The sequence below is a fragment of the Platalea leucorodia genome, assembly GCF_965183815.1.
Source record: "Platalea leucorodia genome assembly, chromosome: 5".
NCBI classification, from domain to species: Eukaryota; Metazoa; Chordata; class Aves; order Pelecaniformes; family Threskiornithidae; genus Platalea; species Platalea leucorodia.
Genome location: NC_138827.1, coordinates 64157572 through 64227978, shown reverse-complemented (window position 1 = coordinate 64227978; position 70407 = coordinate 64157572). Strand labels below are relative to the sequence as shown.

General features: G+C 44.8%; 2 protein-coding genes across 3 annotated transcripts; both read right to left on the bottom strand.

The window, feature by feature from the left end:
• Positions 1-10025: 10025 nt before the first annotated feature.
• MYL1 (myosin light chain 1) lies at positions 10026-30136 on the bottom strand. Of its 2 annotated transcripts, none has more exons than XM_082313190.1 (7): positions 29901-30136; positions 17962-17989; positions 14584-14727; positions 12854-13027; positions 11936-12013; positions 11354-11406; positions 10026-10477 (listed from the first exon to the last, which is right to left on the bottom strand). In XM_082313190.1, the coding sequence occupies exons 1-6, from the start codon at positions 30024-30026 to the stop codon at positions 11378-11380; spliced, it is 579 nt and encodes a 192-aa protein (XP_082169316.1). In that variant the 5' UTR covers positions 30027-30136; the 3' UTR covers positions 10026-10477; positions 11354-11377. The 2 variants fall into 2 exon arrangements, with proteins under 2 accessions (XP_082169316.1, XP_082169317.1); XM_082313191.1 differs by lacking the exons at positions 17962-17989; positions 29901-30136 and adding exons at positions 18239-18263; positions 19052-19137.
• Positions 30137-51104: 20968 nt separating this feature from the next.
• Positions 51105-70196, bottom strand: LANCL1 (LanC like glutathione S-transferase 1). The gene is made up of 9 exons (XM_082311720.1): positions 70083-70196; positions 69709-69826; positions 61850-62057; positions 57735-57870; positions 57259-57405; positions 55074-55256; positions 54469-54645; positions 54112-54184; positions 51105-53215 (listed from the first exon to the last, which is right to left on the bottom strand). The coding sequence occupies exons 1-9, from the start codon at positions 70164-70166 to the stop codon at positions 53139-53141; spliced, it is 1203 nt and encodes a 400-aa protein (XP_082167846.1). The 5' UTR covers positions 70167-70196; the 3' UTR covers positions 51105-53138.
• Positions 70197-70407: the final 211 nt, after the last annotated feature.

Sequence of the window (70407 nt, the reverse complement as noted above, 5' to 3'; positions counted from 1 at the left end):
GTGTTTTCCTCCAGGGCTAGGTGTGTTGGATTTAGTTTTGATAACAGACAACTTAATGTGGAGAACTACCAGTTAATGCAGCCCTTGGGTGCAAATGTCCTGTTTTTTCTCAGAGCTTTTCCTGTGCCATTGGCATGTACTTGGCTTTTAAATAATTTTTGATATCCAAGGTACAAATCTGAAGTGGAAGAACTGCTTATAGGTATGTTCTTCTTGGCTGATCAGTCATTCAAAAGAGATCCTCTGACAGCTGGTGAACACCATGTACAAGCCCTGAAGGTGATTTCTGCCAGATGGCTGTCTATGTATTTGGGTAATAGAGACTCCTGTTAAAAGAGCTATGGTTATGTGTATTCCTCTGTCTTGCTACATGTGGTGGTGATACTGTCTCTAAAGTCAAGCTGCAGAATCTGACCAGAAGTTTTGAAAACACAGCAAGGGACAGCGCTGACCCCTCTCACAAAGCACTTTATCCCCTTTTTAGACTTCTAGTCTGTGTTGCAAAGAGTGTGTCCAACTATTCATGTCTGATATGAATAGCCTAGAGGTTTGGTTTCTGAGTAGGTTATTTAAAGCTTATGTGCTGTCTTCTTTCAAGAAGAACCCAGGTGCCAATTTAGCACGTCTGCCCATCAGGGGACCTGCATGTTCTTCGTCCAACATTTTTTGTCTTGGCATTATAGTGCAGGGCAAGCGGGAATAAGATGCAGAGCTCTCAGCTTACTTCTCCCTTGATACGTGACTCTCCTTCGTGTGCCTTTGCATGGGGTCACACAGTGTTAGTCATGTGGGTGCGAGATGATGTGACAGAGAGAGATGGCCTGCAGCTGATGCCCGTGCCTTCAAGTGGGCCTCCTCAGGGCATGGGCCCCTGGTAGCCAGCTCTCATAACTCCATCCCAGCAGAGCACCACAATTGCGCTCCCACTCTCTGACCACATGTGGCCTATAGGCACACCACTACCAGGAGAGCCAACTCCTTCAGCATGTGCCTTGGAGCACCGAGAGATGCCACAGCCCTCCAAGAACTGCATGTGAGGTCCAGCGATAGCCGGGTATTGGCAGGGAGAGGGACGTGGGAGTCGAGTGTGTGAGTCTCACGGGCAGCGAACATGACTTGGCAGGCCTGAACATGATGGTGGCAGGTGATCTCTCACCATGGGACAAGATTTTGTTTTCCCTGGGTCTTTTAACATGAAACTTCAAACTATCATGTTTAAAAAGGGTTACCAATCTAGGATGCTGGCCTGAAGTCTGTGCCGGCACGTCTTTGTCTGTTAGTTGGATAGCTGTCAGCAGTTTTCAGCATGTGGCAGTACTGATTTGGAACAGGACTGTACAAGTTGCTCAGTAAATTATTTCAAAATCACTTCTACCAAAGCTCAAGAAGAGCAGCTGTTTCAGAGAGCACTCCCAGTGAAGACAGAAGTTACAGACTGAAGTCTTGGTTTCCTCTGTAGGGAGAATTTGTTACGTCTGGTACCAAACAAGGAAACTTCAGCTACTCAGGTGTTCATCAGTCTGCGTTCACTTTAGCATGTGGCACAGGATAAAAGTTCTCAAAGATGGCTATGAAGAATTCAAAATTTCAGCAAAGTTTGTCTGTTGATCAGAGCTGTTGTCCTACGTAAATCAGCTGCAGACCACTAAAAATGCGCTTAATTTTCAAGTAACAGATATCAGAGCAGCAGGCTGTGAATATAAAAGGCACATAAAGGCATTTGCTGAACACAGCAGCCGTTAATATACTTAAGGAAGGTATTGCTGAAGGTTGAAAGTATTGTGTGAAATAGGGCTGTGCAAATATGGCATCATCTCCCAGAACAGGGCTACTCCCTGTATGTGTAATCAGTGTTGTATTTGTATAAGGATGAAAATATACTACTGTACTTTTTATTATATCAGAATCAAAATGAGTGGCATCCTGTCTGGTAGCAGTAAGCACTTCCAACAGTATTTTAAAGTGTCTCTGTTCAAGCAATATCAATGCTTACAGTTTCAGACTTCATTATTTGTTTGGTATTTGGGAGAAAGCTGCTCCATTTGTCTGGTTTAATAGGGCTCAAATGATAAAGATAACACTGAGATGCATCCTCATGAACGACTCTTTCTTTATAAGCGCCAAGTAACTTTGATGCTAGGGTTTCCTAATCCTAAACTCTGTAGATTTTCTGCTCTTTTAACATGTTTTTTTATGTGCAGAATACATATGTATCATTTCAACACTCTTTTTCAGTTAACAGTCCCAGGGGGTTTGGATGCAGTAGCTCTAATGAGCTGCTCACCATTTCCTCCACAGGTCTTCAGCCGAAATCCAGCCTAACTCAGCCGTTAACCACAAACATTCTCATCAATTCAGTGTTGGTGTTGTGAAAGGAGCTTGAGAGGTCTCAGTTTCAGTTGGCGGTATGAACTCATTCCCATGCTTTGTGCTAACTGTGTTAGAGACCAGGAGCCGTTGATCAGCCACGGCTGTGCCTTCTATTTGTCCAGGCAAATAGAAAAGTAAGTTTCTTATCCCCAGTTTAGGAAGCGGCTGGGAGAGAATTGGTCTGTATGTAAGAGAGTAGCACCAAATTTGGCAGAAATGGTGTGATGGAAGCTACTGCTGAACTGGACAAATTAATGTAATGGGTTTAATCTGCACTGAAGGAGAGATTTCTTTAACAGATGCCTTGGTGCTTTCAAGAACTTGAAATAGCTGAGCACCACCCTTGCACAGGTGTAGGTGTTGAGCTCAGAGGATGTAGAAAGGTATGCTGGGATTGTTACTTTACCATTGTGATGATTAGTAAGGCTGCCTTGTGATTATAGGGCTGTACTCTGAGCTTGTGTAGATACTGGCCTGTTTTCCTTGCACGGCTTGTTTCACAACCTTAGCAAACTTGCTGAGAAGGTAGATAAGTCCTGCTCTTCTGAAAATGTGTTCTTGCTATGTGTGGTATGGCCTATATGGGTTCAACTAATTGCTCTTTTTTATTCCATCAGAGATGTGCAAGAGATACAGTAATAACATCAACCCTTGCTCAGAGGATCAGATACGTTCCTGAATGACTAAGGAACAGACCAGAGGAAACCTCGTAAGTTAAACAAAAGGAGAGGTGTTTTATTTGTTGTCTTCTAAAAACAAACTTAGCTTTTCAGGTATACAGGAATGTTACAGATGAGAAACTCTGAATTGAAACCACTTTTTAAACTAATGAGGCAGTTAATAAGGACTGTCATTTGCATGGAAGAGAACAACTTGAAAAATGGTATTGTTCAGTATAGCATGGAGTAAAAAATGGATCTGTTTTTGTCTCACAAAGAGCCAAAGAAAATGCCTTCCTGAGTAAACAGTCTGGAGAGCTGATATTTGGAAAGATAAAAGAGAAAATTTATTTTGGTTTTGTGTGTCCGATTTGATAGAGCTGAGGAGTATAATAGTCTAAGGAGTGAGAATAAAATGCCTGTCCCCAATTTCCCCTGGGGTGGTAGGTGTACGTGACATGTTAACATGAACAATGTTCATGTTGTTCCTTGAATGATACCCAGTTTAGGATATGCACATCTTCTGTAAGAGTGTAGGAAGCAATTAATCCCTTTTACCTGGAAGGAAGTGGAGCTTTCTCTTATTTTAGCCAGGGATTTTGGGATTCAGAGGAGCACATGTTTGCTTGAGCCCTGGAGAAGAGTTTCGTTAATGGGGGCTGAGAGCCTAGAAAGAGGAGTTTCCCCTCAGAGAAAAGAGACCTTTTATGAGTTCTGAGTACCAGGCACTCTGGAAAACAGCCTAGAAACTTCATTTGCTTACTTTAGGAAGTGGATCTTTACACTATTCTGCACTTTAATGATGGGGTGGATGGCAATTTCTTTTTTAGTACCTATTGCAAAGCCTTATTATCTTATAGTTTTTTGTAAGGCTTTAAAACTGACCCACAGGCACTCTGTAGCTTCTCTCCAAGCATTTGATACTATGTGGTGTCCCCAGATACTCTAAACTTACTGCAGGGTGGATGAGGGTTATGTTGATATGACTAGCTAATTAGTTAGATTGTAGGAAACTAAATACCACCATCCTCACTGTAGCTGTGGGTAGAGACAATCACTGTCATGCTTCTTTGAAGCATATGCAGAGGATGCGAAATGTGACATCTGATAGGGGTTTTGTGATAATAAAGTTTAACTTTTGAGGTCGTGAATGCTGTGCTATACTGACCTTCCTACAAGCTGTACCTGACTGCAGGGTTTCTTCAGTATTTTTTCTGTCTTTACATCTTGCTGTGAAAAGTTAAGCGTGGCCATGCTGTAGAGATTTTTAAATAGAAACTCATGCAACTGTGCCAGTTCCACAAAGGGCTTTGAATTATTTAATACTTTTATTCTGAAAAGGAACTTTTTTTTAAGTTGGTCTTATCATAAGGCTCCTTCCCTGCAGTACAAGCATTCTGTGGCTCCCAACTGCAAGTCTACACAAAGTGTGAATCAAATTTCAAGTCCAAAAGCCCCCAAAATGTGATTGGCTTAAAGATATGAGACTTATTTTTCCTGAAACGTAACGAATTATGGGTGATTTTTTTCTTCACCTTATCACTTCTAAGCCTGCTTCACAAGTTTCATGGCAACTATGAGAGAGAGAGAGATTTACTCTTCTTATTCCACGTGATGCCTGGGGTTCACTTGTGATCTCCTTGTCATTGTAGCAGAGCTCTGGGAAAATAACCTCAAGTGTGGCCAGACTTGGTGAGCTGTTATGCACTCCTCCTCGCTTCTGATTCTCTTAAGGATCTGCTTTCATGGAAAATGGATGTGATCTGTACTACATAGCACTGTCCTGCTAGGTATGCTCAAAAGAGGTTGGAAATTGTTCAAACCTATGTGCCCTGATGTAGACCAGAGGCACAGCAGTCCATCCCTTTTGCTGCCTGGCACACAACAGGGAGGTGAGAAAGGAAAAGGTCAGCACAGAGAACAGTGCACCAAGGAGAAATGCTCCGGATGGCTGTAGAGAACATAAGTGAGGAGCCACTGTGAAGTGCTGCTTTTGTCATTGGCTTTCTCAAGACTTTGTGCTGTCCACCTGTCCTGGTCCCTCTCTTAACGTGCCTCATTGCCTGGTTTCACTCGTGAGACCATGAAGAGGCCAAGTGAGCTTCAGTGGATGTTTGTGAGGTTGGGCAGGAGCAGAATTCCCTTGGAGCCATGCTGGTGGCTGAAATTCACCCTGTGACATTTCTCTGTGCCTAAACACCCTTCATGCAGCAGAAGACTGTACACCCTTAAGGGAATAAACAATGTATGTAAACTATGGAGACACAGTAAAAATTAATTTGTCTGTTTAAAAGTATAATGGCAAATAATAATTAATCATTACTGTTTCTTTTCACCAGCTTGAACAATCCCTCTTGAAATACTTTGCATGCTGCTGAGGAAATACGCACATGCATTTTTATTGCTCTTACCAATCTCCCTCATTCACTTCTTAGTGCAAGGCCTTTCCAGAGGATTGGCAGTAGCCTTTCTTTTACAACAAACAGTTTGATTTAGGAGTGTTGTTACCCATCATTGCTACATTGGTGGAGAAATGAAATGTTTATGAACTAATCTATACTGTCTTCCCAAGCCATAGATTTAGGTAATGGAAAGTTCAGTTTAATGCTCTAATAAACTGTGGTCTGATATGTATTGTGTCAGTTAATCTAGAAGGTAGATGTGAGACTGAAATTTTATATTTTCAGCAACATTTCAGATTTCATTTTGAAGTAAATGTAAGTGCCTGGGTAAATGAGAAAGTATGGGATTTTTCATTATAAAATAAATGAGAAATAGGTTACTAAGGAAGCATCTCTTCTTCATTACACGTTTGAGCACTTCCTTGTGTCCCTATAAAAGTCAGCCTCCCTGGCATAAGAAGGGTGTAGATTTAAAGCTGCAGCAGGACTGCATGGACAGTAAGATAGTAATTGGAAGAAGACTGTTTGAATGTGTCGTGTTTAAAGCCCAAGATTTGGTTGAAAATCTCTTGAAGTGGAACAATTGTTATTGTAATAATGGTATGAAATACCATAAGAGGGGAGATGTGGAAGAAAGGAAAGTATTTCAGTGTGGAAGCAAGCTTACATCACTGGGAGGGTTATATTTGTGGAGTTTGTTCAGACAGGAGTGTTGTACGTACTGTGGCTTTTTAATACCTCACTTCTAATGCAGAGAAGATGGATATGAAGGCTGAGAGAGCTTAGTGATGTGAAGAGCCACGTTTGCCTCCCAGAAAGAGAGCATCTTTGCCAAACTTTCTCTTCTTGGGTTTGCCATCATGGCATGAGGGTTGGGGCTAGCAGATCTGTGTGAAGGACCCAGGTGATGTTATATAGTAATGTCAGGCGCCTCAGTAATAAGAAATAATCACATGTATTGCTGTTGCGTAAAAAGTGTTGGAGATGTCTCCAGATAGATGGGAGACCTGCAGAGCCTTGGGCTGATGCTGTGAGGTGGCAGTGTGAGTACCTATGCTGGCTCCTGCAGTGTCAGGGTCAATTAGTGCACTTCCCGTTCCTTCTTGCTCTAGGGAAGAGTGACACAGCTGCTGTTGGCTTCCTTGGTTTCTTAGTCGGTAGGTGGGAGGGAGAAATGACTGGTGTCTAGCAGCTCCTGGGAGTGAGAAAGCAAGCTATGCAGAGAGGGTTGTGAGGAGATATGTGTGAACAATCTCTGCCCAAATGAGCTTGGGGCAGTGGGTGGAGCATGCTGTGTACAACACTCAGGTGCTGTAAGACCAGTAAATAACTCCTGATGCATCAGGCACATCTGACCACTGTGCTGTGTTGCCCTGGGTAGATGTCCCTTTCTGTCCATCTGGTCTCTGTTTCTGCACAGAACTGCACCAACCACTAGCTGGAGACCATTCTTCTAAAATAAATTGAAACCTAGTCCAGGACTAGGGAGAACACTGATGTTGTGCAGAAACAGTTCTTCCTTTTAAGAGCCCAGTGTCCATGTTTTTGATACTCAACTCCTGCATGTAAGAGGAAAGCACCTGTAGTATGACCGTGGCAGTGGGGACAGGAGGCTGTGCCTGATGGTCTCTTTTGTAGGTGTTGATACTGTGGATGGCTGTGCAAGCCTGTTTGGGTCTGGGATATCTCCAAAGCAAAGCACCGTGAGTCATACAAAACAGCCTCTGCCTTTTCCTAGCTGGGGATCTGGACCCGTGAGCACTGCTGGACAGAGGGGAGCTGCTCCTCTTGCAGTGCCCTGCTGTCTGAAATCCGTCCCACTCAGTGCATATGAATCCCCCCTCTTGGAGGAGCTTCTCAGCTACCCCTGGCGTGGCAGAAACAGCTGTGGGAATGTCTTTGCTCGTATGTGTGGTGGTAGCCTACTCTCAATGAATGCAGCCTGCGTCAAGAGGAGAATTACGTTCTTGGGCTTGGTGACCACCTCTCCTCAATCGTTCTGACCTTTCTGCCTTGTTTTTGTAGGTTGCCTGCTCCATGGTGCTGGTCACTGCGTCTAGTGCTGCATACCAAGGGCCAGTGTTTTGCAGCTTGACCTTTCTGTGGGGATTTAGCCTTGCTCCCGAGGAGTTAAACTGTCAATTGCGTTGAGTAATGGAAAGTATGTTCATTAACAATGTTCTATTTAAAATACAAAGCAAATGTAATGATGGCAAGAGGTGTCAGATGACAGGGACTGAGAATTACTTTTTCCATGCAGAGCCTGAGCCGATGCAGGGCGACCTTCCCCAGCTGCCAGGGTCTTCAGTCTCTCTCTGCTAGTAAAGGAGGAGCTCAGTCATGGTGTATCATGTGCTGTACAGGAGTCCAGTGGTACTTCTTGTGTGGAGTATTTCTTTCCTTTGGTGAACAAAAAGTTTAAGAGGAAGTGGCCTTTTTTGAGGAGCATTCCCCAGGGTCAGAGCTCTGAGTGATGCCTGTGTTACTACTATGGAGGCAGCAGGTTGAAACAAGTTCAACCTTGAAATGGTTTTGAGGCAAATTAGGAGATTTCCCCTCTCTCCTACAGATGAGGCACCAGAGCTGTTTAGGCATTTCCAAACTGTGTTTTTGGATTGGTTATCTTTTGGATGAGATTTATTGATTAAATTGAAGCTGACTGTAAGAGTTTGGTGTGTTTCTCATTTTAAAAACCCATGTCATTAAATTTCCAAAACATCTTGTTTCTACATTTTCAGAATAAATAACAAAAAAAGTTTTATGTTGAAGCCGTCACTAGCTGAAAGAGGCTAGTATATAAGGAGTTTGCCATTCTTTATAAATGACTGAATTATTTAAGATCCCCACAAAATATTTTTGTCTTATAAAACATGAACATTTTTTCAGATATTTGTCTCTGTCTAAATTGGGGGGGAGGGGGTGTTTAAAATTACTAAAACCTTTGGATAGCATAAAAATCCATTCCCTGTGCAGCTCTATGAAATACTTTGAGGCTCAGTCTCAGTTTAATGGGAAAGGAGCATTATCTTTGTTTTCATCTGTTTTGTCTGTAAAAATTATTTCTGCTTTAATTTTTGAGGAGTGAGAGTAGTGTAGGTAAAGTTACCTTGATTCCTTGCAATTAGAGTTCAGAGAAATACTGTCAGGCTGGTTATGTTTCATAATATGGCATTTTGTTTTAAACAAAAATATGAATGTGAGTTTTTGAAAGCAAATGGCTTAAAAATCTGTCTGTTTCTTCACTGATGAGAAGTCATCCCATTTTGTTAGTCCTCTAGGCTTGGGCCAAAAATATTTTAGAAATTAATAAAACTTGCCATTTCAGAAAGAAAAATATGATGGAAATATCAGCCTTTCCGTTAGGGCTGCGTCCAACCTTGGACTAGGCTGGTTCTGTGACTACATGTCAATGCAGTGTAAAAAGGAGGCTGACAGCATATATGGTGAATTGTTGTTTTGTTTTTTGTTTGTTTGCTTTCCCAGCAACTGAGATCCGCCGATACTTGGAAAGAGGAACTGCATGGAGCATGTGTGTATAGGCAGTATGTTGAGGAACAGTAGGGCGTCTAGCAGTCCCCTGAGAAGCGCCCTCCAGGCTGAGTCCCTAAAAATAACTTGCTTTAATGTATCTCATGCTTTTTTTGTTGCCTTTTTAGGATAAGGTTAAATAACTTCCTTTTTTTTTTTTTTCTTCTTCTTCTTCCCCCCTTCTTTCTGTCAAGGGTTTTTCCCATTGTGCATGTAGCAACCCCCTGTAAGCTACCTGCTGGCATAAGTCTCTGGGCAGGGTATAACTCGGAGATTCATTTGGCCCTGTCTACCAGTATGGTGAGAGTTTAAATGGGAAACTTTTTTTGGGAAGCCTCAGAAAAGAGGCAGCTGCTGTTTCAACGGCTGCAGTTTATTCTGGTGCCAGCCACCCCCGCTGTGCCCTGCTGCACCTGTTGGCACTTGAATTATGGTCATTTCGTGCATAGTAACTTAATAAGGCAAAGTCGGATTTTAATAGAACAAGCTGACGCTCAGATGGGGATTAAGGCAGTTTCATGAACGCTTAAGGAAGAGAGAGAGGAGCCACATTTAAGGGCAGGGATGTGCAGGTAACAATACTTCCATGAGCGATGGCTATTTCCACTGTAGTTGCAGAAGAGGTAATTGGACTCCTCTTACCATGGCCCCGGGAATGACGGCCCCAGGGCTGGTTCCCAGATACAGAGCCTTTTGGGGTGGCTGATATTTCTGATTGCTTTTTCTCGTTGTCCATAAAGCTATAAATACAGGCGGCAGCTAGGATCCCTTCCTAATAGTGTTGTGGGCCTACTGTTACAGCATTATGGAGGAGATTTTGCTGGGAAGAGTGGCTCCGCATGGCAGCCTGCAGCAGGGCCACCCCGGCCGGTTTTTGGTCTTGCCTGGTGCACCAGGGCAAGTGCCACCGTGGGAGCTGTTCTGACACCAGCTACCAGGTCTCCTTCTCCCAAAAATGTTTAAGTGCTGATGTACGTGGTAGTTCCCTACTTACTCCTTCTCCCAGTCCTCAAAGAAAATGCTTTTCGTTCAGGTTAAGTAGAGGGACCTCCTGGAGATATCTGTATTTTTTTTTTCATAAAACTTTATTTTGTGAAATACAATATACAGACAAAATAAATTAAGTGCTGAGTGGTGCTTTGAGTGGGATTGAACAGCTTGCTTTAGAGGAAAAAAAGACTTTGTAGCAACAAAGTGACCACAGGGATTTATTGATGCTTTTTTTCCAAGAGATTACATTGTTTCAATGCAAACAACATGGAAAGAGATGCTTGGGATGGATGGATGGATCCTGGATGGTAGCAGTTTACGCCATCTAGCTTGCCTTGGTGAAAGTTCATTTTTTTAAATGAAAGTGTTGTGACCCAGAGGTGATACCTATGGATGCACTGGTAAAAAGTGGTGGGGCTGGAGGCACATCATCCAGTTCTATGCAGTTTCCATGTTGATGGTGACAGACTGAGCAAGAATTTCAGGCAGATCTCAAGTGCCATCTGGTCTTTCTGAATTTGACTTGTTCTGGGAAGGAATGGGAGAGTTGGACTTGAAATCAACGTTGACTGAAGAAATACTTACAAAATGACAAACTGAACCTTTGATTTCTATTTGAGGTATTTGTTGTTTCATATAGGAGCTGGGAATGTGTCTTTCCTGGGCTAGAATAACTGAGAGTTCAAATAAGCCCACAGACCCATGATATTTTATGTTTGCATCTTAAAGACAGCTGCTGGGTTTTTCTTTGGACAAAATAGCAGCATATCAAGGTTGCAGGGGTGTTGTGGTGGGTTTTTTTTTTCCTACTTATAGAAGAACTGCTAAATGATTGGGTACTTTTGAAGCCCTCTTTTGACTATTGATCATGACTGCTAGAATACTCTTTTTCAGATGATTATTTTATTTGAAGAGCTGTTCTCAGTAGTTCACACAAGTATTCAGGCTACCCTGTCTTTACAGAAATCTACAAATTATCAGAAGGTGTTGCTTTGATTTCCTTTTTTTTTTTAAACAAAATCTCAAGGTGCTTATAGGATAAATGTCTCTGGCTGTCAGTTTGCATAGCTTAAACTCTAATTTTGTATGACAACAGAGATCTAAGGTGAGATTTAAGCCTGAGCATTTCCATGCTCATGAGTAAACTGAGCATTTCTTTTCACAGTTTGGGTATGTTTGAAAAATCCACTAAACAGTATCCAACCAGTTATAGAGCTGTGAACAAGACCCAGGAATCCACACTTCTGTTTTCTTTGCTCTTGGACAACAGTCTTATTTTGTTCTATTTGTATCATTGGGGAGATGGTGTCGTATTGATTTCGTAACCTGTCTGGCCATGGGCATGTAGAAGCCTTTAAGCATAGCAAACAGACAAGATTAAGTGTGCAAATGAGAAGAACATACCGTTTGGTATCTGGGGAAGTCCATTTAGACAGACAAGATGTGCTTTACAAACGCTGTGGAAAAATACAGATATGCTAGTTAGAAGGAGCAGCAAATGTTACTTTGGGAAATACCTTTGAAAAGAACAGCTGTTCATGAGATGATGGCATTAAAAACACATGTTCCTGATCAGATCTGACCCAACATTGTGACAGAAAGTTCTAAGTGTTTAATGTTGTACAAACCAAATTCTCTTCCCACTGAAGTGTGATAAGACTAAATATATGATGAATAGAGCACTTTGCCTAAGCGTTAGCTATAGGATTGGTTCCAATCACTGCAACTGCTCTACAGAAAGTCAGAGAGCCTAGAGATCTGGCATTGACCAAAGCAGCCTTCTTCACTGTGGCTCAATGTAGTCTTTTGAGTAGTGTGACTGCAGGCTAAGCATACTGCAGCTGTCACTTTTGTGCATAAGCCTTTCAACCTAACTCAGCTGTAGCTTTGTCAGTAACTGATTCGCCTGAGAAGCTAAAAGCCAGCCGCAATGAAACTCAGAGAGGAGAAATGTATGATGAGAGGGTGTTGAACCCTTGCACCTACCCTCATAGTTGATGCAGCCATTGGAGTCTTCCTGACCTTTCATGAGTTCGTCTACTTCCTCTTCTGTCATCTTCTCACCTGGAGAGTGGAGAGAGCTCGGTTAATTCTTCCACAGACACGCAACTGAGGCTGAACCCTACAAGCTTTTCCAAAGGCTTTCCTTATTTTTTGAGTTAGTAACAAAAAGACCTATAATTGAACTGAGGTTTATTACTTTTAACTTCCTTTAGAAGTTTTGCACATGCATATAGACACAGGGATTCTGGTTATTCCTACAGAGTGAAGAAACTATGCAGCAAGTCCTCTTTGTCCCTTTGCTTTACTTGACTGAGGCGTACAGCCTTTTCTGGACAACTTCTTTACAACTTCGTCAAGAGAGGTAGCAGACAGGGAGGTGCTGATCTCCTCTCTCTGGTGACCAGTGAAGCTGCATCAAGGGAAGTTCAGGCTCGACATTCGGAAAAGGTTCTTCACTGGGAGGGTGGTTGGTCACTGGAACAGGGTCCCTGGGGAAGTGGTCACAGCACCAACCCTGTCAGAGTTCAAGGAGCATCTGGATTATATTCTTAGTCATATGGTTTATTTTTAGGTAGTCCTGTGAGGAGCAGGGAGTTAGACTCGATCCTTATGGGTCCCTTCCAACTTGGAGGTATTTTATGATTCTCTCTATTCCTCAAATAACAGGCACTCTTAATAACTAGTCTGAATTTAGAAGTAATAAACCAAACCTTTTCCTTTGGGCTTTCTACTGTGTTTTGTGTCTGCTTTCCTTGTGGATTCCTAGTTAGGAAACACAGATTCTTGTCTGGCTTTGTAGCCTCCTATCTTTCCCAACTGATTAGAATATCTTTCCTCCCTCTCTCATGCCTTCAAATGGCAACAATTTTTAAAGTGCTCACAGAGATGATAATCCCTTACCCAGAGTAGCCAGTACGTGACGGAGTTCAGCCCCCATGACTGTGCCATTGCCTTCCTTGTCAAAGACACGCAGACCTTCAACAAAGTCTTCATAGGTACCCTGTTCCTTGTTGTTAGCAGCTGCTTGCAACATGGGCAGGAACTCTTCAAAAGTAATTTTCTTGGCATTCATCTCTGGGGGGAAAAAAGCACCGGTTGCTACATGCTAGACACTATGTGTGTTCTTTTGGGATATTCACCCTCAAATGTGGGAGAGCCTCCCACCTCATTTACACACCTCTTTCTATACTTTAGTCTTTGCCTCAGGATTTAGCAGTTTCTTTGCAGAATCTGGATTCTCTCTTACTGTGGGAGTTAATTTTCACATCCTTGCTCCACCCCTCTTCTCACATAATTTTATATGCTTGTATGCGTGTTGTATTTTTCTTTCAGAAATGCAACTTGCTGTACAAGTTGATCTTTGAAAGGATTTTGGGAGTGGGGGAACTACAGAACACAGTAAAACAGAAATCTTGAGCCCTGAGCAGTGGGAAAGGTAACCAGAGTGGGATGTTGCAACTTAGACAAGCCCCTGAGGTTGCTGACATCATGTTACTGACCTCTTCAAGGTCTCTTGGATGTGGCAGCAGAGACTATTAGCAAAAGAATAAACTAATTAAAACCAGGAATGTCCAGTGGAAATGGTGTCCAAATTTACTATTTAACATGTTCAGTGTGGAGGTTTAAGGACTCACGAGCTTAGTGCATCTAACCCCTTTGGTCTCATGAGGCGGAATTGTAGTCCTCAGTGAGGCCTTCCCCAACTGGTTTTTATTGGAGCAAGGCTGCCAAATAAAAAGATTCTCCCCCCCCCGCCCCCAGATCTTTGCAAAGAGCAGCCTTCATCTGGGCAGCAAAGAAATATAATAGTTGTTTACAGAAACTATTTTACTACTCAGCTATATAAAAATCACTGTCAGTTATAGCTGTAGTCACTTTAAGTACTGTCATGGTCTCATTTCTTTGTTAGTTCTCTGCTCAGTGCTTCTTGCTGGTGCTAATGCTTAACTCGGGTCTTCTGAATTGTTCCTCAGAGATGCCTTTACCAGTCCTGATGTTTTGGGTATAATTTAGCCCATCTTAATATGGTTCTGCATGACTGACATCAGGGATCACCTGCAGCTAGGTCCTTGTTAGAAGGAGGTGACTACAGTATTTACTATTTCTTTTATCTCTAAGAGGGCAGAAAAGGAAATAGAAAATGGCCATAAGTCTCAGCATGCCCAGGTTTGTAGGAGCTTTGAGCAGACCACTCCAGTCAGCAAAAATATACAGGTGGGTTTCCAGTCCAAGGGTATGTCTTGGCTTCTGCAGAAGATCCTACACTGGAAGGACCTAAAGAGCCGAGTATCAGCTGTTAGAAATGGACTTACAGCTCCTCAGCAAGGGCTGGGGCACCGATGGACTGTGAGCATCAATGAGTGTGTGTTACACCAAAATGATCCCTACAGAGAATTCTCCATAGCCTAAGGAGAAGGTTTTCCTCTTTCTGAGCACTGTATTCCCCATCATCCTCCTCTTCAAAAGGAACTGTAGAAATTCCAAGTATTGTCGCAGCAGAGCCCACACCCCCACCCCTTGCTCCCCTATCGGAGCAAAAGCTCCTCTCCCTCCTGCTGTGACTGTTGATGTTGCCTAATTACGCCTCTGCAGCCTGAAGAAAGGCCCATGAGAAACTGTAGGGTACTTACCCTCTTTGCTGGGGTTGCCCAGGATCTTGTTGATCTCGGCATTTGTAGGGTTCTGCCCCAGCGCCCGGATGATATCGCCAACCTGGCTCAGGGTGATCTTGGCATCACCAGTCCTGTCAAAGAGGAGGAAGGCCTCCTTGAAGTCTGCAAGGGAAAAGCAACAGTTAAATTGAGCCAGGCAGCTCCCTATTGACAAGTTGTATTGACAAAGACGTGAGCCTGCTGTCTTCTGGCATTGTTCCACCAACTCCAGGGGAACCTTTGGCTCATGATCCCAAGAAAAACTCTTCCCCTCTGACATTTTGGTTTCACTATTTTTACTCTTTTATATCCACCTTTCACAGCTTTCCTGGCTCTAATAGTCATCAATAGCTTTGTGATTGACCCTGTAGTTATTTCAGGCAGGGGGAAAGATAAGCTTTCTACAAACATTGCTGTTCAAGAACAGGTTTCTTTATGTGACATAGCAGCAGAAGGTAAAAATTTTATTCTCCACTCCACCTTATCTCACCAGAGGACTGGGAATCTTCTGTCAAAGTACCTAGCACTGCAAAACATCTGCCTGCTTCAACGAGTCCTGCCTGCAATCCCAGCATTTCGACTACACAGTGACAATGGGAAACTTGAAGGTGGATTTTAAATGCTTCTATTTTTTTCCCTTAAAGTTCCCTTACAATGATGTTTGTACTCCTTTTTGTTCCCTCCTTTGCAATCTGTCCCTGCTTCTTACAGATCCACAAGTATCTGGCTTTTCCAATGGTAATACTTGTGTAGTGCTTTATTCCAGTGCATGTCCAGTGTGTATGCTTTGAGACTTTGCTTCTTTCAGCGCTGCCAAATGATCAACGTTCACTTATTTCCCCCTTGCTGCTGACCAAGGACTTGAGGTACAGATATTTCTCCTACCAAAAACATCGCAGACAGTTGCCTTCATTGCATTACCAGTCTTCATCTTCTGTTGCAAAGTTCCATGTTAATTATCTTACTATATTTTTCAGGCTTTTTAGAGTATTTGTTGCACTGAATAAAGAAATGTCTTTTTGAAAAAAGAGCGGGGAGCAAAAGTTGAAGGTCTAGCTAAAAAGCCATCTTCGAACCTCATATGTCAAGGGCATTTTGGACTGTGCTGTTGATCTTTTCTGCATTGCAGTGTCTGACGATGCTGTGTTTTTAGCTCCAAGTAAACCAGGTGAAATGTCTTTCCCTTGGCTGTGATGCACTTCCAGCAGCTAGACAGGCTTTGTTTCACAGCATGTGTAGGTGGAATGCTTTTTGTGCCTTGGGGCAGACTTAGGAGTAATAAACCACATTTCAAGTCATGTCTTCATTCATCTTGTGCTGGGCACTTGTGACACAGAGGTGTTTGGATTCTTGCTTTAGCCATCCGTATACTGCTTTAGTGGAGGAGTTGCTGGCACCCAGTAAAACTGCTGATACAGGATGTCAGCCTGCTAGGCTGTAATCTAATACATCTGAAACTAATCCTCTTAGTCTGATGTGAGAGACCTATAACCCTTTACTGCTAACCCTCTCCCCTTACAGCTTTTATTGCAGGGTATGAAATCAAGGCCTTCCGGACCTGTGTAGAGCTTCCCCTTACAATGTACCAGCTTGATATCAGCTCCTGCTCTAGCAGCTGAGGTTGATGGAGCTGTAGTGATTTATACCATATGATCCGATCTTTCATCTGGTGCATTAATGACATTTAGCCAGAGCAAGGTATAAAACAATGCCAGTTTGCCATTAGCAAAGCCATCAGGAGAGTTCTCTGTTTTGTAAATCCCATGAAGTTTTGTGTTCACTGGGTTCTGAACACTGCTCCCCAGCTTGGAGAAAAGGCCTGATTTTATTTTTGTTTCTCAAGTATGCATTTCACTGTGATATATATTTGCTGTGGCGTGTTTCTTTTTAGATGTTGGTTTGTTGTTTGTTTGTGTTTTTTTTTTTTTATATAGCTAGTCCTAGTTTATACCTCTGCTGGAATAAGCATGTCTAAAATCCCTCTCTGAGGAGGGTACTACCCAGCTGCTGGCGCATCAGCCTGTGTGGATGGAAATAGTTACTGAGGGTGGGACATCTCTCTTCCTGGGAAATTCTCCCTCTCTCAAGTAGCTTTTAATTGCTCCACTGCTTGGTTCAGTCATTGCAACATTACAGCAGCTGGATGATCTGAAATATGTAGGGAAGCTAGAAGAAATATTTTGCTTTGTTATGCATGCCAGCAGCTTTGAATTGATGGCATTTTTCCATAAACCCTCCCAACCCTTTTGTAGAAGTTTTAGAATTAAAAAGTGGGGAAGAGTCCAAATCATTTTCTTTGTGACCAGGAGTGTTTGGACTGCAGGAAGAGAAATGTTTCCAGTCTCACTTACTGCACTATACCTCTCCCTGTTGCTTTGATGGTGTAACCCAGAGCAGGCTGGTGTTCAGAAACTTTAGGGCTCTCTCAAGACCTGCTTTTAGCTATTCCTCTCCTTCTGGATTTCTAGTAAATCCTTGTATCTTCCATTCTAAATACTTTGTTCACAATAGAGAAGTCTACTATATTTGCTACTGAGATTTTGACTACTTTTTATAAACCTATGTTGTTTAATATAACCCAAATGCATCTCTTAAGATATTTAAAACACTCCAGCTTAGATTTCCAGAGCTTCAATGGGGATTTTTGTTCCTGTCAGAATTTTTAATTTGATCTTTCTAGCAGATTGGAAAAAAAAATTGGAACTTGCTGGTGACTTGTGAAGCAGAGGATTCAGCAAGATGCTCAAGAATTGCAGCATATCCAGACTATTGTGTTTATACGCAACAGCTTACACAAGTCACATATTTGCTAACTATTTCTATGCTTCATGAATGTATTTACAGTAAAACAGCCTTTTCCTCCCCTTCCACAACATCTCCTGGCAAAAGTGACATATAGGTCTCTTGCATCTTCTGTTCATGTTAAATTGAAATGTCACTGCAGCTAAGTTAAATTTTCAGCTCACTCTCTCCTTCTGTTGTCCTTCATCTGCCCATTTCCCTCATGACTTTCAAATGCAAGACCCGTTTTCAGCATCCTTGTGAACGGCCAGTACAGGAGCACAATTGAAAAATGTTCAGTAGGTAGAGCTGGTAACACCAGCATATTTCCTCTTCATACCATGACATAAACTTCTCAGCTTGGGCAGCACATAAGCACCCAGATAAATTACATGTAAATCTGTGGTCAGATTCTTGTTTAGCGTAAGTCAGCACTGCTCCACTGAAGTCAAGAGTGTGGTGACTTATACCAGCTGAAGTCCTAGCTCATCTTTTTGTAAAGGTTAAACTTCTGAGCCTGTAGCTCCTCTCTGAACCCACGTACATGTAAAACACATTGGCTCTCTTGCAACTTACCATCCTGTTGCGCCTGGGAGAACTCGATCTGTTGGAAGGAAATCAATCACAAAAAATAGCTTAGGAAGGAGGGGCTGGGGGAGAACCTGTTTATTTTCTAAAGCATCCAGCTCAATCCATGAGTCATCTTCCAAAACAGCAAAAATGTGGCCTGTCAGATGTGCACAAGTAATGCGGATAGCAAAAGAGCTGTTAAGACTAGTGAATATTTAGCATTCGGTAGCCATTATGTTCCTCCTCCTGCCCCCTGTTAAAGTTTAACTTTTATTTCACTTACCATTGATTTGGTCAGGAGTGAAGGACTGCAGATGGGAAGAAAAAGAGAGAGAAAAAAAGAGAACTAGTACTGCTGAAAATGCACTGAGAGAAAGCAAATAGCACAAAGTACCTGAGTGCTCTCACATCTGTCTTGCCTAACGTAATTAGGCCACAGCAACCTAAAGTAGCAACTTCCCTTGTAAAAATGCATCACCAGGCTTATTCTTAAAGATTCCGTTAAAATCTGCCTCCCAGGGAAAGCCAGGGTTGTGGCTAGAAGCAACAAAAAATCTAAAGTCTCTTAACTAACGAAGTCGTTAACGTACCATCAGGTCATTTACTGTTTTAGTATAGACCTATTTTATTAAGACCATTTGAAGTAATATTGCTTAACTTGCAGCTTTTTTTTTACATTAACATAGAAATTAAACCAATCCCTTAAAGTTTGTTTCAAATTACTCTTTGACAGTACGTTGCTTCATAGAGTACTAAACTAGGATACTTTCTTATATAAAAATATTACTATTTTTCTTTGCCACTTTAGCAAGTTGCATCTGATTTAAAAAAAAAAAAAAAAAACACGCTTTGCAGACAGCACTAGCAAATTGTAACCTTTCTGTATGAAGCTACAGGAGCCACCTGTCTACCATTGCCTGTTGCAGAACTTGAGGCTAACTGGAAAACCTCACATACTCCTTTAGGTTTAAGGAGAAAAGCTAAGCAAACCTTAACTGTCTTCTGGACTGTCCCCCCCGCCCCGAGAACTAACTTGAGCGAGAAGCCTGATTTACTTATGGCTCGCTGCTAACCATTAGGTTTCCAGTGGACCCACCATGGTTGAGAGTTGGAAAAGCAGAGCAGCAGACGGGCAGGAGGGATTAGCTGAGAGGTCTTGAGAGTGGTCCTGCTTTCCTGGCCTTTCTTCCCCTTATTTATCCGGTGGTGCTGACGGCATTGCCTGGATTAGGTGTCAGAAGGAAGCGGTCCCTCCCCTTGGAGAGTTCTTTAGCTTTCTTAGGGCAAAGTGACAGGAGGCTCCATGTCTTGATCGACATTTTATGATGGCTATTTTTAGGAGGCTGGAGAGGGGCAGGGAGTGGCAAGCAGTCAGTTTGATTCATGTCAGCACTTTCTGGGTCCGTACCGTCAAGAGGAGATGTTCCTTGTCCAGACCTACCAGGACTTCCTTATAGGGAAGGATTCCATTTCTCCAAGAAGCTCTAAAGTCAGCGAGCAAGGAGTGCTGAGGGTGAGAGGTGCCACGTGTTTGTCTAGCTGGCTGGTTTTACACGTGGCTTGCAGGTTGTGTTAGATGCAGCTGGATGGTCCTCGTACCTTTGCTGGGCTTTGCTCAATCCCTTATATGGATAATACAGTGCTCAACGTTAGATGAGTGGTGGTGCTCCTTGTTTGCTCAGTGTGATCCAATTGTTGGCACTGAGCAGATTAACCTGTTGACGGAGGTGGTGTCTGACTGTGAAGCTCTTCTTCCGCACTGGTCACGTTTTCCAAATTTTGAACATTTTTAAGGGAAAAATTATCTGTGCGTTGTGGACCCACCTGTATTGCTGAGTTAGTGGCTGATATGTAGATGTACCCTGCAGGGCAGTGGGAAATTTGTATTCACAGTAGCCTGTGCTGTCTAGGACACCCTTCCTCTAGGGCTGGGGTTAGGCAGGGCACCAGCATGCCAGCTCACTGGTGTGGTGACAGGAGGTGCTGCTGAGGTTTCTGTGATGTGGAGGCAAGGGAGAAGCCATGATAGAAGCTAAGACCCCCCAAAGGCTTTGTGAACTGGAAGGATGACTGTTCACGGTGGGGAAAGGGGTACTTGCTTTTTGGGTTGCAGAGTAGGGGGGGTCATGGTGTGACTACAAGTGGGAAGTTTCTAGGTAGGTTGCAGGAGGTAGAGGCTGCAGCTTCTTCAGTAGCAAAGATCTAGTCCCACCATGTAGCATTCTCCAAGCCCAGGACAAATCTCCAAATTTATGCTGTGAGACATTGTAAAAGGATTAGAAAACTTTGCTCCAAACTTGTTCCTTTCCCTGTCATCTCAACTGGGCCAAGAGTGTCATGGAAACGGGGTGGGAAAGGTTGTGTGACAACAGACTCGTTGCAAACTCAAATCCCCTCTCTAATTTCTATTGATTTCCTTTGTTGAGCATTCACTGCTCCTGGTTTTCTAATGACAAAATGTGATTAGTGAGGGAAATTTTCTCCTGTAGCTCACTTAGTTACCCTGAAGATAAACATAACCTTTGTGGATGTCTTTTCAGCATATTGAGGGCTCTGAAAGAAAGAATCAAATCCAAGCAGACTTTACTGTTTTTTGGTTGTTTGGGTTTTTTTTTTTAACTGAACAATCAAAATAGATCAAAATATTTGTTTGGATTTGAGACATTAACCTCCTACCTCTTATTTTAAAAACTAAAGGTACAACTGCAAAGAATTTTCTAAGCTCGCCACTTTAGCTGGAAAATATTCTGTCCAAACAAATTATTCACATTTTTGGGGAAATATCTGGAAAATATACTGAGTATGAAAAATGCTCCACTGCCAATCCTTCGCTTTTGTTTTTTCTGCTATTTGTAATCTGTTAGCCTGTGGGAACAAGGATGTATTCGGGACAAAGTGTATCAGGTATGGTTGCATAGAAAAGGGGGTTCATGCTTTTGTCTGAATTAACTAACATAGGTTTGGCACAGCGCAGACCTCCCGATTAATACTGGCTGGGGATGGAACTCAGGCAGTGAGAAAGCTAATATAGATCTTGGCCATCAGTCCCAATGCATTAATAGAGGAGCTTTCTAAAGACTTTGGCAGAGCTGAAATGTTGCCTGGGTCAATGCAGTGTGTTGCCTTTTGTGGAATTTTCCTTCTGCCCTCAGCCTCTTCCTCTCCAGTGCTGGCAACTGGGAAATGTTCCCCTGAAAACAGGATTTAAAAAAAAAAAAAAATTAAGGTAAACTTTGATTAATTTTCTTGAATATTTTTTTCTGACTTCCAGATAAGCTTTATGGTTGGCTACAACAAAACTCATCCCAGAAGACTTTAGATGCCAAGCAGAAAATAATTGGGGCACATTTGTCTTGGGCATAGAAAACTGATACCTGGATTAGCCATCTGGCTTGAATGAACTATCAAATATGTATAAATTGAGAGGGGTCTACATATAAACTGATCGATCTCTTGACCATATGAGACTTTGGTCAGATTTTAGATGAGGAAGTACTAGTGCACCACATCAGCCCTTCATTTTATTACCGGTTCCTGAATAAAAGTGCACTAGACAAGAGTTTTGCTGGGCAGAAATAGTCTAGCATGGACATGTTGCATTCACTTGAATTAAGAATCGCCCTGCTTTAAGCCAGTAGGGTCTATTGGGGGCTTAAAATGCTGCTTGCTTTGAGTAAGGGCACATACAAATGGCGTCTGTATAGAAAATATTTCAAACATTCCTTAAAAAAATTAAAGGTAAAATTTCAGGTTCTGTAAGGAGCTTTCATAAACTTCAAAAAGTAGAAAGTAGTATTTTGCAGAGATCTGATCTTCGTTCTGATCCTGGCAATGTTCTCTGCATTGTCAGAGGACATGATGAGTCTCAGGGCCTTAAGGAAGATGTTGAAATTTCAGGGAGTTCCGTTTAAAAAAACAAATGCCCTTCCCCACCTCAACCCTCCAGCAAAAATAATGAAAGGTTGAAGGAGCTGCAACACATGGGAAGAACAGAAAGACCTGGATTTCTCTAACTTGGCTTAGCCCTTATTTGTGGACAAAGCTGTTATCCAGAAGGTTATCTATGCCAAAGAAAAAGGTGGTGTGTTTTGCGGTTTTTTGCTTGGTTTTTTTGCTTGGTTTTTCTGTTTTGTTTTCAAGATTAAGGCTTTTCCCTGTATAGTTTGTAACTACCTTCTATTCCTCTTGTTGCTAGATAGAGGCATTTTGACCAGGTCCTGGTGAAATGGGGAGGGGTGGATAGGATTGTATGCAACTCTGTATCACCAGCCAAGCAGAAGAACCAGTCCACACAAGTCTTATTTCCAAATTCTTACGGAAGCTCCTAACTTCCCAAAAAATCACCAGTTCCTGGGCCTTAGGGCCCTGACCTCTGCAGTCTGGTGCTGCGCTCACCTATTTAGGCTGGTGGGCACTGGGACTGAGTACAGCCGTGCTGAGTGACAGTCACTTTGTGCTCACTCTAAATGTGTAAATGTCTGGACAGGGCTTTTCACCCTGTATGAAGATGCTGCTGAGAGTTAAAGCATTCATGCTCCATCTGCTTGTTGCCCTTTGGGTGAATTATAGAGAAGGGAATCATCTTAGGATTTTATTAGAGAGTCACCAGATATTTCAAGGTACTGTCTCTGCAGAAGAGACTGAGAATGTAACAGATGTCTTGGAAAATCAGAGAGGAGAAAATTGGAGAGTCCCCTAGGATACTCATTGTATATTTAGCCTTCTATTCAGGACTAGAGGGATTTTTTTTTTTATTTTTGGGTGGAAATAAGCTAGGATTGTGCCCACAGCAGTTCATATGATATCTGCTCCTTGATTAATACAGCTGCACATATTTTCTAGTAGACATCACTGAGTGCAGGATTACACAGCTCTCAAACCCCTCTGAAAAGCAGGCTGTCATTCCCCCATCCCTCACCCCAGTTCGATAGCTTGTGCGATCAATGCCATAGAGTTTAGAGAGGCTACTTCTCATTTAAGTAAGAATCAACAGCCTGATGGGTTTAGCCTCATGTCTTTTATGAGGCAGAGAAACATTAGGAGCAGATGAGCTCTTGAGAAAGAGAGCTCTGTTTTGAGAACAGAGCTGCCTGGAAATACCATTGAAGAAAGAATAAAAATGACCACCATTAATATAGGAGAGAAAATTGTGTGTGTGAAATACCATGAGGTTTGGAAGAACAGCTCAAGATCTCTGACTTTAATGGACTTAACTGCAGACAGATGAATTTGAATTTTTTCTAAGCATTCTGTGTAACTTTCCAGTTTGTTTACTTTTAAAGCTTGTCACTTCGCAGTTGCTTTACAGTTGTGCAAAAACTGTTGGATTAGCCTTGCCAATTAATTAATGTGCCCTTCTGAAATATCTGAGAGTGAAACGTGCTTTAGCTGCACTGTTGATCATGCCATTTTGAACAAATTTCTTTAGCTTTAGGGGGGGGAAATGTGTTCAGTTGTGCTCTTTGAGGTGCTGAGCTCTTCTCCCTGGAATCCAGAGCTAGAACCTGTGGGAATGGCTCAAAGCTGTGCCAGGGGAGGTTTAGACTGGACTGTAGCAGGCATTTCTTTACTGAGAGGGTCGTCAAGCACTGGAACAGCCTTCCTAGGGAGGTGGTTGATGCCCCAAGCCTGTCAGTGTTTAAGAGGCATTTGGACAATGCCCTTAATAATATGCTTTAACTTTGGTCAGCCCTGAATTGGTCAGGCAGTTGGACTCTGATCGTTGTAGGTCCCTTCCAACTGAAATAGTCTATTCCATTAATTTGTAAAAGTGTCCCTTTTCTAATTGCATCTAGTTTTGCATGAATGTGTATAATCGAGAGGACGTGTGAGGAAATGTGAGGCTCTGGAGCCCTGCTCTCGGAGGGATTTGTTGTTTTAACATGCCTCCCAGCGGCCGCGTTAGAGTATTAACATTATTTAAACTATTGCTACTTGACATTTAAGTGCTGTGCAGTAAACCAGCCAGTTGAAAGTGCTTTTTGGCAATGGGTATAAGATGTAATAAAGCCTCAGTGAAGTGGGGGCAAATTTCCAGCTTGGTTGTTTCATATCTCCTTACAGACAACTTCTTTCTGTACTTGTCATTGGCTAAATTAGTCACCTTCTACTTGCCTTATGTAAGATAAACTCAAATATCTTGTTACTATCTGTTACAATCTCTCTGTGCTCTAAGGAGTTTAAAACACTTTTAGAAATATTTTGGGGTTGTTTTATCAGTTGATGGGAGAAAGGCTCTGCCACACAACTGCGGTTAACACTTGAAATTACTCTGTGAGCTCTTGAAATGTTACTCTCTGTGTAATTTGGTAGAAACAGTGGAATTTAAAGCAAAGTTTGTCACTCCCCAGACCCTCCAAAGGCTATAGGTATCTTTTTAAATGCTGCCAAAGCTGTGAATTACTAAGAATGGATCTTATTAAAAAAAAAAAAAAATTATTTTCCAAATAATTTTTCAGGTTAGCAGACATATGTATTAGTAAACGCTTTTTCTTATGGACAGTCCTTGCTTTTGAGGCACTCCTTGCTTAGTAGCACTTTAGGAAGAAAAGGAGGCAAAACTCTTCTGAAAACTCTGTAAAGAAAACTAAGTGTTGGCTTTTCTGTTTGCTTTTCCTTCTGGTTTTCAACAATGTCCTGAAGGGATGTCTTGATGTGTAGTTGAGTCTGATGTCCAAGTTACCTGTCCTGGGACACCTTTATGCTGTCTCTCACTCGTGCAGTGATTTAGCAACTGCCAGCAACATGGGTCTGGCATCAGTGGCGGGGTTCACAGGGGCAAGGGATTTGGCTGGGGCTGCTCTGACTCAGGGTGGATCCTGAATGCTGCCGTATCTCAGTGGTCGAAGTGGTAGCAGGAGACTGGTCTGGATGGCGTCGGATAGGCACCTTTACATCTCTTAAGGCTAAGTCATGTTTGCGCTTGTCCCCTTCTACCTGAAAGGGCACTTGGGACTGGTGACCTTGTCCAATGGATACATCAATCCTACGGACTGTTTCTGGAGTTGTTGCTGGAGCTGGATTAGGCATAATCTGAAGGTCTGTGCCAAAAATTTCAGGCAAAAACCTGCCAGTTCCTAAGAAAGCCCTTAGCACTATGAGTGAAGCTACTGTTAACATTCCTGTTCTCACTCCACAGCTTCACATGGAGTTTGTCTGCTGTGTAATCGTTCCCTGAGCGCTTCAGCTGACATTTGCAGTCCTGCTTGCTCTCCAGCCCAGAAGCTTTCTGTCAGTGCATTTTAGTAAGTTTATCTCTCTCTGGTTATATCCAATGCAGTGTCTGTTCAGAGATGACCTACTTGAGTAGTGAATGTAATAAGAATTAAGGACACTTGAAGAAATGCTTTTTACTGCCTTAAGAGCTCTGTATTTAAAAACAAATGATCACACAGGTTTGCTTCCATGCAGCAGGCTTCATCATGCATCACACAGTTACACAAGGCCTTAGCAAGTCTTTACTAGTTCATAGTTTTTCATTACTTTTCTCCTAAAGATGTAGGTAGCTTATCTGCAGTTGGGCATGCCATAATTGGTGTCCTGGGATTTCAGTCTTGAAAACACCAGCATGGGAAGCTTTGTGTACCAAATGAGCATCGCTTACACCATGGATACTTGCAAGAACCCAATCTGTCTCTGTTCGAGAGAGGATACTCAGGTGTATCCTCAAAGTAAAAGGCCTGGTGTGACACCAGATCAGGGTGCTACACGTTCAGATCACCATCTGCAGAGCAGAAGCCCGTGAAGCACTGCACTCAGCATCTCCAGCACCCAGATCCCAAAACATCACAGTTAATGCTATGAGCCTGGGCTTGGTCCAAGGACTATTGCATGTGCTGGGAAGGGCCCTTAGATTTCCAGTTTAAACAAAAAAAAAACCCAAACACACAAAAAAACCCCCAAACAACAACAACAACAACAACAACAACAAAACCCAAAACAAAAAACAAAACAAAACAAATCCCCACACTTACCCCATTGGGACAGGGACTGAGTTAAACTGATTTGGGCAATATGAAGTTTATTCACTTCCCACTGCCTCAGTTGTGAAACCAAGCATGAGACATACTCATCATTAATGCCTCATCCCAGTTATTGCAGACATAGACCCATAGCAGTACTGTTCATCAGCTCAACATTTCTTCTCACTCAGGCTTGTGTGGGAGAGGGAAGTTGACAAACCAGACAAGCTATCTTTTTGGAGTGTCCTTGGCCACAGTTTTAACTACAGAATTCTTGGGGGTCTCTTAAGAAAATGATCCATATGCTCATTTTGCTTTTAATCATGATTGGTTCCTGGTGGTAACTCTCAGATGCATCCATCACCCTCTTCTTCTCTTGTCAGTGATGATTTAGTCTTTAACCTTTGTGCCTATCATTCAAATCCAGGCCATGCTAGTGATAAGGAAAACTGGAAATATAAATTCGGTCTGGAAAGGCTTCTGCAAAGCAGATTGAGTTTTATGTTGTTTCCTGACTAGGAGGAAAAGGGTCTTTAAACTTCTACTTCAAAACAAATTCTTCCTCCCTGCCTTGACTCTCTTCCTGTGGTGGTTGTACTGTAAGCTAAGGTGAGCTGAGAAGGGGCCGAGTGTAGAGATTTGAGTCTTTAGCAGTTAGGTATTCCTGTTACTCAGTTTTATAGTCAATAGATGGTGCTCAAAAATAGAAAATCCCATACTAGCTGTTATTAGTGCTAGCAAATCACCAAATATTTGCTTTAATTGGATTAACGTGTGGAAAAAAAGAACAGAAGAGGGTGAAAGGCCTGTCACAACTTCTGATAGTGACAGGCAATTTTGGGGTGCCTGCATTTGTAAGAACCCAGCTTGAGACCTCTTAAAAAAAAAAAAAAAAAGGCACCTGACTTTCAAAGTGTGTACCCCAAAAGGCTGAGAAAACCAGATTCCCTGAAGATGGGCCAAGCAGGGTATCTGAGAGGAGGGGTACTCCCAAAAGCATCACTAGCCACGTTTGTAAACCACCTTCTTGTTTGTTTTGGAGAATATTATGATCTCTAATGCCAATTTAAAATGAAGTACACTGCCAAATGTGGCTTATGTGGCTGCTGTAAACCCTTATTAGGCAGCTCTACCCTTACCCACTCCAGCTGTAATAGTTAGAAGGGGTTTGGATGTCTCTTTATAAAATCTAACAAAGCCTTTCTGTGTATTTGCCTGCTGTGTGGCTCCCCAAATCATCACTGGCACCGCAGCCTGGCATTCCCAGTCACCCCTCATTAGCAGCAAGCTCTGGCATGGCTGCTAATTCTCCTGAGGAGTGGAGGGGAGCCCACTTGATGCCCTCATTCAAAGCGTTGGAGGCTTTGACTCCGTGCCTGGTAAATCATTGCAAAGAGCCTCAGGACAGGATCCTTCACTGAGGCCCAGTCAAAAGCTTAGTTTTAAGTACTCCCTGGCTCCAGAGTTTTGCTGGAAATGGTGCTGTGCCTTTTCCCATGCTGAGACTTTGGTGGCTGAATGGAAGGATTCAGGATTAATTAATGCTAATTAAGGGACTGGGCTAAGATTCAGAAAATTTTGATTCCTGACTCTGCCACATCTCCCAGGCAAATCACTTACAAGAAGACATTATTTCCTTTTGTTGCCTGAGCTCCCAAAGGGTGAAAAAGGATAACCCAGGGTGGCTGGTTGGGACCCTGAGAGGTTGTCCGGTCCCTGCTGCTGCTCCAAGGCAGGATGAAAGGCACCACAGTTGCTCCTGGTGCCTTCTTGAAGAGCCCAGCACTGGAAGTGCCACAGTCTGCCTGGGCAGCCCTTGACTGATGTGGGGTCTCAGGTGACAGGGGAAGGTCAGGGATAGAGGGGATGTGTGTCACCCTTGCGGGCAGCGTGGGTTTCTGCATCACCTTGCTGCCATGGCTGTGTGGTGGTTGGGTAGACTCCTCTGCTGGGGGGGGGGGCGGCCTCTGTCCACCCTTGCAGTGCCTCTGAGGCACCTTGCTCCTTGCCTGGTAAGGGCATGAGAACGAGTGGAGGAGATACTTGTGGAAAGATACATTTTAGTGATGAACATGCAGGGCAGGGGGCTGTGCCACTAGCCACATTGCAGGGTGGTCCTGTAACCTGTCTCACACTGCTCACATCTTCACTTACTTGCAAAAATAGGAATAGTAATGCTTACATGCTGCCATTAGCATTAATAGTTTTGTCATACTAGCCCAGGTTCCCCCCCCCCCCCCTTCAAAGAGGAAAATATTTTGTCTGATATTATCTTTCAAAAGAAAGAGAATTTAGAGAGACCATCATCTTTTATCAGTCTGAATATGACAAAACCTGGAGTGTTCTCTCTGTGCTAGCAGTATATATTTCCTACTATAATAGAGAGCTGTCTGAGTAAAGGAGTGAACTGCAGAGATGCCTCAGACTGCAGCCTGCCATTTTTTAGCTGGTAATATACTATTAAGTCTATTTGTGTAAAGATAGATTAGCTAGAATCACTGGAGTTGAAAATTCTATTTTCTCCTAATGAACTGGACATAGAGAGCTATCAAATCATATTAAATTATTTAGTAGGAAATGCAGCTTGCGTTCCCCTTCGTCTCTGGAGAAGAGTGAAATGTGAGGTCTAATCTAATTTTCAGACAGTATGCTCAAAAACAGTGGGCTTTTCCTGTAGCCTTTACTATGATCGCTCAAAGTATTTCAAAATGTCTTTTTTTTTTTTTCCTCTTGCTCTTGTTTTTGCTTTACCAGTGGGTTCAGCTTCAGTCTTATGAGAAGCTACGTACTGTTTCAGAAAAATACTGACTACTGACTGTGAAAATTAAAGTAAACCTCAAGAAATTTCACTAAATGGGTCATGATCTTGGGACTATATGTATTAAGATACCTGAAACAGAATTAATCATGAGATGAAAATGAGTAGGTCCTATTAGGAGTCTTTGTACTCCTTTTCTCCATAATAGGCACGATTCCTTATGTAGAATTTAGCAAATTGGTCCCGAGACCAATCAGCTTGTCAGGTAGGTGGAGAATAACTATTTATAGTCCTACCTAGAGAAACTGGTCTGTCTCTTCACCTCTTTAACTGCTTAACCTCCCTCTCCTCTTTCCGAAGTAAAGAATTTCCCAACATGGAGGAGTTTTCTTCGGAGGGTCAAGGCAACAATCAGTGATGTTGGTTGGCATGCAAAGTCTAAAGCCAGTATGAGATCAAATGGAAGTGCAGTCAGAGGGAAACCTCTGAAAGACTCTTCCTCTTCGCTGCTTTCAGTTTGCAGCAAATTGCAAATTCTGAGCAAATATGTAAAGGTGAGAGGAAATCACTCGAAATGCTTCCATCCATGGCTTTCCAGCTCATGGTCTCTATCAATGTTTGTTGTACAATGCAAATGAAAAGAAAATGGATGAAACTGCCAAATCCCTCTTCTTTTTTTTTTAATCTGTTTTGTTTTGTTTCTGCTTTTAAAGATAAGCCATGCTGATCTCAAAACACATCATCAGGTGGTTGCAAAAATTTGGACAGGAATTTGAAACAAAACTGCAAAATAAGGTTTGGTTTTAGTACAGCGCATTGCATGGCAAGTTTCAATAACCCCTTCCTGTCCTTATCTACCTACTTTAGGGGGGTGGGGAGGGTTGCTTGGTTTTTTTTTTTTCCTTTAAATTTAGCTTTACCAAACAGGTCAGACTGATACTGATTTGGTAAAAAGTTCTGAAGGCCACGCTCCAAAATACTTTTGAAATCACGGGGCTTCACTTTTGTGTTAAATCATGTGCCATGCCCTACACCCCTCCAGCTACTTAAAACAATCAAAAGCTCAGGCAGGTCAACAAATCCATTGACCAAGGTTGCTCATTCATTTCACTGCAGTCCCCAAACCGGAACCAAACACACACAACGTTTCACTGCAGGTCTCAGCCAGGACTCTGCTAACCTTCCCCTTTGGGAGCGCTTTGGGTCCACAGTCAGCACACATTTACCTTGATGCTCTTGAGATCGATTGCGGGTTCTTTGGGTTTAGCTGGCGCGGGTGCTGGCGCTGGTGCTGGCGCAGGTGCTGGTGCTGCGGCTGCTGCTGGTTTCTTTACGTCCTTCTTTGGTGCCATTTTGTGTTGCTTAAACTTGAAAGTAAAGGTGCCCCCCAAAAAAAACCTTTTTTTTTTAAAAAAAAAAAAACAACCTCCAAACCTTAAAAGTGAGTCCCGGGAGAGGAGCAGTGGTCAGAATGAGCTACAGCCTGTGCCCTGGAGGTGGACCCAATGTGCTAAACTCTGTAAGGGCATATATATATTTCACTTAGTGCCTCGTACAGTCCTGACACATGCAGCTGGATTGGACAGCTTGCTAATCAAGGGGGATGTCATTCCAGCTCGAGCTATAAATGGAATATAAGAGTTCAGGGCTTCATAAGATCAAGGGACTTCGGTGGCTTCCCCCCCCCCCCTCTTTAAAAACTCCAAGCACCTCCCCTGTATTTTTTTTTTTTTTAATGTGTGCAAAGGAGAGGGAAATATGACAAACCCAGCTTCAGATCTGCCATTGACATTCAGTCATGGACTGGACAGTCCTTTTTCTCATCAGAATTTCAGTTCTGCTTAAGTAATAAATCTTCTTTCTTTCCTTCCCTCCCCTTTTCCCCCATGCCTGCGTAGTGCTCCAGGAGGATTTGGTTTCAAGCAGGAAATTTGACTTTCATGGCTGTGAAGATCATCAATTTCTAACCTCATTTGCCTCTCTCCCCACAGCCCCTCATGCCTCCTCTGCTTCCTTCTTCTACAAGGAAGTGTTGATCAAGCAAAGGCTCTGGGTGTTTAAAAATAAAGCAGACAAATATGGAAAACACTGCAGTACCTTCAGCCAAGGCGTCTCTCCCAGACTCTGAGTGTCTTTCAGCTGTTCTTGCTGTTCCTTTCTATCATATTAAGACTGTTTAAAATTGAAAATTGCTTCCTTTTATGTTTTCCTTTGATCTTCTTTTTCCTCTCCTAGGGATAAGCTGAGCCCTGATAGAATAGAGATCAGCTGGATGTTATGTTTTCCCACACAGGAGGTTTCCTTTTGTAATGTATTTATGATTGGAAACTAGCCATCAGGAAAAGGAGGCACTTCTGGTTTCACCTTGTTTACCTGCCCATCCTGTGTCTCTTGTTTACCTTTCCACCTCTCAGTCTCCTGATGGATCTCCCTGCTCCCCGTGCTCTCCAGGAGACACAGCTTTCGGGAGAAGATAGCTTTTCTGGTTTCAGTAGACTGTTTCTAGCACAGCAAAACACCTTCTAACTCTTCCAAACCTGATGGTTCCCCCAGGTCCATACGATTGAGATTTTCTGCAGAAAAATCCAGAACTACTGGTTGTTCCTCTCTTGTCCAGCAATCTCTCTCCCAGTTACTCTCCAGACTCCTGAAGTTCTGTGCCAGTTAAGATGAGGCCTTTATTTCTGTCTCATGAACTATACTGTGGAGTGTTTTGTAATTAGAAATTTAGAGCCCGAAGGCCTGGACAGACACTTTGCATCCGAAGTCTGGCAGGGTATCCAAGCACTTGCATTTTAGATTAATGTGTTTTAAGGGAAGTAAACTTCCAAAAATGCACGCCAAAAAAAAGGGATGGAGAGTGGCTAAAGGTGTATTTTCATGTGAGAAAACCTGTGCTCAGAGCTCTTATGCTACAGCCCATGACCTTGAGCAAGAGACTTTTTGAAAGTTGAGTCATCTCTTTTGAATCAATAGACCTATACTGATGCACACAATTTTAAGCCTTGGCTCAGTCTCTGCTTTAGAGAATGCAGACCAGGAGAGATTTTATTTCCTTTTTTCTGCCATTAGTTTTGTGAATGCTTTGCAACAAAGAGCCTGTGACTTATGAGCTCTGCTGGCTGCCTTCAAGGTGCTTGATGGAAGGATCCCTGCTCTGCTGGTCTGCCTGGGAAGGTGATGACGTGGCCTCTCCTGCACTACTGCAGGCTAGCAGGAGCCCGTGGGCTGTCATCACCAAGGAGCCTGGTGAGGGCATCTCCAGTGATGCTGGTGTTTTATGTTGCGCAAACCAAACTTTAGCAAAATCCACCAGCGGAAATAGATCCTGGAGGTATAACTTGGGTGGAAATAGTCTAAAATTTTTGTGCATCTCTACACCTATGAGAACTTTAAGGAATTGCAAGAAAGAACCAGTGATGATCTATTCATTTCTATGGTCACCTGAGGTTTGCAATGAAATAAGCCTGAAAACCACCATCAAATATATTTTAAAAGGAAGACAAGCTCTCAAAAATGAAGCATGAACTTAGTGCTGGCTCTGCACAGTGTGGCCTGTCTAAGAATGCAGATGCGCCTGGGCATGCTTCATGCTGCCAGAAAAGGAGGTTTTGTGCGGAGCTGCCACAAAATAATTGTATATTGATCAGGTGAGAAGATAAACAGGTGCAAAGGAGGAGGAGCATGGCAGGTCCTTATTTCAGTTGCTGGGTTAATGATTTGGATCCAGTCAGTTTTCTGGGCTTGGGACAGGACACCATGGGTTTATGTCCCTGGAGAGCTTGGATGTGTCCCAAGACATCTCTGGGAGTGCATCAGGTCTGCCCCTAGGGAGCAAAGTCATCCCAGGTGATGCAGAGGAGACATGTCCCTGTGGTCTTGCATGGGAGCTGCCGTTTGCAGGTCTCTGGCGGTGTTGTACCATCTTACCCTGGGCTGCAGAGCTCGTTCCAGGGGCTGCAGCAGGAAGGCTCCTCTTCCGCTGTTAGCAGCAGCTTCATGCGAGCAGGAATACTAGAGCAAACCCCCAGTCTCTCCCTCATGCTTGCTGGGACTTGCCAAGACCTGCTTCTAAGGGAAAGCAGCAGCAGCAGCTGGGGATGCAAATTATAGCTGGCATCTGCCTCGTTGGGTGCACAGCTCCTGGACAGTGCATGAATGCCTCTCTCCTGCAGGAGAATCCATGTTGAGAGGAGGCATAATGAGCAGTGACAGAGCTTCAGATTTCACAAGGCCCCAGAAAACCCAGCAGTGAGAAAGCTGTTGGTTGGAAACCATGCCCTGTTAGTCCTGCTACTCACTGAAACAGGGGTCAGCTCGCTTGGGGCTTGCCTGGTTTTTACAGACAGTTTAATTGATGAGGATGCGATTCTGGCCAACACAGAACTTCTATGCGTTTGGGCTGCATTTAGTTGAATCAGTATAAGGGAAGTGTGTTTTCCATCCGGAGCATTGACATGATTCATTCTGACACTTCAGAAGTGGAGTATGTTCCTTCTTTCAGACTAAAGTCATGCAGAGGTGGCACTGATTGCAGCACCAGAATGGAAGTGGGAGTTCCTGTGCTGGGCTGTGATCCCTGTGCAATTACTCTGAAGTCTCTGCCTTTCTGGTCCAGTTTTAACAGGATGGCTCTGTCTTGGGGTTTCCTATAGCCCAGGGAGTCAGGCCCTCCTCCTCCAGGAGGAGGGGGGTGATGGTTTAAATCCATGCAGTGAAGTAGGAGACTAGATCTCCCATATTTCAGTGGAGTGTGCAAGCCACGGAGCTATTGGATGAAAGGGTGAGCGCTGCTGCTTCTGCTCTGTTTCACAATGAACTCCCTTTGAGACTTTTGCTGTCTAAACTGCCTGAAAATGCAATTAACTTCCCATTTTGCCAGTAACTTAAAAACAAGTTACTTGGTTTTTCATTATCCACATAGGAACTTTATTTTCCTTTTACGCTTTTGGTATGTCCACCAAGCCACACATGCTATAATGACTATCCAAGAGACATTTCTACTAGTTGCAGTTTATCTGCAGTGTTGTGCAGGGGTCAGAAGGTAAAGCATGCTTCTTCCGGGGTAAGTTTTCTCAGAAGAGCTTAGGCCAGTGGTTTCTTTCTGGGTGCTTTACTCTGCCCAAGACAGCCAGGGCAGCCAGAGGGCTGGTTTAGGAGGCCACAGAGGAAGAGATCCTTTTTGGGCAAGATCATGCTAATTTATATGCTACTACTCTATGGCCAAAAGGGCCACTGTGAGTTTAGTGCATCTCTGTTTGAGTGCCTGCTTCAAATGTGGTTTCCTTGCTTTGTTTTTTTGAAATTGTTGGCAAGTTTGTCACAGGACACCAGATCAAGCACTAGGGGAAGTGTTGTTGGTCACTCAGAAGGCACTGGTGGAAGTTTGCTTTCAGGCAAGGTGTGTAACACTGAGAATATAGACAGTGTTTACAAATACCTAAGGACAGTCACCCTATTCCAGTCTCTTCTTGGAGCATTTCTCCTGTCCCATGCACACTTATCTTCTATCATTTCAGCTGTCTGACATGTTGTCTCGTTCCTGTGATCAACTGCTATCTGACACCTGTTGCTGTTAAATATTTGCTGTGTTCCTCTTCTGAAGGTTGGGTGGCTGCAATGTCAGCAGGAAAAATTGCAAGTATATGTGTACCATTTGGCAATCAACGAGCTTTGAGAAAGATTGCAATGGTTTGGAGCTGTGCCCTGGTACAACGACAGCCCATAAGTGGGAAGTGATGCCATTATCCAAAGATACAAGAAGTACAGGGAAGTTAATGGAGAAGCCTTTTGAACACAAACAAGGGAGGTTCAGTGAAATTTAAAATTAATATGTGGCAATAATGTTTTTTCCAACATCAGATTGTGAAACATTGCCAGGGGACTAGTTGAGGCCAAGAGCTTAATAAGATGCAGAAAGGAACTGGGTGTTCAGGCAGTTATCAAGAATATCAGAGTTACAATAATTCATAACAAATTTGGAAGGAATATATAATCCATTTCATTATCCTTAAGCAGTTCTTGAACTGATAGAGACTGGGTGCATTTTTCCACATCAAGATGCTGCAGAGATCCTTGTGCTCCCTCTTAAACTTGTGGTTTTGGCCATAAGAGAGACATTACTGCCTTGGCTGGACTGCTTGTCTGGTTTGATTCTTGCACGTTTCACCACAGGCTTAAAGTAACAAGCCAGGGATCTGCTGCCAGCAGACTCTCTCAAGATCTCAACTTCAGGCTGTAATGCTGACTGTGTGCAACAGGGTGCCTAATTAATCTACCCATGATTTGGCTTTGTCAGTGCTCACAATGTACAAGGCACAGAAAAGCTAAGCCATTTGCTATCCAAGATGCTCGCAGCTGCAGGACACTCTGATAAGCGGTGGAAGCTTGTGCAGAAGAGTCAAGCCTGATAAATGGCCAGGTCAGCATGTTTCAGGGGTCTTGGTCCAAGGAGGGTGCCCTGTCCTCGGGAAGGCAGTCTGGGAGCAGGGAACAGCATGGGAGACCTGGAGGTGACCGCACAGGAATGCGACCTGCAGACAGTCAGGGCTGGCACCACAGGATTTGCAGGTGGTGGGAAATAGGACATTGATGGATGAACGCTGGAGACAACATTATATAATGGCACAAAGGTTGGATTCCGTGCACAAATGAAGGACTCTGTCAGCTCGAGGGAGGCAATGGGTGTGTTTTGGAGGGAGGATTTGCCCCTTGGTACCCTGAATGCAGCCAGCGTAGGCTGAAGTCAAGCCATGCTGAAGGAGCAGGCAAAGGAATGAGTATCTGAAGAAGGGGAAAGAAGGCACCAACTGGTGCGCCATATATAGCCTTCGGCTGACTTAGCACTTGTGTCGCATTGCCCTCCTGCTCAAGGTTTTCTAATTCTGTCCCAGACGATGTCAGTGTCCCCCAGCAACTGGCAGTGAGACATACAAGGCATTCCTTGGAGAGCCTGTGAGCATCTCTGTCACGCCTCCGCCTCGCCCCAGGAGGGCCAGCAAGGCGGGGAGCAGCTTACTGAAGGTGTGCCTGCTTCTCAGCTCTTACTGGATAACTTAGGGGCTGCCTTCAGCTCACGTTCAGGCTGCTCACCTTCCCGATGCTGTCGTTCCCTGAGGAAGAAACAGCGTCACCCAAGTGCTCTTTGCAGTTTGCTTTCCACTCTCCTGTAAAGCTTTTGATCTTTTTTTTTTTTTTTTTGGCGCCTCGGTTTCCTCTGCATGAGCATCAGTTTATAGATCACTAAGCAACCAGGTTCTGAAATGCAAGTGCCTGGCTAAATGTAATGAAAATATGCATGAGCAGGGCTGCGCCTGGCTCCCGTTGCCCAGCTGCTTTGGCAAGGGCTGCAGTTGAGGCAGAATGGGTGTATCAAATCCCACCAGGCAGGACTCTTTACTAGGGAAAGCACTAGCTGATGGGCCCAGAGGGGTACTAGTAGTTTTAAACATAAAGGTTAGGCACTGCATAAGATGCTAATCTCGGCACACTCACTCTCACTACCTCACACCACATAGGATAAAATTTCCCTTTGTGCTGCTTTGGGCAATTGGGATTCCTGTGGCTTCAGGGCCCCGCAGCCTGGGTGTGAGCTGCAGAGATTCACTGCCTTTCCCTTCCTCTCTTTGCTGTGGAGCGTGCAGCAGAGGAGTTAAATTACTGTCCATTTAAAATGAACTGTGTCTTTCTCAGGTCCTGTTTTAATCTACTAGGAGATGGAGTGACTTCAGACTTGGAAAGGGCATTAAAGGATAGCTAAGTATATGTCATAGAGTACCCACATACCTGCATTGCCTGGGAAGTTTCAGTGTGACATATGGGACATTAACCTCTTTCACTTTTTTCCTCCCTCTTGTTTTTGACATAAAGTGTTCCAGAAGGTCTTGAGTCAGCCCAGGATCTAAAGGCCAAACTGGCTGTTAGGATAAATCACCAGGCTTGACATGATGTGGGTTAAGTTTTGCTGATTTTTGTTAGGGATGGTCCAGGCTTGAAATATCTCAAAACTCAAAGAGTGTATCTGTTCTTAGGAAATCTGGTGCTGTCACAATCTAGACCTCTTTTTCTCTTTGGCCATCAGTAAGACTTCTTCTTGACGATGGGAAGTATGGATAGCCTTCAAGACCCAAAGCTTGGAGATGTGAGCATCACTCTCTGTGATCATACATTTTATGTCCTTGTCATTGAAATCTTGTCTCTGTGAAGCATGCGGTCTGCATTTGCTTAAATATTGCTAAATGCCTAGACACTTCAAAACATGTTGGCTATACCGGAACACCTTGTTTTTTGATTGCATGCATGAGTCTTGCTGTTGTGTTAGAATTTAAGTGTAGCTCAGTCATATGCAAACCTTGAGACAGCCCAGCAAGAACGAAACTGTAGGAACTAAAATTTTTCAGCTATTTCCATGTCTAGCAGTAAATGCTTTGGATTTGTGGAACCTATGTAGATTTTGGATAATACTTATGCATTTTGAATCATATCCATGAAAATGATATTCTTTGGGGGGAGAGGGCTATAACTACACTATCATATGATCAATTGCATTGTACATATCTCAGGAAACTGTTTAAAGAGTCTAAGTAGCATTGTCAAGGCTTATTAAGCCCTGATAGAGATCCACACAAATATCTTGAATATAATCTGTGCCATGGTTATCCGAGTGGACACAAATGAGCGTAAAGCATTTGATGAGCTCCTCCTTTCTCATGAATCACTATGAGAGTGTTTCTGAGCATTCTGTGTACCTTCTTAATGTGTTTATTGCTACCTGTAAAAGTTGCTGTATGTAAAGAATTGACATGGAAAGATAGAGCTGACATTTTGCTTTGGAGGTTTGTGGGTTTGAAGCTATTGTATCTGGTGGCAGGGTGTTCCCCATGGCACCCCAAGCTGTAGCACCCCTCTATAGTCAACACTACACCTTTGTTCCAGGCTCCCAGCCATCATGGTGCTCAGCTTGATGTTGTCTATGGACTTGTGTTCTTCTGTAGCATTAACAGGTGCTTTCTGATGGCACTGTGTCCTCTTACCCCAGCAAGATTTTCATTCCCAGTGCGTGGCCTATGGCTGGAGAGGTGTCCTCCTACCAGCAGGCAAAGGAGGCTGCAGGCAGGGCCAGGCGCTCCTTTAGCCAGTCAGGGGTAGAAGAGCCGCCTTTTAGAAACATCACGAGAAGATGATGTGGGTCCCTTAATCCTTTTAGTTGAGAAGGGAGACTCAGCCACTGGTGGTGCTGCAGTCTAATGGGCCAGAGCATACAGTGAGCTACCAGGTGCGTCTTACAGGAGGCAGGAAGGTCTTGCCACTGCCAGCGATACACTGGATAAACCTGGCCAAGCAGTTTAAAACTAGCTGTGATGGAGCTTGGCCTCTTATGTTGTGCCCATAACACCTCTGCGAGTGAAAACAAACCTCGGTAGAGCGCTGTGAAATTCTCTCATTGAAGCTGCTCATGGGTGCAAGCCTGTTTTAGGGGAGCAGTGATGCATATATGTGTAATGGCTGTCCCCCAGGATCTGTCAAGGAGCTATGCTGGCTTTCTTTAAATAGCCCACTGCTTCTGTGCCCCTTATTTAGCTGTAGGGAGGCAAATGACACGGTGATGCTCAAGAATGTCATTTTGTTTCTCGTGTGACCTATGAGATCAGAGGTTGTTAGGAGGAGATATACAGTGACTCTCACAGAAAGTGCTGCTGGATCCAGGACCTGGAAACCCTGTGGGGTCGGGCGGGATGTCGGGGCACAAGGGCTGAAGGGGACCCCCTGAGGGGGACTCTCTGCCTGTAGGGAGTGACTGAGCACCTTGAACACCTTGTGAAAGCTTCGTGTGCCTGGTGTTTGGCAGCCAGTGCAAGCTGCCTCTGCCTCCGCCTACAGCTCTTTTAACTATTACATTTAAAGCTGCTATTTCGTATAAGGTGCATGTAATTAGGGCTTTGGAGGTCCACCTACAGAGTACGATACTAGCAAGCTTTCAACTTCAGCCACTTCTGCTTGAATAGCCGGCCCTGAGGGCTTTTCTCCTGCTTGTTAAACTTCTGTCAAAGTCAGTTGCTTTGCAATATGAGATGACTTCAGAGCTGCCAGCAAGAGGCTGATGACATACTTTATGAAGACTGTTACCCTCAAAGGTAGTTCAGTTATTTTTATTAAATATTTTTGTCCCAAACTCATCTCTCCTGAGCAACTCTGTTAAGCCAATTGAACTGCAACAGTTGGCTGTGGGCTGCTGCATGTGTACGTGCAGGTGTGACTTTTAACCCTTTTTGCTTATAAGGTTATTTCTACCTTTCTCCTTGAGAAATATTGGATTGTAGAAGTGGGAACAGCAAGTACAGCTGGACCCGAAGTGCCAAAGCTGATTTGGGTGAATATTTGTAGTGAGAACAGTTTAAAGGACAGTGGTAAGTACAGTGGAAGAAGTCTTCACTTCTATAGTTTTAGGGGCTCTGAAATAGGTGGGAGATCAGATCCTGAAAGGTGATGCTGCCACGCAAGAGTCGCCTGACACAAACTCCAGCCTCATGACTTCTTTAAATTAGTTGTGCCACCCTTTTTGTTTGTCAATGATCACATTAGAAATTTTTTACCCATTCATTTTGGCAAATTAATTTTAGTTTCTGGGTTTGTCAAAGGTGGGTAAATGTAACTATTCACAACTTAAAATCTGGACAGTCTTGATTAACAAGTAGACCACATAGTATTTTTGTTTCCTGCCTGGTTTGTCTAACTCTCAGAATGTAATGATGGCAGAGAACTTTTGCAATAACAAGTTCATCATTAGTTTTAAGCAAATGTTTTGAAAAACTTCTGTAAAGTAAATAGATTTGGTGAAGGCTTTTGCAAAGAATATAAGATATTTCCACAAAATGGAAGTGATTTAGAAATTCAAGTGTGTATTTTGTAGTGATTTTGTTTCCATACTCATACAACAGCATTATCCATGAAGGTATTCAGTGTTTTTTACAAAATTCAGACATGCTTTTCATCTCTCATGTAGAAATGAAACACTAGTTTCTGGTATTTACCTGCTATTTCAGCAATAGTCTGTGGCACCCATACTGTCCCAAGAGAGCAGAACCCCAGTGGGGTTTTGCAACTGGTGTGATAAAATGAAATAAAGTTGGCTTCATCACAAAGGAGCTTCCTCTGCCTTTGTGATCTCAAACGCCTTGTCATAATGTTAGCCTCCTCAGGAATATAATAGGACGATCCCTGGCAGGCGTCATGCTACGGACGTGGGATCCACGTAGCCATGTTGTCTCCAGGTGTCTGTTGCTGTGGAGCATTTCTGCCTGGCGGGTACTGGTGGATGTTTCATTTTGCCTTCTCTATCTGTGATGTGTTTTGTCGTTGATCCCCTGTGGGGCACATGGAGTTGGTTTTTTCCTGGTAGATATCTAAAGTAAACAACTTAGCTGAATGTCTGAATACTTTTAACTAGCAATAACGTGAAACTGTATGTGCTGCAGTGAACACAAGCCAGTGCTTTTCCTTCAGAAACTGTTGTGAAATCATTTTGTATGTGTGTTTTGATTTGTCCTTGTGAATGTTACATACAGATAATGATTAATGAAAATGTTTTAATAATTCTTCTCTTATTGTGCTTAAATGAATTGGCAGGGGCAAAGGAGATTGCTTAGAATTAAATTACAAGCTTTTGGGGACTTAGCATTTTTATAGCAGCTATATAAAAAGATATGATCTCCTACTTTCAATGGTGTTCCCTGCAATGAGTGTACAGGTTTATGATGAGAAAATCATCCTGAGATAGTTGAGGGATCTGAGAATCAAGACATTTGGAAATCTGTCTGTGGCTATGGGTGGAACCTTCACCTTGTTGGATGCATCTCCCAAGGGGTGGGAAGTGGTGTAATGTTAGCAGCTTCCTCTCGGTGCCTCCCTCCTCCCTCTTCCCGAGTTGAATGTCAGTTTAGCACAGCTTTTATAGGATAGCTTGGAGATGGGGTTTGTTGTACATTTAATAATGCCATAGTTACCAGCCTGTGAGGTTTGGGGCTGGAATGTCATTTTTGTGCCTGCTGCTTTTGGAGTTGGGAGTATCTGTCTCCCATTTGTGCTTTTCATGAACTGAAATCAATTGAGACTCTGTCTCTCTTTAAAATTAGAGGGGGCTTATGCTCCTTTAGAGCATCACTTGTAGAGATGTCCCCAAGGAAGCTTCCAGTGTGGATGCGGTCTCTGCCATCTTCTCTTTGTATCACTTTTTTTTTTTTTTTTTTTTTACTTCTTGCAGTTCCCTTTTGTTGCCATTATGGAGGCAAAGTCTTTATCTTCCCTTCTGAAAGGTTCAATTTCCATAAGGATTTTGTATAGCGTTTTTATAATTTTAACAGTATTTAAAGAAGAACCGTAATCAAGTCTCTCAGTCTGCTGTGGGCTTTAACATTTAATACAAGCAAGCTGCTAATCCTGGGTACCACACTTGCTTCTCTACCTGAGGGTGGTGAATGCTGAAAAGCACCTTGCCCCCACTCCCAGCACATCTAATTTAGCAGATCTGCTTTCTTCACAGTAGAGTTCAAAACTGACGTTCCCCAATTCCTAATTAACTTGACAAGTGTGTTTTGTCCCACAGTCCTGTCCCTTCAAAGGGAAGGAGAAACCCAAAGCCACAGCAAGGTTGTGAACGCTTGCTCTTGTGGTCTATCTGCTCGCTGGGAGGAGCGGAGCCGTGTGTTTGCTGCAGCTCAGGATTAGACAGCTGAAGAAAACAGTCCAGCAGAAAGTGGCAGTGGTAGCTCTTGGGATAAGATGACATCTTCCAGGAGGAACGGTGTCGTTGGCAGCTTCAGCGGCTGAGGGTTGTTCTTCCCCTCTGTGTGCTCTGATGCAGACCTGGTTTCCCTGTCATGCTTTGCTCAGTAATGAAGATGGTAATTGTTATTTATTGGCCAAGGATTTCAGTAGTCACAAGTGATTTTCATAGACCAGTTCGGGGTTTTCAGACAGTGATGAACACTCTCCTTTTAAAAGAAACAAAACAAAGAAAACAACAACAAAAAACCCACCCCCCACCCCCCGCAGCCTCCTTTCATGGATTTTTTTTAAGCTGAACGTTCCCCAAATCAAGGTGTCTCAACTCACTTCGCTTTGAAAATCCTTTACTACAGATGGGTTTTTAAAGAGCAAGCGATAGCTAAGTCTGCTTCTAATGATGTCTCTGGGGCCACAAGAATGTGTAGTATGCTGTACGTTGTACGTTGCATGATTAGGGTTCAAATTAAGGAGAAAAAAGAACCTAATGGGAAACAGTGATATGAGGAGGATAAAAGCAAAGACCTAACTACAGCCAGGCAGTCTGGTAAGTGGGTTCAAGGCATAGGGAGAGCTAGGAAAATATGTACAAACAGGAGTTTGGTACCCAGCACACTGAAGTGGTATCCCCTGCAAATGCTTGGATGCGGAACTAATGGGAACAGTTTAACAGGGGTCTGGCACACCTTTCCTTTCTGAGCTCTGGGGGCAGGACAAGTCTGCGCGGTGGCCACATCATGGGGCCTGAATTCCCATCCCAGTGCTGTCATGAGACAAACAGAAAGCACTCAACCCCTCTGGAAAGCAAAGATATGGGGAATTTTATTACTTCCAATTGACTTAAAGAAGATCACAATTTAGTGTGTTTTCCAGCTGCCTATTTCAGAGTCAGAAGGTATTCCTAGTATGCTTTTTTTTTTCTAATGCATTTGTTCCTGAAGGATGGAGCTTTTCACCTTCCCACAGCCATTACAAACTGCCAGTTGGATTTTTCTCTGTGTTGTCTTTTCTTCAAGCCCTAAATTTGTGCCCATGCAAGGCTCCCAGCCCTGTGTTATATCTAAAGGTTATGTCCAGTGATTTAGCTGGAGCTGAAGAAAATGTGCCCAACAGCTAGTGGGGCTCTTGGGATGCCTGGCCTGCTGTAGAATAGATGGCCAAGAGATCCCTGCTGTTTTTAATAGTTCTGTGACAGTCTTGGCCAGCAAATGTGGTACACTTCATTATAACTCAGCTTCCACGCAGGAAAATGACCTTTGCAGTGGTTAAATAAAACACCTCAAACTTTCATGGTCCTTTTAAAGAGCTAGTGACAGTTTCCTTGCTGGTGGGCTGTGTACGCCTCAGGGTTCATATGGGGTGGGCTTGCATGTGGGCAAAGGACAGGGTTATGATTCACATCGTAACAAATAATGCTCCACCCCGGTCTAGTTCCTTGTGATCTACCTTCACAGAGCATGTCTCCTGCAAGCTTCCAGGGCTGGGCAGTGCTGTCTGGGAGCAGCGGGGTTGCCTGCCCAGCTTTCCCCCCTCTAGCTGGGCTGGCAGGCCTGGCCAGAGGCAGGGAGAGGGGAGTTTTGCAATAGCAAAAGGGCTGGCAGCTATCTGTGAGATGTGGGGTGCTGCCTTCTTCCTGAGAGCTACAAATCCAGCCAAGGCTCATCTCATTGTCATGGTAGTACCTCCTGACTGTGAAGTACAGGGAACAATCAGTGTCAGAGCATGATGATAACAGGTTAATCAGAGGAGAAATGATTCAGATGTTCCTTCGTCTGGGAAATGAAGCACTACTGTAAAGACTTTTTTCCTCAGGTATTCTCTCACAAGACTTGGAAGGCATAATGTTGGAGACATAGTATTAATTTTGCATTGCTTTCAGTTCTATATTTGTACATTTCGTTTTTTAGGTACTGATTTCTTCCGTAGCAGCTTTTGAGCATTTTGAAAGTGCTGTAAAAATGTTGCTATTTGCAGTATGGCAAATGCAAAAGAAGCGTCTTCAGATTTCAAGCTCTAACTGGGGTCCCTACGCGATGTGCCATGTCAAGAAATAACAAGAAACTCTGCCTCAGAGATGCTAGAAAATGAGTGAAAGAAATGGGAGAAAACCAAAGCAGAGAGCAGCCAAAGGAGCCCCAGCTTGGCAGTTGCAGACAGAGGAAGGAGATTTTTCTGCTGAGTCCCAGTCCAAGGCAAGGCACATCCACTGGAATGAGCTGTCTTGCCCGAGCAGCTTTCTAACATCGCCTTCAGCCCCTGTTCTCTAAGTTTCTTTCCTTTTGATGAAATTACGATGTTTAGAGAATTGTCAGGGCATCATGTAGAGACTTGGTAGGCTTGTGTCCAACCTTTTGATGGTCCCAAGTGTATGGAGGCTTTCTCCCAGTTCCTAGTGGAGCTCCCAAAGCTGCCTTCAAAAGTGGTGTGGAGGCACTGCCCTGAGCTGATGAGGCAGAGGAGACAGCTGTTGGAGCACACGTGAAAACTGATCTGTCTGGTATAGATGCCGAGTCTCCCACTCAGATCAGAGGTGGTGGTAGGATGGCACGTGAAACTTCCATCATCCGAAATTATTAAAGGGCTCAGCACTGTCTGCATGGGCACGGCATGAACCTTTACAGTAGAAAATGTGTTGAGGCTAGTAATGCAGTGGGGTTTTATTTTTCCAAATGGTGAAATTCATTGGGAATTTATCCCTTATTTTATCTGAGGAAGATCCAAGCTGCATGTGGATCATTAAAGACTTTTGTTCAGGTATATCTAATCCATTTGCTAACTGGATAGTTTGGCTGCAACTTCCGTACTCTGAGTAATATGATTTACTCTTTGTGGCCTGGTTTCCTAAGAAGGTGAGGCTTAAGGATTTGCCTTAATTGTCCATATTTCTGTATTCTCCCAGTGATATTTCTGACTCTTTTGGACTATTTCAGTGAAATTAGAAAGGACAGAAGTGTAGGAAGGTGATCATCTTCCTATAGGTTTTGTGAAAATTGCAGCTAGGAAGAGTCCCAAATCAGGCTCTCTTATTATAAAGCACACATCATATTTAAATCTTAAAGTGAGAAAAGCAATGAAAGGATGTTGGGCCATTTTTCTCTTGTTATGGAGCATGTCTCTTTATTTCCCCCTCGCTAATATTGCCTGTCACAAATCAGGGGTATGGGAAGTAAGTGCTAATATCATTGCTCCTTGGTTTTACAAGGCAGTAATTCAACACTTGAATGCATAGACTATTCAGTGGAAGGTTAAGTGGTTATTGGAGTGAATGAATGAGATTATTGCTGATGAAAACCAGGGAATTGGAACTATTGGTATTGTGAAGATAACAAAAGAGAGGTGGAAAGATAATGGAAGATGATTGCCCTGTTTTAAAAAGGGTGTGTGTGCTCCCAAAACCCAGACACATCTGTACTCATTTGGGATCCCTACATCAGGCTTTGTCTTCTCTGTATGCTTGTAAAGCGTGGGGTTAACCCTGCTGGAAAGGGATATTTCCCAGCTGTGGGTGGTATAAACACCTTGGAGTTTATCCTCTGTGGTGATGAACCACCAGGGGTTTCCAAATGCTTCTACTGGCAACTTCCCACTTCTGGTCCAGAGCCCAGCTTCTTGCAGCTGAATTTGTCAGGCTTGTAAATACTAAGCACTGCAGTCCAGTGGGGTGGCGAGTCCTATTCTGGGAACTGCTGTGCTGTATCTTGGTGTGGCTTTCATCTAACTGTGGTCCGCTATAGCTGCCACCCAGCTGGGGTTTGTCCTCTTTCCCATGGCGATAAATGAGCTACGAATTCCTAACAAGGGTATCCCTGGATGTAGGATATGCTCTCACCCAAAGTTTGTGTTTTATGGTCACCCTCTCGCAGTCTCTTAGACTTTGTCTTCTGAGGTCTCTCTCTTATTTTTTCAGCCACTTGTACAAATCTGATCGATCCCTTCCTATGCACTACTGGGAGCGTCGGTATGTAGGAGGAGCACCTCAGTGACAGAGCAAAGTGCTACAAAACAGCTCCAAAAAGCTTCTGGGAATAGGGGAAACTCCTGCAACTAAGGGGTGCTTTGGGTCTCCCCTGCAAGGAAGCTGTTTGGTACTACTGTGGTCTCCCCTTTACCAGTGAGGGGTATCCTTAAGGGGGGGTAGCTATAATAAAACTCGGCCAAATGGTGGAAATATGATCGACTTCTCAATTAATCTGATTAGAGCCAACAGCCGTTATGTGGAACATTTGCTCCTGCCCTGTATGCAGCTGCATACTACAGTGTAACTATTTATGGGCCCGGCTCCAATGGGATTTGTGGATGGCAAAGTACTACTAGGGTATTCAATTACTGCCTGAGATCACTGCAAATGCTGCAGCAAACTGCAACAGTCGCAAAACAAGCTTTTCGCGAGGGCTGCCTGACACGTGTCCTGCCAGTGAGAAATTCCCCAGCCGTGAGGATATGGAGTTAAATGGCTCCCCACAGCCGCACTCTTTTTTCACTACTTAAGGCTTTCAAGTTGTTTTTAGCGCTGCCTCTGTGCCTTCTCCATCGCTGGCTGCCTTCCTTGCTGCAGAGGAAGCAGAGCAGTGTGCAGTCATCCATGCGCTTCAAGGGTGGCCATTCATTACAGGATCTATTGTACTTTTTGGCCAAATTTGCCGTCTTTCACCCTCTGGGGGAAACAGAGGCGATGCACAACATCTGAGGGTGAAGGGTGGCTGCAAGGTGTCCCATCCAGCACAGAGGGTGGCAAAACCAAATGGCTCTTGTGCCTCTGGAGTTGAAGGCTACATGAAAAAGAACTTAATCCTCTTCTCCCCTTTCTGCTGGCAACTCTTAGCATCTAGATTGCCCAAATATTGGGGCTGAGGTTGTTCTTGGGTGGTCCTGGGCTATGCTCAAATGCTTCCTCTGCATGAGCAGCAGGGAGGGTGCAGGTTTCCTTGTGCTAAGCTGGTTTTGCCTTCCTCCCACATTGCGTTTTGCCTTCCCCTTGCTGTAAACTGGATTTGTGAAAAGATCCAGAGTAAAAGCCACCATCCTTCTTCCCCAAAAAGGGCAGCATGAGGACAGAAACAAGTGGGTGAGAATGAGGTGGGGAGAGAAGTAAAACAGAACTGTCTTCAGGCAGCTCTGCTGCAGGAGGAAACAGCAGGGACCACCATGCTGCGGGTGAAAGCTGGCTTGAGCAACACTTGGGAATACAAAGCTTTGTGAGTGAAACAATAGCAGGCTCTGTCTCGAATCAGCAGCTGTATTGAGAGCTGTTTTGTTCTGCTCTTCCCCAACAGCTTTTGAGGGAGTGGTTTTGATTCTGAAACAGCAAAAATTCTGTAGGATGCAAAGAAGTCACAGTCCTCTTCGGGTCTCAGAGCAGCCATACATTGCACCTGCCCAGGCAGGCAGAGATCTTCATGCTCATCCTCTGTTTTCAAAGGTCAGTTGTGCCAATGGGGTGGTACCAGGGTGGTGGGTGATGCTCATACCCAGGCACCAAATGCCACGTTCACAGTAGTGCCAGCACAGTCATTGGCACAGCAAGCCCCTCATCTCCTCTCTGGGCTTGCAGAGCATCACCCAAGCCAAGCAATGTCACTTCTGCAGTAGCAGCATCCTTGATCCTAGCTCCAGAGCTGGGAAGGAGCACTCTGAAGCCCAGTTGGTATGAAGTGATATTCTGTAATCTTTGGCAAAGACAGGGGGTACGGGAGGGATGTAAATATGTTTGTGTTAAAGGGAGAGTGCTGTTTCTAGCTCATGGTAAGGGGATGTTCGATGAGGGACATCCTGAATGATGGAAGAGTTTACTTCCCAAAAGAAGACAAACAAACCACAACCAAAAAAATCCAACAAAAAGCTACCTGTCAGATCTTGCTGGGGTCCTTTAATTAATATGCCAAGACTTACTGCTAAGGTCAGACACAAACAGGTTTATTAGCTAGGCCTGACATTAGATCGACTGTTCAAAGTTAAACTCCTCCTGACTCCTACATTCAGCTGTTGCAGAAGGCCTGGGTCCTAAACTGCTCTAAATCAGCTTAACTCCATGGGCTTTACGCAACTCCCACAAAAACGATTTTTCCAGAAAATTACTGCCGCCAAGAAAAGCGAAGGTAAGGAGGAAAAACAAAACTAAAAAGGCAAGCAGAAGGTATAAGCTGTGTTGATTGATTCAGGGAGAACAGTCAATGAAGCAACCCTCTCAGTTTCAGCTATAATCTGGAAATCCACGCTTACCCCTTTTGCCAAGGTTAATGAGCTGTGCTTGGGAAGTTGAAAGGCCCAGCTATAAAGATGCTGCAGTATCCATCCACACCAGTTGTGACACTGAATTTGAGGGTTTGAGTCTGTTGGCCTGAGCTTAGTTATCTGCTTCCTGCCGTGTTGAGAGTGAGCTTGGATGCTAACATTGCACACCCAGTGTGCACAGGGATCCCCCCCGAAAACCTGAAAATACCCACTGGCCTGAAACCCCCCACTCCAAGGGGCCCAGTTCCCTGCCTTGTGCTCCTCTGTCCCCATGTGTGGCTGAAACAAGGAGTTGCCCAAAACCTCCCAAGACTGCCTGTCAGCAGGGTCAGGGAGACCCAAGGCTGCTCTGGCACTGTTGGCTTCAGGCCATGTCCCAACAGAGACAGCACTGCAAGCCCATCTGCAGGAGCCATTTCAGCCCTGCCTAGGCTTGTTTTTTCCCTTGACATCAAAATACCTCAGTGGTGAGCCTTGGCACCCTTACACATGTGCCCAGCTGGGTTTTCTTGATGCTCTTGCCCTTTTGGGATGTCCCCAAACCCTATGGGGTTCTAGGGGAGGCACGTTCAGTGCAGGAGACTTCATAGAGCCAAGGGCAGCCTGTGGGGATGGGGGTTGTTGGCTCTCTAGCTCCTGGGAGTTGGGAGCAGTTGGTGGCGGAACTTGTGCAACGTCTGTAAAACTGACGTGGGGAGGCATAGAGCGTCTTCACCCAACGTGTGGAGCGTTTCCTTGAAAACCTGCCTCTGTGGCTGAGGAGCATGAGGAGTTGCCCTCCTCTGTAGGGGCTTGTGGAGGAGCCTGAGCGGCTTCAGGCAGGATTGGGAAAGATGTGCTTTTCCATTTTGGTTTTTTTTTTTTTGAGTGCGTATATAACTCACTTAGAGGCCATGCACTTCTGAAGAGCTTCCACATTTCTCTGTCATCCCACACAGTATACAAATACAACCTCAACGATGTGGGCTTTTTTGTTGGTGTGTCTTTCCCAGGGCTACCCAAGAGCTGAATCCCAGCTCTCTCGAGGTACGATTTAGCAGCTGAGGGTGCAGGCATGTGCTTGGCAGCAGCAGGGTGGCTGCTGCTGTCAGGCTGCATTGCCACCTGCTGGGGGCACACAGTCCCTTTCTGAGGCCACCTCCACCCGTGCTTCAGCAAGGAGTATCCCCAAGCCAACTCCCCTGCCAGGAGCAAGCCTAGCTGGGCTCCACCATGTTTCCTCAGGTGCTTATTTTGGGCCGATCTGCTGCCTCCCACTCTGTTGGATTTTGTCTTTGGACACTTCATGACATTGTGAGTTGTAACTCTTGGTTTCGATTTCCTGATCTGGGTACTGGCCTTCAGTTCATGTTTCTTTCCCAGGTGCAGCTAAAGGGATGTGGGGGACACTTTGGCCAAAGGGCTCAGCCATTCTGGGCAGGAAGATGTGAGGAACCTGTGTTGTTCTTCCCAATGTAAAAAAAAAAAAAAAAAAAAAAAAAAAAAAAAAAAAAAAAAAAAGGAAAAAAAATCTCTTGCAACAAATCAACTGTATGTGCTGGAGCCTTGCTGGCCTGGAGCAGGACTTGTGGTCTCACTGGGACCAGCCACATTTGCTTGGGTGTTACGGTCAGAAAACCCCACTCAAATTTGGCCAAGGTATTACACTGTGGTGGAAAACCACGAACAAAATAAAAGATAGGAAGGGGGAAAGGCAAGAGAGTGGTGCAGAGGGATGGAAGTCAGATGAGATACTGGAGAGAAGCGAGGTCTGGCTGGATAATTCATTTAAATGAAGCCCTTTGCCAGCAGCTTTGTGCCCTGCATGGCTGCTTCTCCCACAGCTGCTTTTGTGGTGTTGCCTGTGAGACACACAACCTTAATTCTCCACCTGGCCCAGCTCCGTGCCTGTCAGATGGGAACAGCCTCCCTGTTGAGGGCAGGAGGCCGAGCTGGGGTTGTAGAGGCCGAGTTGCTCTTCTCTTGTGCTTTTTTCCTATCAACACAAGGAGGGCATCTGCCACGCCGCAACCAGCAGCCTACTCTGAAGTGATTTCAAAGTGAAACCAGTGTGCATTGAACAACTGCAGCGGTAGTTCGTAAATTGATTTATCAGATGAGCTGTGCGTCCGACTGCTAATGCTGTAGGGGCTGAGGACTGCTCCTGGGGGAGATTTGTTTGGCAACATAGTATTAGCCACAGATTTAGCATCAGTGCTGATCACAGTTTGTGGGCATTTGAAAATTTAATATGTAGGAATGGGAAATGAAATAAGTTGGGCAGAGGCAGCAATAGCATATCTGTCCCCTTGCACTGTCCTTATGTCACCTCTTTCATAGTGGAGGCTGCTGTCAGCTCTTGAGAGCTGAAACCGCAGCAGGCTCTTGGAGATGCACACCTACAGATGATGTTTGGTTAATAGCATTTGGGACAACTTTCATCTTAGTGATCACACTGGTATACACAGGAGGGGAACACAAACTGAGCCAGATGGCAATGCATTCAAAATGTGGTTTTTTTACTTATTTCTTGGGAGTATAAGGCACTTGAATTTTTTTTTTTTTTTTTTTAAGAACAGAACACTGCCATGGACAAACATAACCAGCACCAAGAACTGAGTGTTAAATGTCTACACTTCTGATAAAGTCCTTCTCGGGTAGCTTGTTGAAGCAGGAGCAGTTGTGTGTTTTCAGGCTTCGTCTTGTTCCCGCTCCCTCTGCTTGGCATGAAGATGGGTGCAAGTGAGCAGCACCACACCTCTGTATGAGAAAGGAAGGGCAACCAGAGAAACTCTGCACTACGCTTCCTTCTCATCCTGATTGCTGGACCCCCTCCCTGAAGAGCTTTACCACAAACCTTAATAGAAATGGAAACTGTAGAAAACCAGGCTGTATAGGACCTCAAGCAACCTAACTTATGCTTGCGCTGGAGGGCAGGACCACCTTTACCCATACCATTCCTGGTCTTAAAGCCTCTGGTGCTGGACAGTCACAGCCTGCCCAAGGCAGTCTGTTCCTCCTTCCACTGGGCAGGAGGGTGCTTTTTTGGGAGGATCTACATCCTCTTTCTGGTGGCCAGCACTGCACACAGGCGTATTTTGGTGCAGTTAAGACTAAACTGCAGGACTGTGGTCTCAATGGAAGCCACAGCAGGGAGGATACAGCCTTGGACAGAGACAGCACTGCAAAACGATGTCCTGGGAGAAAAGCACAGCCTGCGAGGGAAAGCACAGGACTGGCCTTGATGGATTGGAGACAGGGAAAAACGTGAAATACTCTTAACACTCAGGGAGTGTGGGAGGCCGATGAGCCTCTGGCATGGGTGTTGTGGCATATCTTGATCTCTTCAGACATGAATCCTGGTCACAAAGCAGGGGGTAAAAATAACCCAGAACTTGTTTGTTTCAATATTTTTATTAAATAGTGCTCCACTCAGCGGTCGTACACCAGGCCCTGATGATACCCTGATCAGTGTACAAACCCTGGGACGTGATGCTGCCATGACACCAGACCGCATGAACCATCTCCTTCATGGAAGCAGCGCCCAGGAGAAACCCAGGCTCAGAGCAGTGTCCCTACACTGCCGTCGCACCAGCCAAGCTGGGAGGTAACTTACAGCAGGCCTCCTTTACTACAGGGTCCCACCCCCAAGCTGTTTGAATAGCCAAATCCTGCTCTCAAAGCTGTGCTTCCTCCTCTCCAGTCACCTCCCTGTGGTGTTTAGGTGCCGTGAATGATAGCGGATGACCACTGCTGAGTCTGCATGAGCTTGAGGCTTCTGGCAGGGATGCCCAGCCCAAAGCAAATGAGCTTCTCTGTGCTTCAGGCTGTCTTTTGATGAACTTCCAGGAACATGTGATGGCAGCAGGAAGTTGGGCTTTGAGGAAATGGGAAGCCTTCCAGGAATGGCTTCTACTCTTTGCTGGAGCAGCCCATCCAGGAGGTTCTTGAGGGTCTGCCTATGCCACTGTGGCCAGGCTGCCTTGTGTTCAGGCACGTGAGCTAGCTGCGTTAGTGTGCCAGGTTTGGTTCTCCAGCTTCACTATCACTGGTGCAGGAGCGCGCTGGCTTGGAGGCTGCCCGCGCTGCCCTGTAGCTGCTCGCCTGCTCTTAGGTGGCCTGAGGCACTTGGCAACTGGGCCCTTAGAAGAACAAAACCCATGTCCACTCTGGTGCAGGCTGAGGAGCTGCCCTCAAACAGCACAAAGCAGTACAGCTGCATCAGTAACTTCCAGTGTGCTCGGTGTTTAGCTCGTGCTCAGTGCCAAGAAAGTGGTTTATAGGGTCAGGTCCCTAATTGTTGCAAATTAGTGTAGCATCGGCTAAGGACGGAAAAGCACATCTACCCCTTGCAAGTATCTGGTCTGCTTTTAAACCGCTATTTAACCTAGGGCAGGTTTTTCCAGTTGGGTAGATGTGTGGTTGCATATCGAACTACAACAAGCAGTAACAAGGCAAACAAGTGACTCAAATTATCCAGGTTCAGGAAAGCTTATAAAATAAAGCATGTAAACAACATCTATACAGGTAATAGGTTAAACACTGACAACTCAGTGGAATACATTTCTTTTCCCATGCTGCTGCTGGTGGGCCTGGCACCACCTAACACCTATAATATTCATACACAATTTTAAATAAAGACTAAAAAATAAACTTTCAAAACTAAACAGAAGAGACCACACCAGCAGGCATGTTTAGCTCACTTTTAGATTGGAGTTTTCCATTAGATGATCTATGTACTTTTGCAAGGTTTAGTATAGGATGGCAAATAAGCACAAAAGCTAGCGGATTATTTGTCCATCACTGAAAAAAAAAAATGCCCAAGAGCGCTATATGTAGCCTTTGCCTTTAAAGCAAACAGGTGGAAATTCAGGACAAAGCTTTGGCATGTCAGTTCCAGCTGTGCCACTTGCAATCTGACATTAAAAAAACCCCATCTATTAACATTCAACAGTCCATCACAATTGTGTCATGTAGAGCAGCCCAACTACTGAACTGCCTACTCCCTGGGTGCACAGAAAGAAAACACTTAAAAGCAACTTGCAGGGCAATAGTCTCAGTTTTTCATCTTTTGTTTTCCAAAGGCAACTAAATTCCTGCACCTATCTGTCAGCACAAAAAAAATGAAGAAAAATTAAATGGCAAAAGTTACATTCAGTAGAAAACTTTCTCCCAGGAAATGGGATACAGAAAATAGCAAAACTCTATAGCCAACAAAATACTGTACATTTTGTCCCTGCTCCCACCTGCAGCCCTGCATTTTTAAGAGACACCAGCAAAATCTGCATTCTGTCTTTTAAACTGAAACAATGCAATGAGATGACTAGAAATATTAGAGAACTCAGCATGCCCTCAGGAGGATGGATTTATGTTCAGTTAGGTGAACAACGATGAGTTTGGAAGAAGGAGAAAGCAGCTTCAAACTGCTTTTCCAAGTGTGGAAGGATCCAGGCAGGAAACTGCCAAGCTCAGATTTAGAGTTCAAATGCGGGGAACTTGGCTTTGGTTGGCACCAGCAGGTCAGCAAGAAAGTAAATTGTTCCAGCCATTCCTGAGGGTAAGAAAACACAATGTGCTTCAGAGAGATTACCTTTGGGCACCCATTTTATGAATTATCCAGGGGGTGAATGAGTCATGAAGACAGAAGAAATGAAAACATTTTCAGAAGGACCTAAATCATTTCCAAGGTCTGACCCCAGGTTTCCCAAACAACTTAGGTACTTCAGTGGGTAAAGCATTTTGAAGTTAATCAAATGTTGAAAAGCACCTGGGAAAATGTGATGGGTCTTCCCCCCTCCAGCTCCCTCCCTTCTGTTTTACCTGTCCACAGGTTTAACAATCTGAGTATCTTTGCAAAGCTTCGGACCCTGCCTCAGGGCCCTACATCCTACTGATGTAGCTGCCCTTGTTCCTTGGCCTGCAGCAAAGCTAGGGAGATTTACGGTAGCTGAGGAACCGGCTCTTTCAGCAATACCTGCTGATGGCAGATTTTGGGGGAGCCATTAGTAGGAGCTACAAAGCGCCACTGGAGCCAAAAAGGCCTACAAAAGCAGCCCCATTTGTTCCTCACTCACCTTTGAAATGAAATTGGAAAGCCCATGAAGGACTTTAATCCTTAAAAATGCGCAGAAAAGAGACTGTCTGAGAAGCCAGGCTACAAATTACCATAAGGTAGACTTTGGCCTGTACCCATTAAAGAATTCCCCTTAAGACCTGTGTGCAGAATCTGCATTGGACGCCCAAGAGGACAAGATGCTCCAGCTAAGACATCAGCCTGTGCTACAAGAAGGCTGCTTCTGGGAAAGGGTAAAAACAGCGAATACAATTTCCTCCCCATCTTCTACGCTGAGTTTTGCAAAGACTTCAGTGGAGCATGTATTCGGTTTTCCTTGATGCTGGACTGGCTCAGATCCAGGAGCAAAACACAAGCACAGAGATGGAGCTTACCTTCAAAGAGAGAGAATGGTGTGTCTGGAGTCCGGCACCCATGTTGACCGTAGCTTAAACACCACTCTGCAAACTGAGAAAAGAGGAACAAAAAGTGTTGAAAGTTTGTTAAAGACTATCTTAAAAAAAATACCACCGTCATCCTCACATTATCCCTTGCAGAGCAAGGCTTCTGCAGGATATTCCTTCTGTACAGGCTGTCAGACAGTGACTGTGCTGCTGAAGGACTATTCTGGTGGAGCTGGTCAGATCTAGCCGCATCTCTGCCACACTAGAAATTAGGTTTCGAAGGCAAAGGTAGTGACGTAAAAGGCAGAAGCAAATAATCCCCTCTCCCTTCCTTACGCAGGCTCTCACCTTGCAGGCCCTGTACAGATATTTCATGTTCTGAGTGAGGTTGTACAGTGCTAGGAAGCCGTAAGCATTGCCAGCTGTCCCGTGGCACAGCCCGTAGCCTTTCTTCAGTAACCCGTGCTGCCAGATCACTTCTGCACACTGCAGAGCATCATTTAGGTACTGCTGTTCCCCAAAGACCTGCAGAGACAAGAAATATTCCCTCTTGCTGAGGCAATTTCCTTTACACAAAGAGCATCCCTGTGTGAGTGGTGGGGAGGCTTGGATTAATTAGTTTCTCTCCTACTGAAGTCTTAATGCTGTGACTTTGCTGTCTACTTTAAAGGAGGATGTTTCGACATGATGAATGGGGCTGTATGACTATTACTTCACACACAACTAGTCGTCACCATCAGTTACCTGCAACAGGACACCCCACACAGCTGATGGGTATTTTCAGAAATAATTTTTTAAAAGACTAATTTCTGTTTCAGTCAGTGGTCCCTGTGGGGTGATTTCTTTGTAACAAGCCATCCTACTTTCAGGCAGGGGGGGTCTCAACAGAGTCTTCTCCATGATGAAGTTCCATATTTAGGGGTCCCCAGGGGTCTTTGCCAGATTTCTGGTACCTTGTAGGCCTGGACAAGCATGTAGATAACACCTGGTGCCCCATGGCACCAGTGGACGAGTAGGTCTCTGGTGTCATTGATGCATGGAGGGTAATTGCCAGATGGGAACTTGAGCTGGCAGACGTAGTCCACGCTGGGTTTGACTGTGTTGTGCAGTTTTACTTGGCTCACTCCAAGGCCAGGCTAAGAGAGAGAAAGCATTAAATCAGGAGAATTACCATTCTGTCTCTCCCTAAGAGGCCCAAGATCTGCCTGAAAGGCAGAAACAAAGGCACCTATGGTCATGTTTCCTCTTGCTCCTTGTAAATCCAGTCATTTCTTTGGTCCAGGCTTTCACACATCACAAATATCCACTTGGCCCCAGGCTGCTCTGCCCTTTGGTGGGGATATACCTCCAGTCATACCCTTGCATCCCCAGAAACAAAGGCTGCCCCTAGTGTGTCACCTGGCCCTCTAAGCAAAAGTGCTTGCTGCTGCTTTTCCTGAAGATGACTAAGAATAGTTTCAGGTACCCAGAGCTGGAGTAAGGAGATAAGCTGTATAAAACCAGTGTTAAGGATGAATACCAGGAATGATTCCTAGTACGTAGAGCATCTCAGCTCTGAGCTGCTGGGCCAGTCCAGCTGGCAGGCTGTGATGCTGCATTTTCACAGACGTTTCTGGGTAATTGCAAGGGGGTGACTTCACCACTGACCTCAGACAGAAACAAAGGAGTGGCTTCAGTGTCCTCTTCCAATGACACTGCCCCACATGAAATCTGTGCAGTTCTGACTTCCCATCGCAGACTGCAATGAGCGCTCTCATCTAAGGATCGAATTGTTCCCAGGTTGGTAAGTTGAAAATTAAAAATCAATACTTGTGCTGTAAAACCATTAGAGATAAAAGTCCAATGTTCTCCTCTCCATATTTCCCTTGTTTGCTTCCCCCAAGGCCCTTTGTGCATCATGCTTGGCTGATCCAGGCTCCTTGTACTTCATATGGCAGAGAGGCATGAAGCCCATGCAGTATTTTATGGGAGACTTACACTTAAAATTCTTTAAAACATCAGCCTGGGAACAAGCTCAGGGACTCGGTGCAAATTGGGGCTCACAGCACACTGCTGTCTCCCCTGCTCCCAACTAGCTGTTCTGTACTCCTGGACAGTAATCACTTTGCATCCTCCTCTTGCCAAATCTCCTTCTGCTTAAAAAACACCAACCACCCCTTCCTCTCTGAGTTACCTAAGAGGGTTATATTCACAGGAATTCCTCTTATCCTGTATATGGGCTTGAACTTTGAGGCTGCTGAAGGAAAGCTCAAATACTTGAAACCTGCTGGCTTTTTTTCCACCTGCTGTGAGAGTTGGGTCTAATGAAAGATATCACCTATTTCTATGAACATTGCTATGTTAAAATAATCTGTGTTGCTCAGTAGGTGCCCTTAATGCTTTGAAAATGCAAAGTTATTTATTGCTGTTATTTTCCTAAGAGCTTAAGCACTGTAAATTTATGCACAAAGTGACCCACATAGGGGAATTATCACCCTCATTTCAGAGCCGGGGAAGCAAAGATTCCCAGAGCTCCAGTGAGTTGTGCAAAATCGTGAGAAAGACAGCATCAAAGCAAAGGGGCACTGCAGCTCCCAACCTCTTGTCTTGCCTGCCTACTTCAGGCACTACAGAATTCAGCTGCTTTATCAAAGTAAAAAGTCCCACTTCTTTAACATTTAGATATAGGCCCTGATTTGGAAACAAAGGCATTTCCCACTTTGCTACTACAAACACAATCTCTTTCACCATGCTTTTCCTACAGAGATTCTCATTCTGTAATGGTCTGAGATTGCTCCAAGTAACCACCTCAAAAATGCAGGAAACCCACAGATACCAACCCACGGGAATACTTTATAAGCAATTAACACAAGAGGGGGAAGCTCAGATCCTGCTGACCTACAGGGCTTCATTATGTGAAACTGCTGGTATAATGCAGGCCACATTTCCCTACCGATTGCCATGGAGGTGGGAAATTCAATCTCACAGATTTAGAGAAAACCTTTAGAAGTAGGGATGTGTGATCAAACCCAGGAGTAAATCCATCAGACAAGGAATCTTGCCCAGTTTGATATCACCAAGAGCCACTTCAAATGCTCCTCCTTGTTCAAAGAAACGTGAAACAGCTATTAAGGGCCCCTCCCCTCCAGAGTCTCTTACCTGCATGAGATAGTAGTAAATCCCAGCCAAACCATGGGCTGCCCCTACGTAGTACTCCTGGTACCACTCATACATCAGTGGGCTCTTTGCTGTGAAGTTCCTCCTTTTGGCCAAGCTCTCTCCTGAGGCTACAACAGCTTCACAGACCTGTGGATGGGAACAGATGCAGGTAAGGGAAATGCTGCCGTCTTGGACACAGCACAGAACAAGAGAGTTGTTTTTTCTGCCCAAGCAGAGGGAAGAGTGTCGGGGAGGGAGTGAAATGTGTGCCAATTCAGTACTGCCTATGGATTTATAGGGTGTGTGTGGGTGTGTGTGTGTAGTGCTTTGTCCCTTTGGAAGAAGAGCAGCAGGGATACCATGATGTGGTTTCTTCTTTGTTGCTAGAGTTCTCTATATCTAGCATTGATTTTTACCTGCCCAAAGATGAGCTGCATGGGAAGAGACAGCTAACAAACCAACAGAAGCCACAGTACCTGCTGAATGTGACTTTGAGGGATCTTTTCCTCTCCGAAGTGCTTGTTCACAAATATCAGTGCATAGAGATAGCCCATGCGCCCGTACAGCAGTTCATCTGGCACTCGTGGGTCAAGCTTGTGTAGATGGAGCAAACTACAAAGAAAAATTAACACGGGGGAGATTAGAGGACGCTCAAAGCCATGTAACCAAGCAGTGAGACTGAAGCTCAAAAACATGGTTTGTTCCTTCATGCTGCTCGTGCCCTGGGAGATGTCAGACCAGTCTCTGGGTCTCAGCCTTCCAGCTACGCAAGGTGCAGAATCCCTCTTTCCCCTCTGCTTTTTGTTTGGGTTATTGCTTTAGTCTGTTCAGCTCTTTACAGTGCAGTTGTACTATGTGCTAGTTTTTTAGAGCACCAGCTCTGGGAAAGCTACGTGTGGGGAAACCTGGGCTATAGGAAATGGTCAGCATAAAGTTGCGGACTGCTCCGGAAAGGCTGCCCCAATTCAGTAAGGAAAGCCTGCCCACCATTACCTCCCTGTCATGCTGTTGGCAGGGCAGATCCTCTGCCAAAAATGATAATTTTCGAAGTAAACTGGTATCTGTTTAACTTGACTGCTCGAGGAATAGTAGAAAATCAAACTAGTGCTGATGGTATGTGGAAAAATCTCACCCCTTATGCTCAGAAGTCCTGATAGAAAAGCCCCTTTCTCTCCATGCCTGCAAGTGGCCAGGGCTACACTGTCAGTGGAGAAAGAGGAGCCTCCATGAGCTAAAAATCTAGGTGGGGAGAAGCAGCTGGAAATGTTGTTTAACATCAAGGCTCTGTGGTACATGTAAGTAATCTTCTCTAGGGATTGCTGAGCAGTAGTGAGAACAGCTCAGCAGAGTGTGAGTGCTGTGGGCTGTCTGTGGTGCAACCCCACATCGAGGACTGCCTGTCTGGCACCAGGCTTTAGCCCACAAGTGCAGAGCGAGAGGTCTGATGGAGTCAGATATTTTCTTTGCCATTTTTCTATTATCATGTTGCAAAGCTGGTGATATTCCTGTAGTGCTAACAGAGACTGACAGCTCTTCACACTGCTGGTTTGTAGCCCAATTCACTCTCAATGCAATTTTTCCTTTGTTTTGCCTCTCATCACACTTCCAACAAGGCTGGATGTCCTTCCCTGTCAGAGCAGCAGGCAGGGACATGACTCGTTTTGGCTTTATTTTTCTGTTCACCCCTGAGACAGCAATCTGAAAAATGCCATCACTTTTAAAATACCAGCATAAGTGGCTTCACGGCTGTTCCCTCAGCTGCTTCCTGCTGTGGCTGCAACAGGGAGGGGGCTAAGAAACCAGCCAGGAGAGCTGTGTGTGTGCAGGGCTTCCCTGTCACAGCAGCATGAGGAGCAGAAAAGGTGCCTTGGCAGCCTTTGCTGCCGGGCAGAACAATGTGTTGCAAAGGAAAGAAGCAAGCAAATGTCCAGAGCACCCTCGGAGCAGAGAGAGGATGCTGGGCTGTGACTCCCCACGGCAGGAAACTTTCCGTTGGCGCTGGACTCAAAGTGAGCAGGGATATTGAAGGAGAAAGGAGAGCAGTGTCTCAAGGTGGACTGGCCCTGTCTCCTCATGTACCACTTGAGATGTGCATTGCTCTGTGCGGGAGATTTCTTGCAGATTAAACCCAAGAGACAGACTTTACTTTTTTTTTTTCAGCTGCATGGGCTGAAAGGAAAGCCCTGCTGCCTCCTCATGTCCCTTGTCCCCAAGTCCAAGGAAGGCAGATGAAGAGGAGGGTTTCCAAAGAGGAAAGCAGTGTTTCGACAGACAGACTCTGCCCAGCAGCAGGCTGGCCAGAAGAGATGCTGGCTGGTGATGTCCTTCAGCTCTGAGATGTCAGGGAAATGTCAGGTGCAACAGAAGGAATGGATGGGTGGGTATACGCTAATACCCACAGTAGGGATTTTCTGAGGTCTGGATGTGAAATCTTTTCATGGGGAAATCTGAAGCAGCTGGAGCTACTATTCTTGCTCCTTATGCATTCCTGCTTCTACCTCTAGCTGCTTTCCCAGTCAGGATAATCAGGGGAGGAAGCGTGCCAGCAGTTTCTGTTGTTTTTGAAATGCAGGGCAGGGCTGCATGGCACGCATGCAGCCAGAGATGCCTGGGATGCTTCTGGACTGATTGCATGCAGAATGCATTTCTCAGGTGTGAGGGGGTAAATCGAAGTCCCTGAAAGGAAGAGCCACTCCTGCTCACATATCAGCCTATTACCTCAACTGTCAAAAATAAGTAGTTTCTGGACAGAGGGAAAGTGAGGTAGCTGTAGAGCAAGATGGGATTTTTGTATGCCACTGGCTCTAAAAGCAAACCTTTGACCTTCTGAATTGGTGGGAGATGGCAGGGAAAAGAGGACTCCTGGAACACGGCTCAGATTTTTACAGGCTCTTGGAAAATGGGCTGCCCTGAAATGTTACTCTCTCCAGAGCACAAAAGCACATTTGTCGGTCATGAACTCATTTGGGCAAGAGCAAGGTGCTAAGAAAAAGCAGGGTTCTATCTCTTCCACTGCAGGTAAAACCTGGCTGATGGATTCTCTCCTTGGGCTCTGTAAAGATGAGGTGCTTTAAAAGACAGAGAACAAAATGGAGAGAGGCCCTCCTTGTCCACAGCTGTAACAGAAGTGCACTTTCTATGCACGCGCACTGCACAACTGAGCAACTGTTCTGTAACTAAACAGCATACTCAAAACCCACTTAAGAGTTTCGATTAAGCGAGCTATTTCTCAAAGAAATACTCTCCTTTTAAAGGTAGCATGGTCAGGCTAACTGCGCTGGGAATTGGTGGCAGAGTAGGGACAGTACAACTGTTCCTTCGAGAGAGCCACATTTTTCTTTTTTCCTCCTCTCAGATGTATGAAGAAACCAATTTCCAAGACTCTGCCTTTATTATGCCATTAGATGGCAGTGCACAATTAATCATGAGTTTCCATTCTGCCACAAAACCGTAGGCAGAACAGGAGGGATATGGGGAGGGGAGAGCTACAGCAAAAAAACATGAATTAGGGATTTTTCACAACTTGGGGTTTATGCATTGACCAAACTGTCCAGTACTGTTTGACAGATTAGTTCCCTTTTTGTTAGCAAATATATTAATCATAGTGAGATTCACCACTTTGACACAGTATTAAGCAAAACCTAAACCACAGATTATTTCAAGAACAAAGAGGAGCGTTCTGTCCACATAAACCAGAAGCTATTCTTAGTTAAGGAAGTGGGAACTTGGGTGTCCAAACCATACAGGCACCTGATTCCCACCCATGGCTTTTTTTAATTGATATTACACATCACTTGCTCATGGCTGTTTAAGGGCACTCAGTGTTGTTCTGAAGTGTCAGGGGTTTTATCTTGGTTTTGTGCTGACCACACGTAAATGGAAACAAAGCTTACAGGGCTGTTTCTCACCTTCTCAAAACTGATCTCCCTTAAGCAAGAAAAGCTTGCAACTGCATCTTCTTAACTTTTTTCCTTCCTCTGCCACATGCTGATCTGACTGTAGGACTGCTTGTTTGTCCTTTTTTTGTCTTAAGTACCCAACAGAAATACATTTGAAAACAGTTGAGGAAAGGCAGGAAATAGAAATAAATGAATCATAACCAGCTGCATTCAGCAGTTGAAAGGGATGCTGTCAATCTTAGGTTTAAGTCAAACTCAACTAACAATTAGCAAGTGGAAGCGAGTGACAAAATTAATCTAATAATCCTGCCACATTTCTCCTTTTCATCAAAATGGCTGTAAAGCTAAATTTAAGGGTTCTGAAAAAATACCAAACCTCACCTTCTGGGTTTTTGTAATTTTGGCATTTTTTCTTCCTGTGTTTATTGGAATTATTTTTAAGATGGCAATACCAGCTGAACAATATCCTTGTTCCCCAGCCTGCAGGCTGCCAGGCAAGCGTGTCTGTCCTAAAGTTAGCTTTTTCCCCAGGGCAAAACAAGTTTGCGCTGCCTTGCTGAGTTACTGGATTATCTCTCACATAAGACTGCAAAAAAATGTATTCAGGCTTGGCGGAGAGTGCCTGGTACAAGCCCGGACCAGCTCTATGAGCAAGAAGAACATTAGATCAAAGACATAACCAAGCGTTTTACCGAGTGATGCAGTCTTCTGATTGCTTCTCATTCTGCAGTTTGCGGTAGACGACAGCAGCCACTGCCAGGGGCCCGGCATCTCCACACAAGAAAGTGATGGATCGTCTTGTGAGACAGCTGAGGCTCTTCTTCACGTACTCGTGGGCCACCTGAAGGTAGGCTGGGTCTCCATACACATCATACAGGTGCAAATACAGCAAAGCAATTCCTGCAAAAGGAACATAAAGGTTGCACCCACCAGAAAAGTTTACCCTTCCTGCTATGCACCCTGGCTGTTTTAACGAACATAAAAGCCTGGCCCTCAGCCTCATCTAGGGCATAAGCCTTCTAGACAGGCTTCTCAGGCACATCTGGAGGCATAAACCATAGCTGCAGCATCCACAGCTTCTTTTGCTGCTTTGTGACCTCCTTGCACCTGATGCTGCTCAAGCAGGTCAAGACAAACAGCAGCATCTGACCCAGGAGGTCCCGGAGAACAGCAGAGCTTCTGATACACAGGTTACATACAATTTTAGTAGCGAGAGGCAAAAGATGAGACCTAGACAAACCCACATAAATCTATCAACTGTACCTGGGACTGTTGCTAAACAGCGGAGGAAAAAAAAAAAAAAATCTTTGGGCAAGATAGTACTTGTGGCAGAGCAGTGCTGAGTTGTTACCTTATCTCAATTATTTTTTTCCATTCCAGGAAGTAAAGGGCTGGGTCACTTAGCCTGGACTGGATTTTTAAAAACGTGACATGTCATCAGCACCCTTAAGACATCCTACTTGGCTCTTTCTTTTTTTTTTTTTTTCTTTTCCTTCCTTCCCACTGGAAAGCACCAGCAAGGTTGTTACAGCTCCCTGGACATCATCTCCTGCTGCTGAGCAGGTCCCAGGCCCTACACCAAGGACTGGTGCATCCTAGAAAAGAAAGGGCCTGCCCAACTCTCCTCTGCAGCACATCATTCATGAGATCAACCCTTGTCTGAAACATAAACAGCTACCTGGAACGCTGGAAAAGGCTGCATGGTCCTCCCTGGAGGTTTTCAATGGGCTAGCCAGCTACAGAAAAGAAACAACTCCGCTACTGAGAAGTCACATCAATTGCTGTCCTTTGCCTCTGTCTGCCCTATCTTCATCCAGCTCTTGAAGCCTTTAGTAGGTAACTGAGGAGTCCTCAGTAAGTCTGTGTCTGAAAGGTCTGCTACATTTGAACCATCCTTCTGATCTGGAAGGCATCCTCGAACATGCACTGAAAAAACCTACTGGCCTACATCACTTCAACAAAAGCTTATTTATCCCTTACCAGTACCATTTCTAAGACGACTCAGGTCCTGTGTTTAAGCCTAAATTAACAGAGCAGCTTTTGATGTGGTAAAGTGAGGGGGGGCAAGCATGCTGCAAAATTACTTTCCATGGTACTGAGGACCATTTTAAATTTAGATCGTTTTCTCATTTTGCATGGGTAATCTCCAAAGCTTCGTGCTACAGACAATTCAATTCCACATGTATATCAAGGGCAAATTTCAATTTCCTGCTGAAGCTAATAACCTTGTCCTCTCTCTAAGCAGTTCAGTGTTAGTATTTCCAGAGAGAGCTCAGATGTGTGGTGCCATCACTCAAGCCTATAAGGATGTGGATATGAAGCCTTTCTTTAAGGGGGAACCCTCCTCTTCCAGCTAGCAAATGTCAAGTGACTCTTCTTGATTTATTTAGCACCTAGCACAGCTTTTAGACTCTAATAGGCTTGATAGCTGTCTGAGCACGACTTGCACTCTTGACTTACCTGCTTTAATATACAACTTTTTGCTTTGTAAGTAGCTTCTATTCCCACTGCCATCATACCACCCTAATTATGTACATAGCTACCATACTAAGACTACTGCTAGGATTGAATTCTTAGAAAGTAAATGTCTCGGCATTGTTTTCCTCTGACTTCTTTGCCTCTCCTCTTTTAAAACATTTCTTGCCCCCTTTCCTCCCAGGCCCAAGCATCTTTGGAAAAGACTCCAAAAAACCACTGACCTATACTAAATCATGGATGGGATGAGTTGCTTCCCCAAATCATTCATTTTTTCCTTAAAACCCAAAGGTCTTACAAACTGAATTTAAACCCAGTTTTCTCAGCTTATTCCTCAAGGAATTCATACTCCTATGCTGATCAGAAGGGTACAATGCAGTGCTGCCTTCAGCCCACTGCTTGCTCGCTCTGTTGCTATCTGTGACCCCAAAAGTAGGGAAGGCCAGAAGAGGAGGGCAGGCCCATGCATAAAGAGGCAATGTTTACAGATGTATGTAGAGGGATACAAAATGCAGTCACCTGGGTGGGGAATATCCTATATTGACCTGTGTGCCAAGATGTAGGCAGCATGTTTCAGAGGCAGTTCAGTTTGGAGATAAGAGTTTCCACCTAATGAACTTGGCTCAGCTAGGCAGTGTTGCTCTGCAGAAGCTATTCCACAGTTCTGCCTCACTCCCTCTCCAATAACACCTTCCTCACCCCATCTGACCAGGTAGGGTTTTCTGACTGACTGGGTGTTTGTTTGGCATGTTTTAAGTGCTATACAAACATGGCATCATCAGTCAAATGCGGCTAGGTAAGCAGTGGGTCTGCTCCATTTCTGTGTGCCCTGGAGGTCTGCGTTCAGTGTCCCAGTTGGAAATGTGACCTGTTTTTGTGACCTGAGACTCCTGATTGTTTCCAGCAGAACTGCCATGCAGTGGCTGCCTGTGGCCTGTTACTGGCAAAGATGTACGGGCTTTGTTCTGTTTGTTGGTTACTATTGGACATTCTTCTCTGTAGTTTCTCCAGACTTCAAAGTTTTTTGCTCCTTGCAGTGCAAGACCTGCTGCATAGCCACAAATGCAAATGCATCGGACATCACTTGACGGTGCAGTGAAGGCTACAGTGAACACATGTGCTATGGACAGCGCATCCTTTAGCAGGGCTCTGATGACTGAAACTGCCATCTCTAGTATTCAGGAAGCCAACACACTGGAGAGTTAATGCCTGAGATGCTTGCTCACTGCAGGGAATCGGGAGGTAAAAATCAGTTCTGCATGCCTCTCACAAAGCCTGTTTATTTAACATCTTCAGTAGGACAGTAAACAACATCTCTGTCCTCTTGCCATCCTGTATGAGCAGTATTGCAGATGCAGAGGGGTGCTTTGCATTAGAGATTTCTTTTGAGTGAGGCAGAGGAGGAGACTTAAACCTACATAGTAGAAATGGAATTGTTTGCACCAGCTGCATCAGCTGGCTACTGATGACAGCCCTGACTTTAGCAACAATTGCTTTCAACAGAGCAGACATTGCTGGAGATATCAGAAAAGTTACTGCTCGAGAGCTAAACACCGCAGCAGGCTGAAAGAGTCTCTCATCCATATGACCGTTCTGTTGATCAAAGGGAAGTAAAGCTGTGCCTCACCTTCCCTGCAAGTTTAGACTTGTTCTTTATGTTGGATTGCACTACCATTGCAAACGGTTCTGCTGGTGGGAGAACAGCAGTAGTGAGACGAAGCTTCCTCTTCTCGCTGAGTAGAGTGGATAAAAGTGAGAGGAAGCAGCGCTCGGCGTCGGCTCTGCTGCAGTCCCCTTGCTGACAGCACCAGCAGGGATGCCCATTAGACTGCTCTGAACATGCCTCCTTGTCCACCAGCTGGGCTGCAATGTGGTCCTTTCACAAAGGACAATAGGTTGCCAGAAGAGGAGATTTCTTGACCTAATTTGGACCAGTTCCAAACCTGCCATCTACAGTAATAAAGAGCTCAGAGATCTTGCATTGACCCAGGGAAGTCAGTCAGCCAGCACCCTCCAAGCAGGATGTCAAACACAGAGGGAAGAAGCGGAAATCTATCTCTGCACATAGTGATGAAGCCTGATGGTTTCTAGTGAGAAACCTAATGTCATTTTAATGAGTCAGGCACGGAGTAAAAGTTACAGAGGAGGTGGCATAGCTTTACTGCCCAGCTCAAAGGATAACAAGCATCTTTTCTGGTGCAGACGCATGGGATGTTATCTTGTGCACATAAATGCATGCCAAAGCCATGCTGAATGGGACAGTGAGACATCTTTTCCGGGGGGCTGTATCATCCCATGTTCAGAACTGTCTGGGTAGCCACAGGTGCATTTTGCTACAGCTTGCAGCTTGCCTTCCTAGTGCATTGTGGGAAATGGGGCATTTCTCAGGATGCCTTACCTTCTCCAGCCTTAAAACCTGGGTAACAAAGCTTCTTTTGTAAAACTTTTTACAAAAGAAGCTTCCCCCCTCAAAAAAAAAAACAAACAAAAAAACCAGCCCAGCTCAAACCAAAACTACCCACTACCCCATCACAGAATCCTACAACAGGTTAGGTCAAAAGGCATCTGTGGAGCTGATCTGATCCAACCCTCTGAAAGTAAGGCCAACTTCAAATTTACATCCTATTGCTCTGAGTCTTGTCCAGTCAAATACTGACTATCTCCAAGAATGGAGATTTCACAAAAACTACCCACCAAGCACTTGGCAGGAATGCTGTTTATGTGGGTGACACAAGGCACTCTATTCTCTCTCATCAAATGCAGCCTCACTGCCTCTTATTCTGCAGGGATTACCTGAGGATTTCTGTTTTTCTGAACAGAACTCTCTTAAGGAGATGCAAGTTCCCTGGGTTCTGAGGTTAAAACTAAGATACTGCACTAAAGTGAGTGAAAGGTGTTTTTCCAGAAGCTTTCCTGAACTGGTACGGTCAGAATTTCTATCCATACTTAAATGGCTTTTCTTTGATCTGGCGTGTCTTTTGAAGAGTCCTTTCAAAAGGCAACTCAGCCCTGCTCCTCATCTCCACTTGCCAACAGGCCAGCCAAAAGGTGTGGGTGAGGCAGGCCAGCTGGAATCACCGGTCTGTTTCAGAGGCCCTCAAGCTTTGAAAGCCATGACTACAACACTGCTAGAGAGGGGAATGCGCACATGGGAAACAAATTCCAAAGGCACTGCCATAATGTGGAGGAAGGGGAATCTCTCCCTTATATACTGTTTCAGGTGGCAGATCACCTTATCATCTTGGAAGGACACAACAGTCTGCCAGCCACTGGACTCAGGAGCTTCCTAGCTTCTGCAGTTAGCTAAGAGGTGACAGCACTGAAGTCAGTCTACTTCCATTCCCTTTCTATCATCTATGCTCCCAGCCAGTTGAGGCAGTCTTTGGAGCAAGGCCTCTTGCACTATGAGAATTATCAACTCACATGTACGTACTCTTCGGCATCCTCATGCTCATCTATTTGAAAATGGATGAGGCAGTTGTACTTCTGCCAGGATTTGAACTGCTTCTGATTCAGAATTAGCTTATGGCAGTTTATGTTCCCTCAGTCAACTCTTTGATACCAATGAAACAGATTAAGACCACAAAAGCTCTTACAGCAGTCTAGCTAAAGTGATTAAAAGACAAAACAGAACACAACAGCCAAGTCTGGTCTACACCCAGGCGGACACCAGGTGTTGCCTACAGGGCCCTGATCTCTGTGGGGAACTGAATAAAAAATTTTAACAAGACGATTCAAATGTGTTTTGAGGGCATTCAGCCGTAACGCTGGATAATCTTGATCCAAAGTGTGTTTCACTGCCTCTGAGCTGAAAATGTAAGTCCTTCTCTCCCTCTGCTCCAACGTCACGTGCCAAGAAGCCGTGGCTTCCCTGGCACAAATGCAGGCCGGGGGAACAGGGCTCTGTCAAGTGCGTTGGGAAAGAAACAGGCACCCAAGTAAAATACCAGCATATGCTGTGTATTACTGGGTGTAATGTAGTACGCTCAAGTATGTTACATTTCACGCAGAGTTTGCACTGAGAGCCACATTTCAAATCTCTCTTATTAGCAGCCACAGGAGTGCGGGTTGATTTCAGACTGCTGGGCAATGATTTACATGAGAAGATACTCAACAAGCCTTTTCTACATAAGCAATTACAGGAAAGAGCTGCTGTCTTGGCCCAATTAATTTTGTCTCTGGAAACCAGCACTGAATAAATTAACATAGCTAGGATTAGAAAAGAAGGGAGGGTGACAGAGATACAGTGTAATATCTGCAAACTTCAATTCGCTGGCTGTGACCTGGAGGAAAGCTGTGCATGGGTTTTTTCTAATCCTATTAGCCAAGGTGAGAAGGTTGTGTGCCCAATGAGGAATGATCCCTGGGAGGAAGAGAGAAGAATCCCTCTTGAGAAACTCCCTTCCAAATAAAAACGAGCTGAAATCCTACCAGAGCTGTCAACCACTGCTTCACAACTGCAGTCACTTTCCGATATGACGCTCCCTATGGCCACCCTAAGGAAGGGAATGTGGTCTTTGGGGAAAGGTGCTTACCTTCTCCCCGCAGACTTTCAGGGTACTCCTAACATCAGGTAATTTTCCTCCTGCTTTATCTCCTGAATTATTCTGGCCAGAGGTAGACTCTACCATCATGCACCCTCATGACTGAAGTCTATCTCTACCATCATGCACCCTCATGACTGAAGTCTATCTTTACGTATGGAGTGCTTTTCATCTGAGGGGACCTCAGAGCAGGGTCACACAGACTGGAAGACTGAACCTGTCTCCCAAGCTGAAATCAGCCAGCACTGAACAAAAATGCATAAATTCACAGGCAGCAGCAGCAGAGTGCTGCCAAGCAGCAACCGATGAAATCAATGTTCTCCCACGCAGGAATTTAATACTGGCATCCTAGCATTTCTTATGAACTGCTCTAGAGTGCTCTTGGTGCCTGTCTACCTTACTAAAATTTTTAAGTAGGCATTTCTGACATTGCTGTCATCAAGCTGCAACATTAGTTTAGCACCAACACAATGAACACTATTCTCCTAAGCAAACTGTTGCCATCAAGCTCCATAGCATCCAAGCACAAGCCAGCCACACCCAGATTACAATGCAGAACGTTGCCATTTAGGATTGCAGTTTATTGCCAAAAAAAAAAAAAAAAAAAAAGCAACGGCAAAAAATCTTGCAGCAAGCATGAGATTAATTGCAACTACCCCAGGGTCCCTCCCCAGAGCCTGGCACAGTGCAGAAGGCAGGAAAGCTGACAAAGAACACAGCAGTAGTCAAGGATGAAGTGGCAGAGAAAGGTGTGTCCTCTCTGGCTCCAGTGGGCAGGAATAGGGAGAGGAAGGCAGGGCATGCTCCCAAGGAAAGAAAACCAGGTTGAAAATGCAGAACAGAAGAAAGACAAACTCCTGGAAGCTTTGCACACAAGAGTTAGTGTGAGGAAGGCTTTCGTCCTTCGTTATACTCACATTTGCATTTCTGCTCCTTCCAGCAGGTACTGGAGCAGAACTAGCCCTGGCTAAGTGGAGGGGCACTACCTGGGGAACAGGAATGGAGCAACCTGCCAATCAGACAATGTCATAAGATAAAATTCAGCCCAAACAGAAAAGATGGAAATTATCTCAGGTCATAAGCTCACCGCTGCCATATGCAAGGACTCCTTGCAGGTAAAGGACCTACCACGTGCATCTGCTTACTTCACGGAGAACTGGTTTACTTGGCACCATCCCCACCGTGGCCAGATTTGGAGCCAGCCCCTTCGAAGGCTCCCATCTTTGCTCTCAAGCAGGTGCTGGCTTTCTCCATTGCCTAAGTTTGGCACTATTAACCAAGAGAAGACCCAATCCTGCTCTGCAACGCTACAGTCTTCCCGCTGCAGCTTGAAACCTGCTCCAAAAACAGGGAGTCCCGAGAAAGACAGCCCCTGGTTTTAATGGATTAAAACATGCAGAAGAAGCACCGTTCTTGACATGGATGTACGGCGATCATTCAAACAGCCAAAAAAACCCACGGTCTGCCTTGGCCTAACGTAGAAGTCTGCTCCGGAGAGCTCCGGCTCCACCCGACCCGATCGGGCACCCTACCTGCCCAGCCAGTGTACGTGGTGCAGTCCTGCGGGTCGGCAGACTTGAGGCCCCTCTCCATCTGCTGGAGCAGCTCCCTGATTTTGTTATTCAGCCGCTGCGTGAATTCGGGGGTCAGCTGTGGAGAAAAAAAAAACAAAACACACCAAATGTGCAGGAAACACCGGCAGGCGGACAGGGCCTCGCCCGGAGGGGGCACAACCAGGGCACCGGGTGGTTTGTAACCTGACAGGTCTTTACGAGAAACCCTTGGGTACCGCAGGACCAGGCTGGGCTCCTGGCTGCCCAGCTGGGCTTTGCGGCCGCGGCGGGAGCGGGCCCTTCCCCAGGACGGCCCGCTCCCGCCCCGGCCGCCTCACCCCGACCCCACTCACCCTCCCGGCGGCATCGAAGTAGCTGGTGGCCAAGGACTTGTCGTAGTCCGCGTAGGGGTTAGGAAGCGCCCGCTGCGCCATCATGGTGCCGCCGTGCCCGCTCCGCCGCGATCCGCCCCCGCTCCGCCCCGGAAGGGAGCGGGTGTCGGTACAAGTCCCGCCGCTCTTCGCCTTCCCCGCGCCCCGCCGGGCTGAGGCGCCGGTGCAGGCCGCGCCGGGCGGCTTCGGGGGCCCTGTGGGGGTTAAAGGCTCCTTGCAGCAGGCTCCGTGGGGCTTAGGGGCTCTTTTCGGCTGGCCTTGTAGCGTTTAGGGAGCACTTCAGGAT

What these genes read in the sequence shown, in the direction of transcription:
- MYL1 (XM_082313190.1), bottom strand. Translation starts at nt 30,026, where the DNA reads ATGGCACCAAAGAAGGACGTAAAGAAACCAGCAGCAGCCGCAGCACCA. An exon ending in TCGATCTCAAGAGCATCAAG is followed by an intron (nt 17,990 to 29,900) that starts GTAAATGTGTGC and finishes TCCTTCCAACAG; the next exon opens with ATCGAGTTCTCCCAGGCGCA. An exon ending in GGGCAACCCCAGCAAAGAGG is followed by an intron (nt 13,028 to 14,583) that starts GTAAGTACCCTA and finishes TTTTCCCCCCAG; the next exon opens with AGATGAATGCCAAGAAAATT.
- LANCL1 (XM_082311720.1), bottom strand. Translation starts at nt 70,166, where the DNA reads ATGATGGCGCAGCGGGCGCTTCCTAACCCCTACGCGGACTACGACAAG. An exon ending in CTCAAAGTCACATTCAGCAG is followed by an intron (nt 57,406 to 57,734) that starts GTACTGTGGCTT and finishes TCCCATCCACAG; the next exon opens with GTCTGTGAAGCTGTTGTAGC. An exon ending in TTTACTACTATCTCATGCAG is followed by an intron (nt 55,257 to 57,258) that starts GTAAGAGACTCT and finishes TCTCTCTCTTAG; the next exon opens with CCTGGCCTTGGAGTGAGCCA.